The sequence below is a fragment of the Dromiciops gliroides genome, chromosome 5 (genome assembly GCF_019393635.1).
Source record: "Dromiciops gliroides isolate mDroGli1 chromosome 5, mDroGli1.pri, whole genome shotgun sequence".
Taxonomy (NCBI): domain Eukaryota; kingdom Metazoa; phylum Chordata; class Mammalia; order Microbiotheria; family Microbiotheriidae; genus Dromiciops; species Dromiciops gliroides.
Window position 1 is genome coordinate 288,453,151 of NC_057865.1, and position 71,632 is coordinate 288,524,782.

Below are 71,632 nucleotides of genomic sequence, written 5' to 3' on the forward strand. Positions count from 1 at the left end.
GCGCAGGGCCTGGCTGCTTCCAGCCAGCCCTGCAGTCTGTGCCGCTGCCTCCTCACGGGCTGCAGATGCTGGCCAGGGGTCTAGGAGAACACATATATACACACACGCACCACACACACAAAGACACACACAGCTCCACAAGTCCACAAGAGTGTACCATCTATCCTAAGCCATAAATATACTAGTTTCCTGGAAGCTTATGGCCCCCAAATCTAGTATTAAACAAATTACCACCTAACAGTTTCCAAATCATAAAATGTCAGAGTTGGGAGGGACCTTAGAACAGGGGATATCAGGGCTTAAATGATCAGAATAATTATCTTTTTCTTTTTGCATCAAAGCTGGAGATGCTTTCCTCATGATGATTCAGTGAGACTTGCAGCCAAAATAACAGGATGCCCCTTACACAGGTCAGAAAAAAAGAGTCTGAGAGGTATGAGGCTTTGCCCACGGGCACTCTACTAGTTATTTTCACTTCTTAGACTGTGACTGCAGTTTCTCCCAACTTCAAGGACCGTAGAGTGTAAGAAATGGAGGAGGGACCTTAGAGGTAATTTTGTCCCCTTTATTTTATGGGAAGAAAAACTGAGGAGAATAGAGGAATTGCACTGCCCAAGGTCAGGAAGAAGCCTGACATGATGAGGTTATATGATATGATACAATATGATATGATATGATATGATACAGTACAATATAATACGATGGATAGGGCCATGGAGCTGAATTCTTGAAGACCTGAGTTCAAATCCTTCCTCAGATGCCAGCTGCATGAGCCTGAACATTTCTTTTCCCTCTCTGCTAAGTGAGAGGATTGCACCCAGTGACCTGCTTCTATATTCCCTTTAGGCTCCAGATCTAGAACTTTTGACCACCAGGCTCATCATGTCTTCATTGGACATGAGGAATAAGATGCTCCATGGCAGATGTGGGGGGAAATGTTGTTTTTGTATTCCAAGTGCCCCACATATCATAGGTGCTTAATAGATGCTTGTGGACCAATTGACTGACTATAAAACAGGTTGGACTAGATTAGAAACCCTCTGAGGCACCTTTCAACTCTGAGATTCTATGATTGCATGACAATATGGGCATCGAATCTTACAGGAAGATGTGTGGAGGGGATATCATTTATAATATAATCACATTCAAGAAACATCCATGAACTTACTCTGTGAGGAGCACTAGTCTAGGTGGTTAGGGGGCGCCAGAGTGCACCGAGAGTGGGACCTGGAGTCAGGAAGATCTGAATTCAAATACTGCCTCAGACACTTACTAGCTGTGTGACTGGGGGTAGGTCACTTCATCTCTGTCTGCCTCAGTTTCCTCATCTGAAAAATGGGCATTATAATAGCATCTGCCTTCCAGGGTTGTGAAGATCAAGTGAGATAATATTTGTAGTGTTTAGCACAATGCCGAGCACATAGTAGGCATTTTATAAATGCTTACCCCCCTTATATAATTATTCTCTTATGTATCAATGTATATATATGCATATAAAAGCATGTTATATAAAATATATGTGTGTGTCATATAAGTATGTGCATATGATGTGTAATTACATTTTAGTGTATAAATAATATTAAAATCTAATCATATAAAATCTAATTATATGGCATTCATAATTACATATACACTTGCATAGTATATACATATATAATATACACATAATTACGTGTACCAACAAAGGTATATGTATGTCCAAAATAAATATAAAGGAAATAAAAGAAAATAAACACAAAGTTGATAAGTACAGATGCCGAATCTGTCTGTACCAGGAGTGGGAGCTCGAACAACCAGAGAGTGCCTGCTCCCAAGGGGCTCATATTCTATCTCAGGAAAAAACATATATATATATTTATATATTTATATTTATATATTTATATTTATATATTTATATATATATACACATTCTATATATATATATATACAGGATAATATACTACAAATCACAGGGTAAATATTTGTTGTTTAGTCATTTTTCAGGTGTGTCTGACTCTTCATGACTTCTTTTAGGGTTTTCTTGGCAGAGATGCTGGAGTGCTTTGCCATTTCCTTCTCCAGCTCATATGACAGATGAGGAAACTGAGGCAGGCAGGGTGAAGTGACTCATCCGGGGTCACACAGCTGGGAAGTGTCTGAGGCCAGATTTGAATTTGTGAAGATGAATCTTTCTGATTCCAGGCCCAGCTCTCTATCTACGGTGCCACCTAGCTGGGCCCAGGGGTAAATATGCAACAGGATAAATGGACTGCTTAAAGGATATGTAGAGGATCAATACTGGATACGTACATTCAGAATAAATATACCATAATTCAAGGTAATTTGGGAGGAAGGCAGTAAGGGGCTTGGCAGGTGGGGAGAGGGATCCACAAAATACCTCTAAAGGGAGATGATCAGTTTTTCATATTGTATCTCATTGCAATTAAAATTTTCAAAAAAGGAAAAGAAAGAAAAGGGGGCCATTGCCTTTTTTTTTCATTTGTTTAATGCTGAGAAGAGGACAGGGTGGTCAGAAGAAGCACCAACAAGCAGGATAGCTTTGAAAGTTATAGGTTGATCTTGCATCCTGAAAAAGAAGAGCCGGGAAGGCCCCAGAGAGATTTTGTTGTGTGTAGCATCCTCTTCTTCTGTTCTGCTATGGATTTGGTAAAGCCCATCCTATCAGGTGTTTATTAAGTTTGGGATTTTTTTAAAAGGGAGAATTTTGGAATCCCAGAGCTGGACCCAGGGTTGAAAGAGATAGTGATCTAGCTGGGCGACCCTTAGGACATATAGGCTGACCCCCTCAAGTATCCCAAGCTGCTCCCTGAATATCCCTGGTCTTCCAGCAGTGCCCCCTGGCCACCCAACAAGACCACCATGATCTCTTCAGAATCACTTCTGCCAGGGACCCAAAGGCAAGGAAATAAGCTTGGTGGACATAAGTGGGTTGCAGCAAGGACACAAGAGGTGACATCACCAAAGTTATCAAGGATACCTATGAGTAGAAAAAGATAAGGGCCAGTGAGGTGGTGAACACTTGTCTTGACAGATCGGCCACCCAATGGCTGCTGCCGCCATCACCCTGGTATCCTTAAGAGGCAGGGCTGTAATGGTGGCCCCTTGCATGGAGAATTTGTGATGAGGATAAAGACAGGTGGGTTGTCATCTGTACCAGTGAAGTATCACTTTGTATATCTCCTACCGATTTATCTCAGAACCATAGATCCAGAACTAGAAGGGACCTCAGGCCATCTAGAACAATTCTTTTGATTTTACAAATGGGGAAACTGAGGCCAAGAGAAGGGAAGTGATGTGTACAAGGTCATGCAGTTAGAAAATAGCAAAGCCAGAATTTGAATGCAGGTCCTCTGACTTTCAATCCAATGTTCTTTCCACTGTACTATGTGTTATCTATATACATGTTGTTTCCTCCCAATAGAATGTGAGCTCTTTAAACAGAAAGACTGGGTGCTTGTGTGTGTGTCCTGGCACAGAGCTGGGCACATAGTGAGTTCATTTGACTTTACCCCAATTTCCTTGTCTATAAAATGGGGAGGATGGTGAACTCGAGAGCCTCTAAGATCCATTTGTGCTCTAAAATCTATTAACCTATGACTAAATATTGGGCAGCAAAGTGGTACAGTGGATGAAACACAGAGTCAGGAGAACTTGAGTTCAAATCCAGCTACATGTCCTAGTTGTATGACCCTAAGCAAGTCACTTCACCCTGTTTGCCTCAGTTTCCTCATCTGTAAAATGAGCTGGAGAAAGAAAAGGCAAACCACTCTGGTATCTTTGGACAGGACTGGAAATATGCTGAAGAACAACAACAAAATGACTAAGGATTGCTCCTTGATTTGTCCTTTGAAGGAATGAACAAATGAATGAAATACACCAAAATAAGGACCACGGAATCCTAGAATCTCTGAGGTGGAAGGGATCTTCAGATCTTCTAGTCCAACTTGCATTCATATCCCCCAAGGGGCACCACAGTCACAGAATGCTGGGGCTGAAATCAGAAAGACCTGAGTTCAAATGCAGACTTAGACACTTACCAGCTGTGTGATCCTGGGCAAGTCACTTAACTGTTGTCTGCCTCAGTTCCCTCAACTGTAAAACGGGGCTAATGATAGCACTGACCTCCCAGGGTTTTTGTGAGGATAAAATGAGAAGATATCTGTGAAGTGCCTGGCACATAGTAGTCATTATATAAAAGATTATTCCCTTCCTCCCTCCCACATACTTTGTTTATATCTTTATCTACCTTTATGTGTACATGTTGTTTCCCTGGTTAAAATATAAGCTTCCAGAGGACAGGACTGTTTCATTCATGTCTCTATATTCCCAGTGCTTAGCACAGTGGTCGCACATAGTAGATGCTTGTTACGATTTTCTGATTGAGCCCAGCTCAGTGTGATGAGGGAGGCAGGACCAAGATGAATGGGAGGAGCTGCATCATAGGCTAACTGGGCTAGGAGCCCATCTGTTATTATTCTGTTATCACATTTCAGAGGACCTCAGATTTCTCCTTTGTGTGCCCCTTTCCCAAAGACCCAGAGCTCACCCTCTCCACTTCTAAGTAGATGCTCTTAGAAAACTGCTGGAAGGAAAATATTCCTCATGGGTAGTCACCTTTATGGTAACTCACCTCCCTGATCTTAGCCTGGCTGGTCATCTGAAAACAGGCACGTGGGTCAGTGCAGTTACTTATTCTGCACAGCCACAGTTGCCTCTCAGGGTCCCCCAGGGATCCCTCTGTCAGCTGATCTGGAGGAGGACAGGATTAAACCATTCCTCCCCTACTCTGAGTAGTGACATAGTCACTGAGAGGAAAGGGAATGTCACAGTGGAGGAAGGAGTCATTGGAAGAAGTCACAGAATTGGTGTGTGTGTGTGGGGGGGTGTCACTGAATTTTGGCTATCTAAGCCAGCAGGTATACCACATTTTGGTCTCAGAATCCCTTTACACTCTTAAAAACGGAGGACCCGCCAAAGAGCTTTGGTTTATGTGAGTTATATATTAATATTTACTGCATTAGAAATCACAGTGTCTTAGTATTATTATGAAATCAATTGTTAACATCATGGGTCTCTTTGAAAGAGTCTTAGGGATCCCAGAGCACACTTGGAGAGCCATTGATTTAGTCCAGCTCATAACCATAGCCCACTGCGGGGGGTGGAGGGGTGGAGAGTCCCAGACAGAGTTGACATAAAACAAGTGTGGGCCACCTAGAAGACCCTAGATGATCCCAGTTGGTGGGAATCCAGAATCCCCACTCCATTCCAAGCTTTAGACCCATTTTCCCCTTCCCAAAGGTAGTTAGGTATTCCTCTCCAAGAGGCATCTTCACATGCTTTTCCACCTGCCCTGTAGCCGAACCTTCTTCCATGTGTTGTCTTTCTCCTATTCCCACTCCCCAAATAGAGTATGACTGCACATATGGTCTTGGCCTTTCTATGTGAACTGAGCACAGCATTTACCACATTGTACATATGTGATCAGTGTTTGTTTTTGTTCATTCCAAGCAGTTAGGTTGCTCAGTGAATATAGTACTGGACTTAGAATCTGAAAGATCTGGATTTTAATCCTGTCTCAGACACTTAGCTCTATGACCCTGGGGTAAGTCACTTACCCTCTCTGAGCCTCAGATTCCACATTTGTAAAATGGGAATAAAAATAACACCTATTTCACAGGCTAGTTGAGAGGATCAAAATGAGACAATATGTAAAGTGTCTTGCAAATCTTAAAGCACTATATATTATAAATAATTTATGTGTATATTTAATTATATAGAATTATCTACAGATGTGCAAACATGTATACATATTGTATACACATGTGTTCATAATTATACGCACACACATGCATACGCACACACACACACACACACATATATAAAATGATTCCTATTCTTAATTTCAGCAGGAAAGGGGCCAAATGAGTTCTAACCCTCTCTGCTGTCTTCCCTTAGAGCCATTGTATTTCAGGCACTGGCCATCCCAAGTAACCCTTTCTAAAGGGCTTTTGTACATCAAAGACTTCAGGCAGACAACCAAATATGATGGAAAGAACACTAGACATGGAGAACAGAAACTAGGGGACTGGGAGATCATAGATTTAGTTACTGAAAGGGACCTCACAGGTTATTTGGTTTAACCAACTTAAAAAATAAAACAAATAAGGAAACTGATTCCAACAGAAGGTAAATGACTCACCCAAGAGTTTAAGGGAAAGGTATCAAAGGCAGAATTTGAATCCAGATCCAAAGCCATTATTCTTTCCATCACCTACGAATGCTCTACCACAGGTTGGGCACTAATCCATGGGAACATTTAGGCTAGAAATCCACAACAGGAAATTTTGAGAAATACCCAACAGGAGAAAGCTCATTTCCTTGGAGGACTGTTTTCTATTTCCATCTAAGAGAAACTGAGCTCCCATCACTTTTAGGAATTTCTCAACATCATTCACTGCTAATTACAGCCATGGTAACTAGAGGTCATCTAGCCCCACCCCTTCATTTTATAGGTAACAAAACTGAGGCTCAGAAAAGGACTGGAATAGCCAGGATGCCCATCCAGCTTTTTGGACCACAAGCTCTTTCTGCTGCCCCACCATCCTTTGCCTACCAATTCCATTTGCCTTCTCTCAGTGGCTCCTCAGAATTGTAAGCTCATAGCCCTCAGGATTCTGTCCCGATGTCTGCCCCTGCCTCCCACATAGACAGATACACACACATACTTTAGATCCTGGGAAGCAGCCTTCTTCTCCCCATAAGCCTTGAAGCCTCCCTCCCCACCCTCTCCCTGCAGCTGGCCATCTTTGTCCTCTGGCTCAGGACTCAGGATGGAGAGTCAATGCTATGGACCACCGTTGCCTAGCAACAGCCTATTCAGAGAAAGTTCAAGGTGAGCCTACTGCAGGAGTGGGGTGGGAGAAAGCCAAGAAGATAGAAGAGACAGAGAGAGAGGAAGGACCTTACCATCTTCTCAAGCCCCATCTCTCACTGCCACCTGCCCACCCCCGGTCCGGGGCCCTCAGGGCCACAACATACATATACCAAACATGTCCCTTCCTGTGCCCACTCCAGTTCAAAGGGCAAACCTCATTCTTCACAATAAGCCCCTCTCCCTTCATTCCCCCACAGATGTCTATCCAAGTCTGAAGATCATAAAACTTCAGAGCTAGAAGAACTTTCTGAGTCCAAGTCCCTCATTTACAAATGGGAGAAACTGAGGTACAGAGAGGACATAACTTATCATAGGTCCCAGAGCTAGTTCGTGGCAGATCTCTGTATTTCCTCCAGAGACGGTCCCTCCGCTCATCCTTGCTTCCTTGCCACACCCACAGTTCAAACCTTCCTCCTTCCCTCACTCTCTTCCCCCCCCCCATCATGTTGCTTCCTTATCCAAATCTTTCTCCTTTCAGGAGTAGCCAGCAAAAGCATGGGATTCTGGGTGGGGCATCCTAACTTCATCACCACTCCCTAACAGGGTGGAGTGATGAGGAAATTGTGACATTTGTCCAGCCAAGGGGAGGGTGGTAGAGAACAAGGAGTGAGGTCTGTATTTAATAATGGTTAACCCTCAGGTTTCATCCAACAAACATTTATTAAATGCCCTCCACGTTTGAAGCTTGTATCACACTTGAGATTTTACAGAGTGATTTCCTGTCCATCATCCCAAGGGGCCCTCACAACAGCCCTGTGAGGTAGGCAGGGAAGGGATAAATCACCCCCACTTTGCAGATGAAGAATCTGAAGGTTAGGGAGGTTGACAGTATTTGCCCAGGGTCCCACAGCTATGTGATGGCAGGGCCAGGATTAGAACCCAGGTCTTCTGACTCTGAGTCCTGAGCTCCTTTCATTGTTCTACTCTAATATTCCCTTCTAGGCACATATAAACCCATGTATTCATATGGCCAGAGACCCTAGACCCTTAGACCCCACAGATTGACCTTCTGAGGATCTGCCTGGTCAGCTCTGGGATCTCTTTCCATCCTGCCTCTCACCCCAGGCTCTGTCCCATGCCTGACAGCTGCCTCTTTCCTCCAAACTCCCTTTCTCTCTTACTTTCTCTCCCCTGCCTCACTCTCCATCAGCCAGGATGCTGGAGACTACAAAGGAGCCTCCCCAGTGGAGTCAGCCCAGTGTTAAGATATGGATGACAAGTGAGAGGTTGAGAATGCATCCTTCCCACTTCCTAGACCAATAGAATCCACTAAAAACATCAAAATAGATGAGTCAATGAGACTAGACTTACTTCTTATCTCCATCCCAGGTGTCTTTCTACCAGTTAAACACTGGTAGCCCAAGGAGCTAAGGGGTGGGAGACAGGGCATGGAAATATGGAAGAGGTTCATTGGATCATTGACCTTAGATTTGGGAAGGAGAGGACATCTAGTCCAACCATTCCATTTGACAAATGAGTAAACTGGACACCAGAGAAATGAAGTGATTTGCCCAAGGTCATTCAGCTAGTAAATAAATAGCTTAAGGGCTGGCCCTTCCCCAACCAGGAGATATGGAGAAGAACTCACTTTCAGCTTGAGAGTGGTAGGGACGTTGGTTCAAGGATCAAAAAATGTCAGAGTTGGCAGGGACCCCAGTGGCCATCTGATCCAACCCATACCTGAGCAGAAATCCCTTACACAACATCCCCAAAGAGGGGTCATCTGACCCCTTCCAGCAGTGGCTAGAAGACCTCCAGTGAGGAGGAGAAGGAGGAGGAGGAGGAGGACGAAGAGGAAGGGGTCTTCTTGAGGTAACCTGTCTCCCCTATGGACAAGCTTCTCATGTAGAACTGAGATCTGCCTCTTGCCCCATGCTTCTGGTTCTGCCCCCTGGGCCAGGCAGAACAGATCTGCCACCTCTCCCACACAACAGTTCTTTAGGTATTTGGAGAAAGTTTTCCTAGGCTTTAGAGCTGAGTGGCTCCCAGATCATTTAGTCCAAGCCCTTGGTTTTATACATAAAGAAAGTGAGTCATAGAGGTAAAGTAACAGCATCATTGAACCAGAGTTTAAAAACTGGAAAAGATCTCAGAGGTTCATCTTACTCATTTTAAAGATGAGGAAAGAGGAAACTGAGTCCCAGAGAAATTTAGTGACTTAACTAGGGTCACAAAGGTAAAAAGTGGCAGAGCTGAGAGTCAGACTCAGTTCCTTCAACCAACTCCCATAGAGCATGGAGTCTAGTCCCCTCCGCATCTTGACCACCATCCGTTGGACAGGGTACCACTGGTCAATGTTTCTCTTAAAATGGAACACCCAGGACTGGACACAATACTCCAGGTGTGGTCTCTTCACATCTGGGGAAGAAAGGGGTCATCATTCAGGAGCCATTACATCCCAGATCCAAAAACTCCCCTGTCTCCAAGACACTTAAGGGGCTGCTTCTTGGAAAAGTGCTTATGGGCACTTACCTCAGTCAGGCCTGTGCCTTTCTGGCTTCCACTTAAGGTCATCAGAAAATAGGTCTAGATCTAGAAAGGCTCTTAGACATAATTTTATCCAGACTTTTCATTTTGCAGATGAGGAAATTGAGGGACCCAGAAGTTAAGTGACTTGCCCTCGGGTACACAGGACTTCCCCCTTCCATCAGCCCCCTATCTCTTCCCTCAGCACTGACCTCATCACCTAGTCCCCTCCCCACTGGTGGAGATTGGCTTTAGGGATGCCTAGGGTCCTTCACTACCCCAAAACCCTTCCCTCTCATCCTCTCTCCAGTTCTCTCCTTTTCCCTTGATCAGTTATGTTCCATTGATTACAAAAAGCTTGTCTGCAAACTGGTGGATTTCTCCCCTCCAGTCAGCTCCTCTGGGAGAGGTTTCTGTTCACTGCCACACGGTCTGCAGGGTGGCTGCTCCTGCCCACCATGGCCTGGTTGGCTTATCTGACTGACACGCCCATTCATCTCCTTTCTTGCTTCTCTTTCCTCATCCTCATCTTCTTCCTCTTCCTCCTCCGTCTTCTCAGGGGGTCCAGTGGGTGGCTCATGACTTCGGATCCTCCTGGAAGGCCGAAGCAAGACCCTCCGAAAGCCCTGTTTGAAGCGGTAGGAGAGGAAACCGTAGATGATGGGGTTGGCACAGCTGTTGGCATAGGGCAGCACAACCACCAAGAAGTAGACGCCGAAAAGGGAAGGTTCCTCAGGTAGGGGACAGACTACATTGACAATGTTCAGCACATAGAAAGGCAGCCAACACAGCACAAAAAGGGCCACCACAACTACCACCATGCGGGTGACACGCCTCTCAGAGCGCCGCCGCTTGGAGGATGTCACCTGGACCCGCCGACTGGCCGAGCGCACCTTGACCACAATGAGCAGGTAGCAGAGGCAAATCACCAGCAGTGGTCCAAAGAACCCCAGAGCTGCTGTGTAGACGATAAAACCCGTCTGCCAGGCTGCAGCTGGCTCAGGCCACTGGATGTGGCAGGTGTTCATGCCACGTGGGACTCCTGAGAAAACCACAACAGGCATCACCACTACCGCTGAGGCCACCCATACTGCAGCACTCACAGCCCGGGCCACAGGGGCCGTGCGCCAGCGGGACGACCTGGTTGGGTGCACCACAGCCAGGTAGCGGTCCACACTCATGACAGTCAGGCAGAAGATGCTGGTAAACTGGTTGATACTATCAACGGCCATGACCAGGCGGCACATCAAGGAGCCAAAGGGCCAATAAGAGAGGGCATTCTGGGCAGCCAGGAAGGGCAGGCCTAGCATGAAGAGTTCATCAGCCAGGGCCAGGTTGAGAATATAGACGTTGGTCACTGACGGACTCACGGTGTGGCGAAGTACCACGTAGATCACCAGTGAATTACCCAGCAGGCCCACCACACACACTGCCAGGTATACCAGAGGGATCAATACACCACTCACATATAGCCTGGTGCTGGCTGGGGGTGCGGACAGATTTCCCATGAAAGGGTCTTCTGGCCAAGTGAGAGAGGCATTCCCTGATTCTGAGGATGTAGGCACTGGAGACGGAAAGCTGGTGGTGTCCATGGTGGGTAGAGAGGCCAGCTGAGTGGGAAAGGGGCAAAGATGGTGGTCAGCAGAGGTCAATTCCAAGGGCTACCAGTCAACTCCAATCCTGGAGAAAAGACACAGAATAATCTAATGTATATGTGACAAGTGATCTTCTTCTCTGATAACCAATAGCTTTCTCCATCATTCCCTCAAATCCATCATGCTCCTTGGTGGAAAACAGAAAAATGGATGTATGACCTGGCATGTAATGACAAGAAGAAAGAGAGACCCTTTATATCCAAAGGATGGCTGGAGAGAAGAAAGCAGCTTTCCAATGTCAGATCTGAAAGGAACCTTAGAATATTAGAGACATTAGAACTAAGGATATAAGCAGGATATTGGAGAGATCTTAGAATGTGGGATGTCACAGCTGAGAAAGACCTTAGAACTTGGAATTTCAGAGCTTAGAGGGATCTTGAACATGGGGTATCACAATTGAGAGAGACTTTACAAAATAGATTGTTAGAACAACAGAGACATTAAAACTGGGAATGTCAGAGCTTGGAGAGACCTTAGAATATAGATTGCTAGAATATCAAGGACATTAGAACCTAGAACCAGGTCAGAACCTGAGGGGATCTTAGAACATGGAATACTGGAAGTGAGAGAGAACTTAGAACATGAGATGTCAGAGGTGCGAGAAACCTTAGAACACGGAATGTTGGAACTGGAAGAGATCTTAGCCATAATGTAATATAACTATTCTATTTAAAGATGGGGAAACTGAGACCCAGAGAGAATCAACTTACCTCAAGTCAACTAGCAAGTTATCATCAGAACCACAATGGAAACCCCAGTCTCTTGGCTACCAGCTCAATATCCTATTATATGATATTATTTCTCCTTGCTGAGACCTGGGGTCTGGGACCCTCACATCCTATGTCTTCCTTTGCCCTCAGAGCTCCCATCGTGGGGTGTCATCTCCTGGAATCTCAGGTCTAGAAGAGTGAATTGCTTACCTAGAGTTCTACTAACAACGGTTATGGAGTTAGGACCCGGTTTCCCTCACTACCATTCCCCCCTTTCACCTTCTGACCATTTCTACCACCCCAACACACACAGTCACATGCACACACACACAGTCAATTATAGAATTTCGGAATTGGAAGGGACCCAGACATCAATGAACCCAACCCATAATCCTCTATGTGGCATCACTGACAAGTGGTCATCTAGTCTCCTGCTTGAAGACCACCAGAGATGGGAAACTAACCAACTCTCTAGGCTTCCCAATTCACTTTTGGACAGCTCTCTTCCTGAGGAAGCTGTTCCTAATATCTTCTTCTTTGTGACTTACAAAGCTTTCAGAGACCCCAGAGGCCATCCAACCCAACCCTCTCACTGTTACAGAGGAAAATGAGGCTAAGAAAAGATAAATGACATTTCCAACGCCACTAATGTACTGTGTCAGGTAGGATTCGAACCCAGGTTTTTTGCTTCTCAAACCAGCACTATTTCCCCTGTATCCCAGAGCTGATGAGAAGGTTGGGTGGGGATGAGAGCAGGAAACTAGCTTCTCTGACATGAGACATGATGACTGGATTTCAACCCTTCATATTTTCTTTCTTCTTGGCTCCACCTTGTCCCCCAAGAGACAGCTCCAGGGCTGACTGGAAGGAAGGACCTTGAAGAGGCAACTTTTTTCAAAGGAAAAGGAGATAGTTTCCTTCTTCTTTCCCCAAATCTTTCCAGCTCTTCAGAGTAACCTCAGAGAAACTACTCACCTTACCTGGTCACCTACTGATTTGGCCTCTTTGCTCTAATTTCCGAGTCCTAGGAGATGGGACTGAAGCTAAGGTGTGAAGAGCAAGAACCCAGAGAGATTTTCTGTCTGCAAGAAGCTACCCAAGGGCAGAGGCTATTTGATTGTTGCTTTTGTACCTCTAGGGCCTGCTACAGAACAGATGGTTGATGTATGCTTGTGGATTGGTTGATTGATTGATTGATTGATTGATTGATTGATTGGAATAGAGAAAACAATTTGATGGGGATGAAAAGGGTGACTCTAGTTGGCCTCTCTTAAGTTAGGAGGGGGATGATGTCTAAGCCCATCCCCTCTTCATCCAAATTGGATCTATCCAAGAGGACATTCATTGGATCCCTTTTCACCATCACCCAGATCCCTGGTATCAGCTACTATGGATCCCTGCCTGCCTCCTTCCCACCTCTAACCCTCTCTGTCCTGTTGTCCTTCCCAGCTCTGACATTCCATGTTTTAAGGTTCCTTCCAAGTTCTATCATGTTCTATAGAGACCACCTCTCTCATATTTTATAGAGACCTCCTAGTCCTACCCTCTCATTTAACCTAGGAGTTAGCCTAATGGAAACAACAGTTAAGTTTCCATGGCATTTTAGAAAGCTCTTTTTGCACAATTCCAGTAAGCAGCCAACGTTAGGATGATTATTCCCAATTTAAAGTTGATTTGTCAATGACCCGGAGAAGGACACATATCTAATAAGGGGCACAGTTGTTTGACTGCCTGTTTAACTGATTGACTAACCAAGCAACTGCCTCCCTGCCTGAGGGGTTCAGTGGCCAATGAGTGTGAAGATGTGGCTTATGCTCAGAGGATGCCAGGATTCCCTGGACCTTCCTACCCTTTTCCTCCAGTTTACATAGAGGCTCTGCCCGAGGGCAGCCCTTAGCCAGCGATACTTAGTAAAGAGAGAGATATGTAGAGAGGCTTTCCCCAGGGGCAAGGCTAGCCCTAGGCATCAGTACAACAGGAGGCTGCCTATAGGCATATTCCCCAATATCTACCACTGGCCTCTGCCCTACCCTAATTGCACCTCTAGGGATCGAGTTCTGTAAGTCCTGCTCTCTCTACCACACTCTTTATAGTCAAATGACCAAGAATTTAAATGCTAAATGGGATGGTTAAAGTTTCCAGGACCTCAGAAAGTCCCAAATACCCCACAGGGGAAAGAAATGGTGAAAGGAGGGAAAACAGACCGACCCCAAAGGCAAGGACTTCTCCATTCTGCCTTCAGAGCCCAACAGTGATGATGCTCCTGCTATTCTGTAACCCATAGGAGCAGAGCTGGTCCTTTTCACCCTTGCCCCAACCTCTTCCTGGAGGCTGAGACAGGGACTTGGGAAGAGACAGAGTCTTAGAATCCATTTAGCTTCCTCTGACCCTAACTGTGCCTCACCATGGCTATTTCCTTGCTATATCACCCTGCCCTTTGATGTTTCTGCTGTTGGCACAACCTTCTGGGGCTGTGTGGTCCTGAGCAGGACATGTCAGCTTCATCTGACAAGCTCCAGACCCCCCCCAACCCCCACATCATACTTCATCCTCCCTTACTTCCACCCCTTGAATAGGGCACAGTAAGCAAATCAACACTACTATTATTTCTGCAAAGGGTCTATTGAGTGACTCCTGTACAGGATCATTCACAACCTTAGATTCAGGAAAGTTGGAGCTCACCTCTGGCCACAGAAACATTGTGGCAGCATGACCCTGGCAAACCCCTCTGGGCACTCTTAGTGTCCTAGGCAGCAACCAAAGGCTACATGTTGAAGAGAAAGCTCCAGCCTATGTTGGTAGAGGGAATTTCCTCATCCTGGAAGTCCTCATGTTAATGGAATCACCAGCCTAGTCTCTATCTCTACCCCTGTGACTTCACTCACCATCACAGCAATTTTGAGGCAAAAACAATGTTTTTCTCCTATTAGAATGTAGGCTCTTTTAGGTAGGGGCTGTCTCTTTTTCATATTTGTACCCCCAGAGCTTAGTTCAATATCTGGTACATAGTAAGTGCTTAATATGTATTGTCTCATACATAAATTTTCCATCCTTCCCTCTGTCCTTCCTGTTGGTTGAATCCTTAGAGATTATCTACCACAAGTCCCTCTCTCCTTCCCTTACAGATGCTCTGATACCCTAGGAAAGGAAGAGGGAACCCCTGAAGTGGGCCTATCCTGGCTTCCTGGGTTTTAGAGTTCAACTCTCCTGAGAGAATATGGGACCATGAGCTCTGCCCAACTTCCCTCCAAGGACCAGCCCATTTTTCTGACCCCTCCCTACCTGTGTCCCTTCCCTCCACCCTATACAATCACAGTGAGGGCAGAAATCCCATGTTCAAAAGCTCACACTTCCTTTCACAGGGGGAAAGGAGACATTGGAAATGAGAGAAAAATAATATTAATGTCCCCCAATTGATTTGCTAATCTCTTCCTCTTCCTCCTCCCTTCCCCTTCCTACCCTCCCAGCACTGAACTTCACCTTTCCTGCAAACGTCCATCTGCCTGTTGGAAGAGCTGAGAAGCAAGACTGTAGCTCTCCATAACTGCCAAAATTAGCTCTGCAATCTAGGTGACGTCTTTTCTTTCCAAGGGACACAGATATAATTTTGTACATTCTCCAGGCTTGAGAGAGGGAGAGAAGGAAGGCTGGCCTATTCTTTCCTGTCTGGGATCTAAGGAGCTCTGGGGGTCTAGGAGTCATCTCAGAAAATGTAGGAAGGAGAGAGAGAGAGAGAGAGAGAGAGAGAGAGAGAGAGAGAGAGAGAGAGAGAGAGAGAGAGAGAGAGAGAGAGAGAGAGAGAATACCTTGGTCAAGGTCACCCAGAAAATGCAGGATTGTGGTCCCTTCAGCTTTGGACCCTGTGGTGCAGGAGCCACAAGGGCGTTCTGCAGACTGGCATTGAGTCCATGCTCCAGCTCATCGCCCTTGGCTCCCTCCACCTCCTCCTCTGCCCCATCTCTGTCCGAGAGCTCTGCCCCTTGGGGCCCAGTGAGTCACTGACTGCTCCCCTTCCTGCTGTGTCTTTCAGTCTGGGCCATCGTCCCTTCATATGGTTCAGGCTTTCCACCCACTCAGCAGTCCCCTGAAATATCACAGAATCAGAGAGTGTCAGAGCTGGAAGGAGCCTCAGACTCCCTCACATCCAGCTCTCTCATTTGCCCGTCCTTCCCTTTTATACCTGGCCATTCATGCCCATCCTTTAAAACTCAGGTTTAAAGGCCACCTCCTGTTTCATTAAGCCTTCTCTGTTGTCTCCTCCAGCTGGTAAAGATATTCCTCCCCTGACCCCATTTATCCTATTGTTTGCCCATCTTTTCTTCACTTATATCATTGGGGTGGTTCAGTAGATCGAGCACCTAGCCTAGAGTGAGGAAGACCTGAGTTCAAATTTGGCCTCAGACACTTACTAGCTGTGTGACCCAGGGCAAGTCACTTCACCCTATTTTTGTCTCATTTTCCTCATCTGTAAAATGAGTTGGAGAAGGAAATGGCAAACCACTCAAGTATCAGCCAAGAATAGGGTCACAGAGTCAGACATGACTAAAACAACTCAACAACAACATATACTATTGCATCTATTTTACTTATCAGAATTAGTATCTTATCCCCTTCTAGACTGTGATTTCCTTGAGAAATAGTATGTTTTATAACTATACGTCTCCTTCAGAGCAAATGGTAGACACTTAAATATTTCTTGAATGAATGAATGAATGAATGAATGAATGAATGAATGAATGAACTTGGAAATCCAGTGACTTTCCCAAAATCACACAACTAGTTAGAGTCAGAGGTTAGAGTAGGACCCAGGACTCTTGACTCCCAACATAGTCCTGTTCTCATTCCACCACGCTGCTTACAGATTTCTCTTTGCATCCACCCATGTCCCGTTGCCATGGAATAAACATGAATTTTTCCCATTCTGCTCCAACCCCCAGATTTCCTTCTTTTATCCAGAACCCAAATCCAGCCTAGCATAGCCTAGGGATCTTCATTTTCTGCCCCCTTCTCTGAATTCAGACCAGAAGAAGAGGAGGAAGACTAACATCCCAATTTTGGACAAAGGTCCAGGAGACAGGGTGGTCAGGATTCCCTTAGTTTTGCATGAGAGTTGCTGGAGGAGATAACAGCTCCCCCCATCCCCAACAGATGTAGATCCTATCTTCTTGAGCCTTTCCTAAAGAGTGAGAACAGTATAGACCTGACCCACTGGTCACTCCATCCCCACAGTTCCATTTCATGGAGTTAAGTTAGAAGAGTTCCAGGGAGGATGCCCCATCCTAGGCAGTGGAACAGAACACAGGGACTCCTTGGTCATTAGGGAAAAGGAGACAACTCAGGACAGTAACATGGCAGACTGCAAAGAGTGGAGTCTGGAAGTTAGGAAACTCCACCTCTGCCACTTAGTCTGCATGCCTCTGAACAGGTTATTCCCCTCCCTGGGCCTCAGTTTCCTCTTCTATGAAACAGGGAGCATGGAATAGATGATCCCTAAGGTCCCCTTTCCATTCTAATACCTGTGATCCTAAGGTCCCTCCTGGTTTCCACATTCTATGTTCTATCACCCTTCCCAGTCCCAATGATCAATGTCCCGGCTCTAAGGTCACTCCCAGACTTAACATGCTATGTCCTAACATGCTACATTTTAACATCTCTTCTAGTTCCAACATTCAATATTCTATTGCCTCTTCCAGTCCTGTCTGTATATAATGGTCCTTTCTCATTCTAACCTCTTATACACTAATAGTCTATGCTATATGGTCTTTTCAAATACTAACATTCTAAGTCTGGTGCCTCCACTTCCAAGGTCCTTTGAATAATCAGAGGAGGTTCTTCCCCTCCCCTTCCCCAGTAAAGTCTGAGATCTCCAGCCACCACTTGATGCCACCCTCATCCTTCCTGCCCCATGCTGACTCGAACTCAGGCTCTTGGTGGAGGAGGACCAGGGAGGGGCTCGTATGGTGTAATAGAACCTTTGGCCTCCTTACCTGCTTGTGAGATGAGGGGCTCCCTCGTTGATTCATCTGTTCCCCCTCTTCTCTTGTCTGGGATAGGGTGCTCCCACAGCTCTTTGACTGGGCCCAGGGGCTTTCTTAGAGTCTGGTCTCCCGTTGTAGTTTGCCCTCCCAGTGCCCCAGCCTCTAGCTTCCAGCTGTGTCCCACCAGGGGGCACCCCACTAGCCCCGAGATGGCCACATCTGTCTGCTGAGGGTCTCCCATATGATCTCCATCCCTGCCTTCCCATCGATGGTGGGCGATTCTCCCCACATCTCTCAGGTGCCTCCTGGAAGGAGCTTGGGTACAAAAAAGAGGTCAAGAGGTGGGTGTTGGGGGTGGGGAAGAATTTAGGGAGAGGTCCTCCATGAGGGAAGGAGAGCTCCTGAGGGTGTCGGGCAGCCTCAGAAGCCAATAAGAATAAAGGAAACTCGGTAAGGGGAGAGGGATAGAAGATAGAGGGATAGAGGAATGAGGGGGTTGGAAAGACACAATGAGTGGGTAGCAAGATGGAGCGGGAGTGCTTGGTGAGGGAAGGAGAGATGCCTGAGGAGCAGGAGAAAAGGAGTAAGGAGAGAAAGAGCAGGGGAGAGAGAAGGAGTGATGCAGGGAGAGAGGTAACAAGAGAGAAAGGAAGAATGAGGGGGTGGTAAGGAGAGTGACAGAGAATGACTGTGCCACAGATGGTGACAGCGAGCCAGGGAAGAGGAGAAAAAGAATGAGGGGGTGTGGGAGAGAGAGAGAGAGAGAGAGAGAGAGAGAGAGAGAGAGAGAGAGAGAGAGAGAGAGAGAGAGAGAGAGAAAGGGAGAGAGAGGAGAGGGAGAGGGAGAGGGAGGGGGAGGGAGGAAAGGAGGGAGGGAAGGAGGAGGGGCAGAGGGGGAATGCAGAGTGCAGGTGCCTAGTGTGAGAGGATAGGAGGAAAGACAGAAGGTTAGAAAGGAGAGGGGAAGGAGGAGGAAGGAAGGAGGGAGAGAAAGGGGGAGGGGGCAGACCCTTGTTACCGGGGAGATTTCAGCCACCCACGCTGGGTCTCGGAGCTAGGAGCTAGTTAAAGTTAGAGAAGTGTGTGGCCCAGCAGCAGAAGGAGGTGGGGTGCCAGCCCAAAGCAGGACCCTGCCCCCCTTCCACCAACCTGCCCCTCACCTGATGCTATGTAGACCCATCTCAGGCTATTTTTCAGGATCACATCTGTCATTCCCTCTTCTCCTTGCCCTCCAAACCTTGTGCTCCCAAGGACAAGATGGGCAGGTCCCTGAGCTGATGAGTCTCAGAAGGCAGCTGGGTGGGTGGGCAGGCGGGAGAGGAAGACACTGTAGCACCATGGTGGAAGGACCACTGCTTCTGGACTTGCAGCATCAGCATTCAAATCTCAACTCTGGCCCTCACTGCCTTGGTGACAAGTCACTTCGCTTCCTTGGGACTCTGTTTCCTCATCTGTAAAAAGAGGATCGGTCTCTGGGGTCCTTTCAGCTCTAAATACAGGTGCCTATCGGTTTCTTCTTCTTCTTCTTCTTCTGTTTCTTCTTCTTCTTCTTCTTCTTCTTCTTCTTCTTCTTCTTCTTCTGCTTCTTCTTCTTCTGTTTCTTCTGCTTCTTCTTCTGCTTCTGCTTCTTCTGCTTCTTTTGGTGAGGCAATTGGGGTTAAGTGACTTGCGTAAGGTCACACAGCTAGTGTCAAGTGTCTGAGGCCAGATTTGAACTCAGGTCCCCCTGACTCCAGGGCTGGTGCTCTATCCACTGCACCACCTAGCTGCCCCGGTTTCTTCTTCACTTGACCTGACTGAGCCTCAGTTTCCTCATCTGTCAAATGAGGGGCTTGGAATAAATGTCCTCTGGGGTACATTTCCAGATCTACAAAACACTCACCTCGTTACCTTGAATAAATCACTTCATGTCCCCAGGTCTCTGCTTCGTCACATGGAAATGAGGGGGTTGGACAAGATCATCTCTGAGGTCCCCTCAAGTTCTAGAACTTTAAGTCGTACATCCAATAGCCTCTCCTTGGACCCTCTCCCCATGTCCTTCCTTCTCCTCCCTGCTTCCCACGGGCAACAGCTGTTTTCCAACCCACTATATCAGCATGTGTACCAATCTCTGGACCGCCATCAGCTGACACCTTCTGTCATGGGGTAGGTCTGACCCACTAACAGTACAAAGGGGGCACCACCAGGCTGGGCATGTCTGGCCAGGCAGGTGGACCTTTAAACATCCATTCTCTCCCCTGTGACTCATATCTTTTGTTCCCTGACTTCTTTACTCTAATGGTCTCATCTGGCAAATTCCTGGGACCAGTCCATCGATTTAACCATGGGGGAGAGAAAAGGGTGAAGGATCTTTCCAAGTCTGTTGGGTGGAAGTCCCCCCAAAAGCAGGTAGAACTCCAGAGGCAGTTTTCAGGCCTCAGTTCTCATGGCTACCCCCACTTCTCACCCCCAAAGTCTATAAAGGATCAAGAAACACCTAAGCAAAGGGAATAATAGAATGCTGGACTCTGGAGGACTTACCTTCAAGTCATCATTAGCAAGAAGTAGTTATTAAGGACCTACTGTTTACCAGGGCCCATGCTAAGTGGTGGGGATAGAAATGAAGAAAAAAGCAGGGACCCTTCCCAAAAAGGAACTTTGAGTCTAAAGAGGGAGACAACATGAAATGATTATAAACATAGGCGACATATACGGCATAAAAGGGAGGTGATCTCAGAGGGAAGGCCATAGTGGTGATAGGGCCTTAGGAAGACCCCTTGCAGAAGCTGAGATTTGAGCTGAGCCTTGAAGGAAGCCAGGAGGAATAGGTGAAGAAGAGACATGCTTCTTAGCTATGATGTCAGAGAGGTAACTTAAACTTCTCAGATTCCTCATCTGTCAAATGAAGAGGGGTGGAGTGTGTCATCCCTGAGGTTCCTCCCAGCTCTAAATCTGTGACAGAGCCTGCTCCCTCCACCAAAGCCAATTGCAACCCCTTCCAGGCTTTGCTGGACTATTTTTTTGTGAGTTAATGCAGAAAAAGATGAATTCCTTCCCTAGTGACCAATCAATCCTCTGGTAATGAGCCTCTCTGAGCTGAGCCAGGCTAGTCCTTGGATGACGAGCACATTGTGCGTCATTCAGCTCTTATTTCTGAGGCTTCCCAGCTTGTTAGGCCTTGTCACAGTTGTCCTGGCCTCCAGGGCCTTGAAGGCACCTGCACATACCAATGAATCATTAGACAAGGGTTTTAGCATAGAACAGGGAGGGAAAAGCAGTGAGGTTCTCAAGAAAGGCCCTTGACCTTGGGTACCTCCACTTCCTCATCTGTGAAATGGGGATCATGTTACCCGACTTTCTGATGTGCAGATGTCACAGGAGGTTGTGATGATCCAATGGATTTGTTTTTTAACTCTGAAAGAGCTTGAAGGGTCAAGAGCACTTTTCAAATGTAGAGGATGATTATTACAAAGAAGTCAGGGTGTGTCCTGCTGGTCCCTGAGTCCCTCAGAGAGTGGGCTCTGGAATCAAAGAATCTGGGTTCAAATCTGATATATCTGGGGCAGCTAGGTGGCGCAGTGGATAAAGCACCGGCCCTGGATTCAGGAGTACCTGAGTTCAAACTCGGCCTCAGACACTTGACACTTACTAGCTGTGTGACCGTGGGCAAGTCACTTAACCCCCATTGCCCAGCAAAAAAAAACCCCAAAAAACAAATCTGATATATCTGATGCTTACTCCTGGACAAGTCAATGAGGGGAGTTGGACTGGATGGCCTCTGGGGTCCATCCCTTCCAGCCCTAGAGATATAATCCTGTGAATACTGGGACAAATGACCTGGGATAGTTGCTAGTACTATTACCATGGACAGTTCCCTTGATCTCTCTGGACCATAGTTCATCATCTCTAAAATGAGGGGATCCAATTAAAGGGTGACTGATGCCCCTTCCAGCTCTAAGTCTATGATTCTCTGATCTTGAGAGATTGTTATTCATTGAAAGGAGTTCTTGACCAGGGGCCCACAAACCCCAAAGGAGCTATTTCAGCAGATCTGTGAACTTTTCTAAAAACCTATTTTGATGGTTGAATATTTACAAAAATATATACCACCCAGAGTAACAGAAGAGGAAATAGGATACTTAAATAACCCTATCTTAGAAAAAAATGAACAAGTCATAAATGAGCTCACCAAGAAAAAAAATATTTCGATAACTATTTCAACAGAATTGAATTAAATCAGAAACTCCTTGAGGGCAGGGACTGTCCTTTGCCTCTTTTTGTATTCCCAGAGTTTATCACAATGCCTGATATATAGTAGGTATTTAATAAATGTTGATTGTTGGTTAATTGATGGAGAATTGGCTTCCTTTGTCATCCTAAGTATTTTACTTTATGCATTTAAAACATGATTCTGAGAAGGACTGCTAAAGTGGTCCGTGACACATACACACACAGATGCACACACACACAGAGAAAGGCTGAGAATTCCTCTTCTCCAACAGCTTCATTAGGCCAGCTCACTATTCCACAGTACCATCTTTCATGAAACAGCTTCCTCTTTCTTGCAGTTCCAGAACTCTGCGTATTAATAGCACCCTCTAGGGTCGAGAAGGAGAAGTGTGCTCCATGACTTGAACCAGGCCTCTGAAGTCTCCCTCCCCTTCTGGTTATAGAATGATTTTGGGCCATTACTCTGCAGAGAGTCAGACCTAGGCTGGCCACGGATAATCCACAGACAGGTCCAATCCCATTGTGGCCCAGAGGAAAGCCAACCTAACTGGGAGTTGTGAGCATGGAATTTTATCCCAGACTTCTGCTAATTTGCAGTGTGACCTTGGGCAAATCCCTTCCCTCCCATTTCTGGTCCTCTAATTTTCCATCTCATGTGGTCACGGGCAACTCACTTTCTCTTTTAGGGCCTTGATGACGTCCAAGTCCTCTTCTGAATTCTGAGGAGTTGCTCAGAGAGTGAGAAGAAAAGGGATTTCAAGGTTTTCTGCTTGCCTCTTCTCCATGGCCATGACCATAGCTACTTCTTGTCACAGCTGGGTCAGTTCACACATCCCGGTCTCTTCATTTACCTTCTCATGACAGTTGCCATGGGATCTGACCTGACCCCCATCTGATCTGATCCACATCAGACCAAAAGATCTGTGAGGAGGGCTGAATCTCCTCCTTCAGATCAGTAGCTACCTGAGACCTATCTGTCTTGCAGGACTTGGGGTTCTCCAGAGTTAGGAATTGTAACTAACCCTAATGCTATCCTCCTCTCAGGATGGGGGATGTATTTGCTCCCCTTAGACCAGGGTCTCTCCCCAAAGCAGGAGCTGGATCTCCTCCAATGAACTGGGGGCAGGCTGGGGGTGGGGAATATGTCTCTCCCATGTGAAGAGGGGCTTCTCAAGGACGAAGGACTTGCCTATCACATCAGACTGGGAGCTGCCTAAGGCAGGGGCTCTATCTCCACTGGAGTCAGAGGTCTAGGTTCAAATCCCCCTCTAATGCTTAATGCTTTTGTGGCTTTGGGCAAGTTACTACGCTTCTCTGGGCTCCGTTTCTGCACTTGTAAAATTAGGGTTTGGACTTGACAGTCTCTGAAGTCCCTTGCTGCCTTAGATCCATGAGCCTAAAGTCCTATGCCTAATGGACTTTGTTTCTTTCTCTTTTTCGGTGGAGCAATGGGGGTTAAGTGACTTGCCCAGGGTCACACAACTAGTATGTGTTAAGTGTCTGAGGTTGGATTTGAACTCAGGTACTCCTGACTCCAGGGCTGATGCTCTATCCACTGCACTACCTAGCTGCCCCCTTAATGGTTTCTTAAAGGCAGAAACCTTGTCTACCCCTTCATACCAAGGGCTCCCCAGGCATGGGGAACTATGTTTCCCATCAGATTATTACTTCCTCTGGGTCAATAACCATCTCCCTGCTAGACTGGAAACTCCCTGAGGGCAAGGACTGAATGTCTACCTTTTGATTATTTTCCCCACAGGGCTTAGGATAGGATGCTTTGCCCAAAGAAGGTGCTGGGTTATTGGTTTATTTGGGGAGATGGAAAGTTGTCCTGTTCAAAATGAGAGAGAGACAGAGACAGAGAGACAAAGATATAGAGACAGAGAGAGACACAGATAGAAAGAGACAGAGAGACATAGAGAGAAGAGGGAGAAAGACAGAGAGAGAGACAGAGACAGAGAGAGACAGAGAGAGAATGAGAATGTGTGGGGGGGGAGGGGTGGTGCATGGCTATATTAAAATAGCCATCCCTGGGAACCCAGAGTTGGGTTGGTTACTGTGAATGTGTTAGTCAAATGTCCTGGACCCCACGGACCTCCCAGTGTCTATCTCACCCCACTGCCCTTCATCGCCTCTCATCTCAGTTGGTCCTGCATCCATCCCTGGACCCAATTGTTTGCCTCCTCTCTGCTTGACAGACAACTGCAGGGCATATGAGAGAGACTGCAGGGTATTCGTTTAACTGGGTGACTCATGCTCTGATGGCTCCCTGAGCCTCAGCCTGTGTGCGCACTCGCTTACACACACACACACACACACACACACACACACACACACACACACATTTATCCTGCACCTCAGCACATCTTGATTTCCTCATTTCTCTGGAGGAAAGAGGCAAGCTCAGTCCAAATTCAGGTCCACACTAAATTGAGCCCATATTCAGACCTCCAGCTTCTGAAAGGGCACTGTCTTAAGACCTGCCCTTCCTCTGGACCTGGGGAGAGGAGGAGGGGCAAAGTGGAAAGAATATGGGATTGAGATTCTGAAAAGATGACTTCACACTGGAGGGAGATGACCTGTGGTTGGTCACTTTGCCCTTATGAGACTCAATTTCCACATCTGTAGACAGAGAATTCTCGAAGACAACAAACCCTTAGTTCCAAAGTAGGACAACCTCCCCCTCCCACTGCTCCACCCGTCCCCAGCCACATGGTCGAATTTGGGGAGCTTTCTGCTCCCTGGACACTGAGTCAGAAGATCCGGGTCCAAGCACGGGCTGTCACCTCCAATCAGTGTGAAATGGAACACTCCCTCTCTGGGCCTCAGGTTTGCTTTTTCATTTGTAAATGATATAAAAATACCTCTGCTCCCTTCCTCATGGGGTCTGATGTGAAATTCACTAGTAAATGTGAAAGCATTCTATAGATAAAAGAAGATGAGAAGCAAGTCCTATCTGTGTGGGTGGGGGAAATATTTGGGGCAGTGGAGCCTATCACCTGGGGCCCTCATGTAGGCAGACACCTATGTGCCTCCCAGGAGGCCAGCACTTCTCATGGGACTGGAACTATTCTTCATCATAATCATGTTTCACATTTCTAGAGGGTTTGGGGGTGTGTGGGCCATCTTCCTTCCAACGATCTTGTGAGCAAGTGAGGGCAATGTTGAAAAAAACTGATGAAAAAGATGAGACCAGAGAGAGGGAAAGGGACAAGTCCACAGTCACACAGAGCATAAGCAGCAGAGCCCAGAGGTCCCCTTACTAGGATCCCAGGTACTATTTCTGCCAAGTGATCTGTGAACGGAGTTTTGAATGAGAAAGGCTGGGGCAGGATGAGGCTCCCCCTAATGGTCATCCAGTGTATCTCTCTGGGACATCGTAAGGGTTTTTATTGTTTGGGGGTTTTTTGTGGGGGGTGTGTGTGTGTGTTTTGTTGTTGTTGTTGGTTTTTTGCAGGGCAATGAGGGTTAAGTGACTTGCCTAGGGTCACACAGCTAGTAAGTCTCAAGTGTCTGAGGTGGGATTTGAACTCAGGTCCTCCTGAATCCAGGGCCGGAGCTTTATCCACTGGGCCACCTAGCTGCCCCCATCATAAGGGTTTTGAAACACGGACCTCAGCCCCCCTGAAGGATCTAGAGGAGTGTTCCTTACCTGCTGTAGGTGGCTCCTGAAAATAAAGATACAATAGAAATGAGAGCTGGATTTTTCATTATGGTACCAAAGGTACTCTTGACCCGGCAGCCAGGAAATGTGAGTTTGAGTCCTGGGTTTGTCCCTGGCTTGCATTGCTATCCTACTAAGGAAGTGAAGGTGATGAGCCCTGGGGATGGCCAGGCAGCTGCTCCAGACATAATCCCTGACAAGGGGCACCAAGCTCTCTCATACTCAGGGGCTACAAGATTCCCATATAATAGGAGGGAGGAGCCAGGCTCATGAGCCCAACAGATAGGGAGGTCATCTGAGCATGATTCATGGGGCTTCAGAAAGAGTGCTGGAGCACCTGAATTGGACCATCTGTATGATGTTGGACAAGTCATTCACTTCTCTGAGCCCCTGTTTGTGTATCTAGGAAATGAGAGATGGAAGTTGATGACTTCTGAAGTCCCCTCCCACTCCCAAACTATGCTCCTATGATTCATTCACTCACTGTTTGACCAGATGACTTCTGAAGGCCCTTCCAGCACTCAGTCTGTATCCTTGATGCCTCTGCTTACAAGGTCATTGCCAGGACTGTCCTTGACAATACCTTCTAAGCCACTTTCCTTCTCTCTCTCTCTCTCTCTCTCTCTCTCTCTCTCTCTCTCTCTCTCTGGGATCCTGGAGGGCAGAGATCTTTTACACTGTGTCACTACAGGCAAGGCAAGTGACATCTCTAGACTTCAGTCAAATGGGAACTGTAATACTGGCCTCCACCTACTAGGTTTATTGTGAGGATGAAAAAAGCTAGAAGATGTGGCACAGACACCTACACCAATGTAAACAATCATTATAATTAACTACCAAAGTGTTAGAAAGGATGATGTGATGGCAATGATGGGGACAATTAGGCTTCAGAAGAGGAAAGACTTGGGAAGAGATGACTTTAAAGGGATGTGGCAGCACCTCCAGAGAGGTTCTTGGTGCCTGATAGAGCACCCACTGTTGAGATCCTGTGAGGCCCCACGCAACACTTTCCACTGCAAGTAAAAGAGGTCTGTTTTTATTGGTCATCTCCCTCAGAAGCACCTGGCTGTGATAGGGGGCCCAAGCAGAGAGTGAGGAACAGCTTTGCATGTGCTCCCACGATCTTGTCGTGGAAATGTCTTTGGCAGGCAGGAGATTAATGACCAAGAACTCCATCCATCTGTTAAGGAACTCCTAGAGGAGAAGGCTGACTGAATGGCTGAAAAGTCATCGTCTTAAAATCAGAGAACTGGGGAGGAGAGCAACACAGCACTGGGGAACAAATAGGCACCAAGGGCATACCTGGATAGGAAAGAGACAAATTATGAGAATTAGGGGATCATTAATCTCTAATGGCTGTGCTCATCTACACCCCCACTTGTCCCATAAAGAACTCTTTGACTATAATCCTCATTTATAACCCTCAAACTCAACATCCAATTAGGAGGGGATTGGATTGACTGAGACTAGGCAAGAGACAATCCAGTAGGCTCCATCCATCCCTAGCCCAAGTGTGTTTGGGGCTGAAGAATCCATTGTTCTTCGGGGCTAGTGGTTCAAATCATTGGCTTCAGATTTCCATCCTAGAGAGGGTCTATGGGCATGGCAAGCTAGGCCTATGGCACTGTAGCTAGAAATGGGAGCAGAATCCAGGTCTTTGGACTCTGGGGAATCTTTCCACTTTGGCCCTGGGTTCAAACTTCCTCTCCGTCACTTACTACCTATGTAAACCTTGGGTCTCAGTTGCCTTATCTGTAAAACGAGAGGGTTGGAATAAATGATTTCTGAGGTCTCTTGCAGTTCCAGGTCTAGCCTTCTATGATTGATGAAGTGGGCCATGATCTACCCTTGGGAATCTCCCACTCTACCCTGTCCTTAACTTCATAGGTAAGCACCATCAATCAACAAACCACTGGAACCCACCCTCAGGAAACCTAACCCTCTGAGAAGCTCCTCCCAGGACTAGCATTGTCAGCACAGTATCAGGAACATGTCAGGTGCCTAATAAATGCTTTTTGAGTCCTTGTCAAAAAGGATCCTGCCTAGATAGGCAGAGGTAACTCAGCCTTGTGGGAGAGGGGAGCAGGCTGTGCCGCCCAGACTTGGGCTCAGGGAGCTGTCTTCAGTACTTACCCCTAGAGTAGGCTGCAAGGGCGTTTCTGCTGTCGGGTGGGCTGGGGGCAAAGGACAGCCCGGATGGCCTCATCAAAGACAGTTTTCAGGCCACGCTGAGTGAGGGCAGAACACTCCAGATACTTTACAGAGTCTGGTGGAGGGGGGGGGGGAGAGGGAGAGAAAGAGAGAGAGAAAAAAAAGAGGAGAGAGAGAGAATGAACCAGGGTATTAGTACTTCATAACCATCAGAGTGGACAGGAGACAGATGAAGGAAAAGCAAATCACAGAATCCTAGATTGTGAGCTGGAATGAACCTCAGAAACCATGTAGACCAACCCCTTTACTTTACAGATGAAGAAACTGAGACCCAAAGAAGTTAAAGGGGACACACTCTGGTTACAAGAAGAGATATAAGAGGTACTTCTCTCTACTACTTTGAAGAGGTGGAAGGTCTACAGTTGTGGAATATTGTATATATCTTCAGATTTTTTCAAAGTATTGATCAATTTTATTATTTTTCTCTTTAAAAATATTCTTTGGGGGCAGCTAGGTGGCGCAGTAGATAAAGCACCAGCCCTGGATTCAGGAGGACCTGAGTTCAAATCCAGCCTCAGACACTTGACACTTACTAGCTGTGTGACCCTGGGCAAGTCACTTAACCCCCATTGCCCCGCAAACTAAATAAATTATATATAAATTATATAAATCATCATATATGAATATATATATATTCTTTGTTATATGGATTGATCTTTGGAAAGAAGGAGGGAGAAGGATATATGCGGAAATTTAAGTGATGTAAAGATATCAATAAAAGTCTTATTTTAAAAAGCAATAATAATTATAATAATTATAGCTAGCATTTATATGATGAGTTACAGTTTGCAAAGCACTTTTAAAATATCTCATTTTAGCCTCACAACTTTAAGAGATAGGTACAATTATTAGTATCTATTTTATAGATGAGGAAACTGAGGCACAGAGATTAAGTGATTTGCCTAGGGTCATGCAGTTTATACGTTTCCGAGTCTGAATTTGAATACAGGTTTTCCTGACTCCAGATCTAGCCCTTTATCTACTGGGACATCTAGCTACCTGTGTTATTTGTTTAAGATCACATAAGTAATAAGTGGTATTCAATCTCAGATCTTTTGCTCCTCCCATTGTACTATGGTGCCCCTCCCCACCTAGGATAGGTAGAAATTAGGTCAAGCAATTTTAAACAATAATTGATACTGATGACCATCAAAAATCCAGAGGGAGAGGTCACAGAGTTGCAGAATCCCAAAGTCAAAAAAGGGATGGGGAACATATTACCTATCAAAGTAGCTCCTCCAACTTTTGAACAGTTTTAATTATTAGGAAATCCTTCCTTTGATCAAGTATCATGTACATAGCAACACCATATCATAAATATCAATTAAATTGATTTGGAAATATGGAACCAGGGCAGCTAGGTGGCGCAGTAGATAGAGTACTGGCCCTGGAGTCAGGAGTACCTGAGTTCAAATCAGGCCTCAGACACTTAACACTTACTAACTGTGTGATCCTCGGCAAGTCACTTAACCCCAATTGCCTCACTAAAAAAAGAAAGAAAGAAAGAAAGAAAGAAAGAAAGAAAGAAAGAAAGAAAGAAAGAAAGAAAGAAAGAAAGAAAGAAAGAAAGAAAGAAAGAAAGAAAGAAAGAAAGAAAGAAAGGAAGGAAGGAAGGAAGGAAGGAAGGAAGGAAGGAAGGAAGGAAGGAAGAAAGGAAGGAAGAAAAAGAAATATGGAACTTCAGAGATCTAAGGAACATCAGTGGTCATGGAGCATAAGCTGTACCTGAGAATAAATCCCCTCTACAGCATTCCTAGGAAGTGATCATATGGCATCTCCTTGAATACCTCCAATGATGGAAAACTCACTACCTCACAAGGCATTCTTGTCTACCATTAAAATGCTCTGATTATTAGGAAGTCTTTCCTTATGTTGGGCTGAGATTGGTCTCTCTGCAATTTATTATTCCTAGTTCTAACCTTTCAAGACCAAAAAGAATTCATCTGACACTTCTCCATGACCAACTATTTTTAAACTTTCACTTTTTTTTTTTTTTGGCGAGGCAATTTGGGGTTGTGACTTGCCCAGGGTCACTTAAGTGTTAAGTGTCTGAGGTCGGATTTGAACTCAGGTCCTCCTGACTCCAGGGCCAGTGCTCTATCCACTGTGCCACCTAGCTGCCCCTGGTTTTTTAAAAATTATTTATTCTAAACCTAATAAACACCAAAGAAAATGGGCATTTCTTTATATAATGGAAGATGCTAGTACATGAAACTGAAACTCTATTAGGAACCATCTGCTTTTCTTTCAAGTATGTAATAGTTTCTATTTTATTTTATTTTGACACCACTCCTATAGACAATGAGAGGATCTAAGCCCCTCCTCAAAGAAGATTTGGAGTCAAAGGAGCTGTGTTTGAAACTTACCTTCCTGAGCCTGTTTCCTCATCAGTAAAATGAGGGGGTTGAACTAGATGGCTTCTAGAATTCCATTGAGCACCACATAGATTGAAGGACTACCCACTTTCTGCCCAGCCCAGAAGGTCAAAATCATCAATAAGTATGTGTTACAATTATCCCCATTTGACATGTGGAGAAACTGATGCTTATCAAGGTATAATGATTTGCCCAAGGTCACACAGATAGTAAATGTCTAAGGCTGGATTTGAACTCGAGTCTTCTTGATTACCTTTGGCTCTCACAGAGATGTGCTGGAGCCAGCTCTAAGCAGCTTTTCAGTGCTGATGGATACATATTCAGTGGGAGCTTTTATACAAATGCTACAAGTCAAGCCTTGATTTCCTGTTTTGCTGATGGTCTAGACTTAAGAAAGTGATGGTGATTTTTTTTTTCAGGGCAGTGAAGGTTAAGTGACTTTCCCAGGGTCACACAGCTAGTAAGTGTCAAGTATTTGAGGCCAGATTTGAACTAAGGTCCTCCTGAATCCAGGACCAGTGCTTTATCCACTGCTCCACCTAAAGCTGCCCCCCTGAAAATGTTAATAATATAAATTAAATTTACAAGTGTCTTGTGTGTAATTCTTTTTTTCCAGGAGAGGTGGTTATTAAATATTCACCACCACACCCCCGATTCTCTATCCACTATGCCACTCTCTGTGAAGAACGCTGGGATTGGCGTCAAGAGATCTGGGCGGCTTGAATCCATATTGTGGATTTCAGATCTGTCACTTACTGGCCATGAGTCCCTGGGCAAGTCACCTTACTGCCCTAACCTCAGTTTCCTCATTTGTGAAGTGAATCCATTGGCATTTGTCTGGCCAGTGGTGTCATGGAGTATGGGGTGGGGGAGTACATGTTCTGGGAACCCAGAAATGTGTCTTTGAAATGGAAATGAACCCCAGGGTAACTCAGCTGAGGTGAGGGCAGCAAAGCCTTTAGAGGAGGCTCAGAGAGAAAGAAACTTCAGCTCTACTAATGATGCCCATTACTCAGAATAGAGTGAGAAAAGCACAGTTTGGAATTAATTCAGATTGCCCATCATTTAACAATTTGAACTCAGTTAAGTCATTTCTCTTTCCTAGACATATTTTTTTTACATGTAAGATTAGGGAATTGAACTAATCTCTACCATTCTCTTTTTTTGTTTGTTTGTTTTTGTCTTTTGGGGCAATGAGGGTTAAGTGACTTGCCCAGGGTCACACAGCTAAGTGTCAAGTGTTTGAGGCCAAATTTGAACTCAGGTCCACCTGAATCCAGGGCTGGTGCTTTATCCACTGCACCACCTAGCTGCCCCTAACATTCTCTGTTCTAACCCCCACCCCCAGCTCTGATGTTCCTTGTTCTAAGATTACTCCAAGCTCTGACATTCCTTGTTCTTTTTTAAATTATTTTTTTTGACGTTCCATATTCTAAGCCCCCTCCCAGCTCTGACAGTCTATGTTCTAAGCTCCATCTCAGCTTTGACATCTGTTCTAAAAATTCCAATTCTCACATTTTTTATTCTAAGGCCCTTCCCAGCTCTTACATTCTGTCTTAAGGTTCTTCCTAGTCCTAATATTTGATAATTCTACCAGAGATGTAAAAATGCTAAAAAAAAAAACACAAGAATTTTTTATTTAGATGATTCCCAAGCATCTCTCTAAAAAACTTGGGTTCCAATACAAGGTCTCCTCTTTGCTTCCTGTGAAACCTCAGGCAAATGATATTCTCTCTGAATCTCAGTTTCTCAGTCTGAACAATGAGAAAATTATTGGAGGTGACCTCTAAGGCCTTTTGTAGTCAAGATCTAGGATCCTCTCTGTCAGTCAACCTGAGCTGGCCAGGAAGACAGTAAGCCCCCCAAAGCCAGGGAGAATGTCCTTTCCTTATTCTACCAGCCCACAGCACGTAGGAGAGTGTTCATCATTTCTCTTTCAAATCTGCCGGGAATGTATCCTGGCTTCTGTTTGTGTCTGCTCTCCTCATTCCTTAAGCTTCTCCACTCTCCCTTCCAACCTTATCGCTGCTGCTATTCCCCCGAGAAAGTCATCAGTCAGGTGGACTGGTGCAACCAAAAGAAGAGAATGCACAGTGACCAGGCCAAGTCCTGGGCATGGCACAGCTACAATGGGAGAGGAGCCAAGGGATCATCACCAACAGGAGCAAGTCCCAAGAGTAGATGGCCCAGGGCTGAGCCCCCCAGATTAAGCTAGCTGTGAGGGGAAGAGAACAGGAAGTTGTGGTCTCTTTTCCTGTTAAAGAGAGAAGAGATGTGGAGGCCTCCCACTCTGAGGACCCTCCCAGTTCCGGCCGGAGGAAGGAGATGGTGAAGTCAGAGACAGACTGTGAGAGTGGGGGTTGGGAGGTCAGGGCTTCTATGTGGCCACAAGGGTGTCAAATGAAACAGGCAGGGTGTCAGAGCCCAAGGGGAGCAGAGAGTCAGGGCACCTGAGGGCAGGGCCAAACTTCCTCTTGAATCTGCCTTTGAGAAGAGCTCTTCTGGGCTTGAGGCAAAAGCCTGGGTCCAAACCAGACTCTATCACTTTGTGGCCATGGATTAGTCACTAAACCATTCTAAATCTTGGTTTCTTGATCTAGAAAAGGGGGCTGATAGACATATAATACCCGTCACATGTACCCCACAGGTTAGTTGTGAGGCTCCAGTGTTGTAAGTTCTATAAAGCTCTTACAGAAATCCATAAATGTCAGCTTGAAGAACTTTTCATTGGAACTAGGCAGGGAGATCCCAGTAAGGAAAATGCCTTTATCAATGGATCTTGCACACATCATATATAGTCTTAGGGAATTAGATGGGGCACTGAAGGGGGCGTGCCAAGTTCACACAGTCAGCTTGTATCAGAGACAATACTTGAACCCAGTCTTCCTGGCTCCAAGGCCTTCTGATTCCCTGGCTGGTGGTAGTAGTAGTAGTAGTAGTAGTAGTAGTAGTAGCAGCAGCAGCAGCAGCAGCAGTGGTAAAAGAAGAAGTAGTAGTAGTTGTAGAAATAGTAGTAGTAGTGGAAGTAGTAGTAGTAGAAGAAGAAGGAGGAGGAGAAGAAAGAAGAAGAAGAAGAAGAAGAAGAAGAAGAAGAAGAAGAAGAAGAAGGAAGAGGAGGAGGAGGAGGAGGAGGAGGAAGAAGAGGAGATGGGGTGGTAGTGGTGGTGGTGGCTGCGGCCAGGGCAGAATCAAAGAACCTTAGAACTGAAGAGGACTCTAGGACCGTCTAGTTCTTGACTAGTCCCAGCTAAGAATTCCCTCTTCTACTTTCCCAACAAGTCATTGCCCAGCCTTTTCTTGTGAGCCTTCCCTGAAAGGAGGAGCCTGCCTTCCGTGGCTCCCATTTGACATGAGGGCAGTTTTTATTAGGAATATTTTCCTGCCTTCAGATGAAATGTTCTCTGGAGCTTCCAGTTCTGTCCTCTGGGATCAAAAAGAATGAGATTCATTGCCCCTCTCCACAATGGCCCTACAAACACTCAAATCTATAGAGATTATATCTCCCCTGAATCTTCCCTTGGGGATAAGCAATCCTAGCTCCTTCATCTGATACTCAGATCTCATGCTCTCAGAGTCCTTGGCCACTCTGCCCCTCCCAGCTTGTCATTATCCTTCCTAAAATGGGACACCCACAATGATCTCAGTATTTTAGATGGCTACCAAGGTGTGATTTCCATCATCTTTGTCTTGGGCACTCTGCCTCTGCTAAGGCAACATGAACCTGCATTAGCTTTGGGGGCTGCCGTGTCACAGCACTGACTGCTAACACCGGTTTGGATGTTGTATTGTGTTGTTGTGTTATATTGTATTACGCTATGTTGTGTTATATTATATTGTGTTACATTATATTACATTGTTCATGTTACATTCTACATTCTATTGTATCTTCTTATATATCATATCCTATCCCATCATATATTTTATTATGTCTTATCTTGTGTTGTATTATTATATTTTGTTACATTATATTCTATCATATCATCTTGCATTATATGGAATTCTATTGTATTGCACCGTTACATACATAATCTTATATATTTTATCTCATTATGTTATGATATATAATATTATATATTAGGTTAGGTTTTGAAGTATATGATATGATACTATATTTTATTTTACTATATATACTACATGTTTCCACTTAAGGACTGCAATCACTGAGTTTGGGGACTGGGTTTGAAGTTTTGTTTTGTGTTTTTGGTCTTTGTATCCCAAGCATAAATACTTGGCATATAGTAGGTGCTTAATAAATGTTTCTTTTCTTTTTTTTTCTTTTGTTTTTAGTGAGGCAATTGGGGTTAAGTGACTTGCCCAGGGTCACACAGCTAGTAGGTGTTAAGTGTCTGAGGTTGGATTTGAACTCAGGTACTCCTGACTCCAGGGCCAGCGCTCTAATCCACTGCACCACCTAGCTGCCCCTTAATAAATGTTTCTTGACCCATTGATTGAGCTTGTAGCTCAGGACTATCTCCTTTCTGCCTTTCCTGCACCCCCTCCTCTGATCCTAGACCACCCAGAACCCATCTGAGGTAATTTACTACTCAAAAGACCTAGAGGAGACGAGAGTCACCAACTCTATTCTTCTGATGAGATGGAAGATCGCTAGGCCTTAACATCAGCCACTGCATTCTAAGGGCCTTCCCATTTTCCCTGCTTCTATTCCCTCCAGATTCAAAGTCGCTGAACTTCCTTTTATGTGTTATCTATTCCAACATGAGTGTGAGCTCTTTGAGGACAGGGAATATCTTAATTTTTTCTATCTATATCTTTAGTGCTTAGCGCAGTGCAGGTCATATAATAAGTGATTAGTCAATACTTCATTCATTCATACAGGAGAGGTCACCAAGCAAAGAGAGAAGGAAAGAGAACCCTAAAATCACAGAATTCAAGTATGAAAGTGACCTCACAGGCCCCAAACCCTCATTTCTAACATTCCTGACAGGAGGTTAACCTCCCTACCCCAATTAGTGCCTTCCTCTGAGAAGACTGCACATTTGTACTGCATCTATCTTTTATGAACATAGGTATTTGGATATTATCTCTTCTGTTAGACTGTAAACCATTTGAGGGGAGGGACCATAGTCTTGCCTTTCTCTGTATCCTTAGTACTTAGCATAGTGCCTGGTATATAGAAAGTGCTCAATAAATTTTTATTGACTAACTGATTGATGATGTTTAGTGAGAAGGAACTCAAGGTGGCTGTCACTGATTATTAGAAAGAGCTTCCTTTTTCTCTCTGTCTGTCTGTCTCTGTCTCTGTCTGTCTGTCTGTCTCTGTTTCTCTCTCTCTCTCTCTCTCTCTCTCTCTCTCTCTCTCTCTCTCTCTCTCTCTCTCTTTCTCTCTCTCTCTCTCTCTCACCAGAATCATCTCAGGATAACATCATTGAATGAAGCAGAATATCAGGAGACCTTCATTTAGGAACCGAGTCCTCAGGGCATGCCCAAGCCTTCATCTGCACCCACCCTGCTAGCCACTGTCTGAAACCAAGAAAGAGGGTTTCCCTTGTGTGGGAAGATCACCTCTCCTCCCTCCTGCTTTCCCCATCCTCCAGAGTGAAAGGAAGGAATAAGTATTTATATAATACCTACTAGGTTCCCAGCATTGTGCTAAGTACTTTTTTTACAAATAATATCTTATTGGAGTCCCACAACCAGCCTGCTACATAGGTGCTATTATCCCTATTTTTATAGTTGAAGAAACCGATGCAAACATAGGTTAAATGATTTTCCCAGGGTCATACAGCTAGTAAATGATTGAGGTCAGATTTGAACTCAGGTATTTCTGACTCCAGGCCCAGTGCTCTATCTATTGTAACACCAGTGGCTTCTACTGAAGTAGAGAGTACTAGGCACTGGAAATAAAAAGACAAAAATGATGGTCCCTTGCTCTCAGATCTCCACTGCCAGGTCACAGAACTCTTACCAATTTCCTTGGCAAGTGCGAGGCCCTGTGGATATGTGATGGGTGTTAGCTTCTTCTCCTTCAATTTCTCGATGGTGTCCTTGTCATCACGAAGATCCAATTTGGTGCCCACAAGGATGATGGGAGTGCTGGGGCAATGATGCCGAACCTCAGGGTACCACTGGGAAGGGAAGGGGCCAGCAGAAAGGGAGAAGAGCCACAAAGTTAAGGGGGAGTTGGGCAGAAAATCAAAATATCCATCCTAGGGTACTCTTCCCCCCACCAACCACCATTGGTTACCCATTATAACCACCACTATTCAAAGCTGTCCTTATAGGGGGAGGTGGATGGAGCTGCCCAGTGCCCTTCCCCAAAGCTTCCATTCCCCTTTTGCTGAATGTCCCAAGCACTCACTCACCTTTGCACGAACATTCTCATATGAGGCTGGACTCACAAGGGAGAAGCAGATCAAGAAGACATCCTGAGAAGAGAGGAGAGGAAGGGTACAGAAGTGCAAAGTGGGAGCCAGACTAGGAACCCTCATTTCCTCAAGCTATATACCTTATGACTCTCATGCATGGATTGAACAACTCGGGAGAAGGTTGAAGGCATTTGTATATATACCACAAGAAAGAGAAATGCAATGTTGGCTGGCTAATGCGTGCTACCCACCTGTTACTTAACACCTTTCATTTACTCCCAACCCACCCCTCATCCATTATATACCATCTATTAATCACCTGCCTTAAAGCAACCCATCAATAAGCATTGAATAAGCACCTACTAGGTGCCAGTCACTATTATGGGTACTAGGGAGACAAAGAGAAAGAATTCCCACCTTTAAAGAGTTTACATAGTACTGGGGAAAATACACTTCATTCATAGAGAAGTAAATAGAAGATATAGACCCAATACATATGAAGTATTGTTAGGGGGTAGAAGAAAGCAACACTGACAAGTGGGGACTCTGGATTTTAACTGGTGAAAGTCAAAAGAGAAGGGGTACTGTGGGCATGGGGGACAGCTTGGTCAAGGGGCCAGAGGTGGGAGACAAATGCCTTGTACAGAGAATAGCCAATAAAACAGTCTGGCTGATGCATAGAATGTGTGATCATTTATCCCCCACCGACACTTCACCCATGACCCACCATTCACTACTCACCAACCATCCTCCGTTCACTCATCCACTATCCTGCCTTTACCTATCACCCATAATTCATGTATCAGCCACCATTCACCATTCATCCACTATCTTTACCTATTTACCTTTCACCCATGGTTCATCCTTTATCTATCAGTTGTTATTCACCCTTCATCCATCATCTGCCCTCTACCCATCAACTGCCCTTTACCCCTCCCCCACTATCTTCCCATCATCCATCAGCCACCATTCATTCAGCAATTTTCCTTCTCCTGTCACTCACCACCTACCTATAAGCCCCCATTCCTTCACCATCCACCCTTTACCTATCATCAATCATTTACCAATCCCTCATCATCCAGCTTTCCCTCACCTGCCATCTACACATCAAGCATCATTCCTCCATCTTTCACCGATCAGTCACCATTCACTATTCACCCTTCACCCCTATCCTTTACCTCTTAACAGTCATCTACTCTTTACCCAGCATCCATTCTTTTGCTATTTAGCCACTGTGTTTTATTCACCCACCATCCCTCATGTGTGCCATTTTTATCTTCGAGGGAGAGAGGGGCTCTGAGGATCGAAGGGTTCATTTAATCTCTGGAGACTACACTATTTCATGCATGGCCTCCTGGCAAACATATAGAGCTGCTAGTCTGAGGAATGCCAAGATAGGAAACCATCACATTTCATGCCTCCTCACCCCCAAAGAAAATGTCCAAGTCAGGTACCAGTGGGCTTCCTGGGGCTGGAGTGGAGTCAGTAGTCTCCACAACAAGGACAAAGCTCCTCAAATTTCTCATCAGCACCCCTGAGCTATCCAGCCCTTTGGATAGCAGGGAAGAGGCTGAGGAATTCATATTGAAGGTAGCCCTGTCAATCACCCATGAGAGAAGGGAAAGAAGAAGACACCACTTGCTTGTGATTCACCTTCTTCATTCCAATGCTGAAGAAGAGTGAGGGAGACAAGACAAGAATCAGAATCCAGAGAGAGGGAGGCAGGGAACCTGGGAAGAGAACAAGATAGAACTTACTGTTTGGGGATAGGAGAGAGGCCGAAGACGGTCGTAGTCCTCCTGCCCAGCTGTATCCCACAGTCCCAGGTTCACTGGTTTGCTGTCAACCATCACATTGGCTGAATAGTTATCAAACCTGAAATTCAAGAGGAAGAGAAAATGAAGAAATATGTACTCAATGGCTTCTGAAAATTGAAAATGTTAATGTCGAAGGGAAAGGTTGAGGCACAGGGAAGAGTAGGTTGAAGGACCAAGAGTTAGAAAAATTAACTTCATCATTTTGTAGAGGAAGGAATTGAGGCTCAGAGAAGGAAGTGACTTAGCTGAGGACACACAGCAAAGGGAAGTTAATGTAGTACAATAAAAAGAAGAGTCAAGAAGCCTGGGTTCAAAGCTTACCTCTGCATGACCATGGGCAAAAGACTTCCCCCTGGACCTCAGTTTCCCCATTTGTAAAATTAAGGAGTTGGACTAGATGGCCTCTGAGCTATCTAGCCTTTCCAACTCTAAATCTATGATCATTTTGTGACTCAGTTTCCTCCTCTGTAAAATGAGAAGGTCAGACTCAATGACCTTGAAAGGACTTTCCAACCCTAGAACTCTGACCCTAAATAGCAGTGCTGAGATTTAAACCTGCCTCCTTCTACTCTAAATCTAGTGTATTTTGCACTACCCCATATTGTTTCCTGGCTTGATTAAAATGGGGAGATACTTTCTCCTTTTCCTATTCATCCTAGACCCAGGCAGACAGGGTCCATAGCTCTACCTATCAGACAGATAGGAATATTGAGGCACAAGGAGGCTATGAAGACTGTGATATCACTGAGCAAGGGCAATGAAGAAGTCAAGCCTGGGGACTGAGGCATACACATCATGGGATGTCTTCCATCAACATTCAAGGCATAGTAACTATGGCTTTGGACATGTAATCAGGCAGATCATTTTTCAAATCCCACCTCAGACACTTACTAGCTGTGTGATCCTGGGCAAGTCACTTATCTTACCTGAGCCTCAGTTTCCTTCGCTATAAAATGAGGAATTTGGACTTGATGGCTTCTAAAATGCTTTTTATTTTTAAATTTAGGAACCTGTTCAGCCCAGATTGGGGCAGGGAAGGAGACTGAGTGACTCCTGTTGAAGGCTGTCCTATCATAATGTAAATATTTCAACTCTATCCATCTTCTGAAGCCTAACTCAAATGCTACCTTCTCCAGGAAGCTTTCCTTGATCTCCATAGGCCTTTAAGGATTTTATCTCTTAGACTTCACATAGCCCCTTGAACCTTACCTGTCCCCCTAAGAGACCAAGTCACTAGCACAGGGCAAAGTTTGCCCTCTCCCTGGAAAAGCATATGCTGTGCAAGTCTCTCAAAGTCAACTTTTCATTAGGCTTTATTCAAAAAATCATAACATCAGAGGAAGGAAAGCCAGACTCCCACCGTGCTCAGACCCCATCAGGAACACTGCTTCGAGCTTGGGGGAGCCACATCTGGGGAGCTTCACTGACAAGCCAGAGCAAACAAAGACACGGGTCATCAATACTGTGGAAGATTGATACATGAGATTGGCAGAAGGAAGGCAGGTAAATGTAACCATGGGTGGATATGGCAGAGTGGCAGATTCCTGTTCACTGGAGGGAAAAGCTGCCTCTCAATTAGAGCCTGCCTAAAGGAGAATGATTGCTTTGGAAGATAGTGAGCCGCCCTTTCCTGTAAGTCTTTAAGAAAAGGTCAACTGGCTACTTGTCAAAGGTATTGTAGAAGAAATGCCTGTTCATTTGGGGGCTGACCTCAAGCTACTTTACCATGCTTACATTCTTTGATGTTTAACCTGGAGAGGAATCGATGTCTTTAAATATTTAAAAGGTAGTCACAGGGAAGATAGATTAGACGTGTTCAGGTTGGCCCCAGAGGGCAAGGAGTTACAGGAAGCCAAATTTCAGCTCTGTGTAATAAAAGACTTCCTAACAATTCAAACTGCCTATGATGGAAGGAGCTATCCCAAGAGACAGTGGGCTCTGTGTGGTCTTCCAGTATTCTCTAAATGAACTTTGATTGGGGATACTTCTTTAGACACAAATTGAACTGGTACCCTCCAAGTTCCTTCCTAAGGCTCAGATTGTGTGGGACAAGACTTGTGATTCTACTGCCATAAAGAGCTCCCTTAGAGAAAGCTCTGCCTACCTAGATTGGCAGCTTCTCTGTTCTGGGAAATTATGAGATGATGTGACTTCCCCAGAGTTGCACAAACAGCATAGATTCAAGGCAGATCTTCCCAACTATATCTATTTTTTGGGTCCAATTAAATGCTCCTTGTCTAGGAAATCTTCTCTGATCTCCATGGACAGTAATGTTCTTGTCCCTCACATAGCCCTTTAGAGGGTTAGACTAGATGGGCTCCGAGGTCCATTCCAGCTCCAGATCTGGGATCTAGGCATGTGATGTTGTATATTATCTATCTGTGTTGGTGCCCTAAAATGATTAAGCCAATTATTGATCATGGTCCATCTGGTCTCCAGATTATACATCATAGAACCAAAGAATCTCAGAGTTAAAGCAAAACTCAAAGACCAACTTATCCAATCTGTACCTGACCAAGAATCTTCTTCCCAACACTTGTGTCAAGTGTCCATACAGCCCCATTCAATTACTGACCTCCCAAAGCCACTCCTTCCACTTTGGGGAAGTTCAGGGGGGTGCTGTCTGCTTGTCTTGGCTCCAGAGAGCCAATTGTTATGTTTTCAGTGTGTGTTCACATGTCAGAATCCAGAAAATCCTACAAATCAGGACTTGATGTATTTAATTTTTTTGGAGGTCAAGTGACTTACCCAGGGTCATGCAGCTAGTAAGTGTCTGAGGTTGGATTTGAACTTATGTACTACCGATTCTAGGACCAATGCTCTATCCACTGCAGCACCTAGCTGCCCCCTTGATTTATTATTTTACCAATTGTCTAGACAAGAAAATGATGGAGGAAATGTTATTTGTGCAGATTAGATTTAGAAGCGTGTCATACATAGCTGGTTGTTAAACATTAACCAAGCACACTCTTGGTTCTTGTTATCAGGAAATGTTTCCTTATATTGAACCAAACTTTTTTTTGTAATTTTCCTCCATTGTCCCTAGTTCTGCTTTCTGGGGACAATTAAAACAAACCTGATCCTTGTTCATAAAGTCATACATTTGGGACTAGAAGGATTTAAGAGACCATCAAGTACAACCTTACTCATTTTACATATCAGGAAACTGAGGTACAGAGAGGTTGAGTGATTTGTCCAAGGTCATATAGATAGTTGGTGGCAGACCTAAGATTTGAATTCAGGCCTTAGCTCTCCAAGTTCAGTGACCTTCCCATTAAAATTGGTCTTTTCCAGGACTCAGCCCAGTGCCTGACACACAGTAGGTACTTAATAAATGTGTATGGATTGACTGATGCCACAACACACTGTGTCTCACTCTACCCAATACCCCTTCAAACCCTTCCCTTCCCTTCCCTTCCCTTCTCTTCCCCAAACCAAACATCCTCAGCTGCTTTCCTAAATTGTTCAGCCAGAAATGAATAGAATCTTGAAGGTGCAGTCAGACCAGGGCAGAGGACAAGGAGCCTGGGGCTTCCCTTGCTCTAAATTCTCTGCACTTAGGTCTTAAAGTTAGCCACTGACAGCAATGCTAAGAGATTGCCCCCTCCCCTCCCAAGGGGGATTCTAGTGTTAAAGAAATATTAATGATATTAATACTTCACACTTCCAGGATGCTTTCAAGGTTTCAAAGGGCTTCCCCCCAACAACCTGAGCCCCTTGGGGATTTCTCAACCATGTTGATTAGCACAGGACCAGAAAGGAATTGCTGTGCAGTCTTTGCTAAACCTGCCCCCTCCTTTCTCCATTCTACTTAGTACCATAAACTTAGAGATAGAAAGGACCACCTAGATCATGTCACCCAAAATCCTCATTTTACAAATGAGGAAAATGAGGCTCAGAGAGTGAAGTGACTTGCCCAAGGTCACCAAGCTAGTAAATGGAAGATCTAGGATTTGACCTCTGACTCCACACCCAGCATTCTTCCTATTCTACCACTCATGGGAACATCTGGGGGCACCTGACCACAAAGCAGTGCAATTCATTTCTATTCAATTCACATTTTTAAGCCCCTACTGTGTACACAGCAAATGGAGAACAGCCACTAGATTTCTATGGTGCCTTCCTTGTATTTTGTAAGATCATAGGAGTCACAGTTGACAGAGACCTTAGAAAGCATCTATTCCAACTCCCTTGTTTACTAAATGAGGAAACTGAGGCCCACTATGGTACAATGAAAAAAAAATACCCTCTAATGTTGGAGTTAAAAGACCTGAATTCAACACTGGGCTCTGCTTTACCACCTGTGGGACCTCAGGCAAAGTTACCTCATTGATCTGGGCCTCAATTTTCTCACCTGTAAAATGAGATATTGGGCCCAGATGCCCTCTAAAGGTCCCCATCAGCTTCTGTCCTAAGATCCCTTAGCACAGATGTCATGGTAGAGGTGACAATCCTTTCACATGTATAGCTTATCTTCCCAAATAGAGTATAAGCTTCTTGTGGTCAAGGGCTGTGTCTTACCAGCTCTGTCTCCCCCACAATAGAGCTTACTTTTTTTTTTTGGTGGGGCATTGAGGGTTAAGTGACTTGCCCAGGGTCACACAGCTAGTAACTGTCAAGTGTCTGAGGCCAGATCTGAACTCCGGTCTTCTTGAATCCACAGCTGGTGATTTATCCACTATGCCACCTAGCTGCCCCCTAAGCCTAGAGCTACCTTACCTTCAAAGTTTTATCCCAAAGCACCCTCTTCCATGTCTAGTCAAGGTGCTCTATATCTCTCTGTGTCTCTATCTGACTCTCTGCCTTTATCTCTCTTTGTTTCTCTCTGTCTCTTGATATTGCTCTAACTAGTTCTCTTTCTCTGTCTTCTCTCTCTGTCCTCTTTCTTCTCTCTTTCTATCTGTCCTCTCTCTTGTCTCTGTCCCACCTCTCTGTTCACTCACTCTCTCTCTCTGTCCTCTTTCTTCTCTCTCTTTCTATCTGTCCTCTCTCTTGTCTCTGTCCCACCTCTCTGTTCACTCTGTTCTCGTTCTCTCTCTCTCTCTCTCTCTCTCTCTCTCTCTCTCTCTCTCTCTCTCTCTCTCTCTCCCCCCCCCTCTCTCTCCTCTTTCTCCTCTCTCTTTCTATCTGTCCTCTCTCTTGTCTCTGTCCCACCTCTCTGTTCACTCTGTGTTCTCTCTCTCTCTCTCTCTCTCTCTCTCTCTCTCTCTCTCTCTCTCTCTCTCTCTCTCTCTCTCATATCTATAAAATGAAGAGGTCAGCCCAGAAAATCTCTGTGGAGGAAGCCTTTAAAAGTCTCTCTCCATAGAATCCTAGGGTTCTAGATCCAGAGCTGAAAGAGACCTCAGAGGTCATTGAGTCCAACCCTCTCATTTTACAAATAAGGAAACCGAGGCCTGGAGAGGCCATAAGATCCTGGATATAGAGCTAGAAGGGACCCCCAAAGCCATCTAATTCAACCCCATCCCTTTTTCAGATGAGGAAACTGAGGACTGGATTAGTAAAGTGGCTTGTCCAAGGTCTGTAACTGGCAGAAACAGGATTTTGAGCCCAGGCTTCTGACTCTCCCTTCAATCCTATTTCCAATGAAATCACCAAGTGAAATCTGAAAGTTACAGGAGATTCTTGGAGAGAGTAAAACAGGTCTCCCAGGATGGCAGGGCTGTGTGGGCATGTGGTTAGAGACCAAAACCACATACACATCTCTCCATGGCTAAAATCCAAAATGAGGCAGATGCCCACATGACTTGGACGATAGTTTCTCTTCCTCCTCATGCTATTGTGCCAATGTTTACCTGCTTACATGTTGAACTTTCCCCAGTAGAATGTAAGTTACTTGAGGACAGAGGCTGTCTGGTTTTTTATTTGTCTCCCCCGTGCCTCAAACCTAGGAGGGGGATTGATGAATGCTTATTAGATTGGCTTGGATTGACTTGATTTGTATAATAACACTGACATTCCCTACCTCACTGGATTTGTGGAAAGAAGGTGTTTTGTGAAACTTACAGAGCCATTGAAATGGGATCAGTTCACAAGATCATAGGACCATAGGTCTTGAGCTGAGGGGGACTTTACAAGCCATGCACTGCAAACCCTGAATTTTACAGATAAAGAAACTGAGGCCCAGAGAAGAAGAAGTGACTTATCCAAGGTCATACAGGTGGTTGGTAGCAGAAGAGGGATTTAAGCCCAAATTCCCTTGACTCCAAAATCAGCTGCTCTTCCTACTCTATTCCTCTTTCTCTGTTATTTTTTAAAATGGAAGTGATTATTATTAGACTTGTTTGGATTCCCTGGGAACCAGGGAGATGGGGCCTGGGTGTTGGGGTAAGGGTTTCCTTCCTGATAAGACCTCGACGTTGTTCAGAGGCCCTGGGCAAGTCCAGACTCCAGGTCTCCTTGTTTCACAAACCTGAGGAGGATCTTTTTGCTGGGCCCTCAGAGATAAGGGACCTGGGGAAGTGACCAGGTAAAAGTGGGAAAGAGAAGAGCCGGGAAGAAGTGGGTAGGTACAATGAAAGGGTCTGGATTCCGGTGGCTGGGGGAGCCTGGAAATGCTGAGAGGCTCAGTCTTACTCAAGGGGATTTCTCTGACCCACCCTGAAACAGCTGCTATCAGGGACTGGCTGGAGGTAAGGGAGGCTGAGAGGCTGAGGAGGTGAGGGAGACTGAGGGAGATGAGGGAGACTGAAGGAAATGAGGGAGATTGAAGGAGGTGAGGGAGACTGAAGGAAGTGAGGGAGACTGAAGGAGGTAAGGGAGGCTGAGAAAGGGTGAGGGATGCTGAGGGAAGTTGGGGGAGATGAGAGGGGCTGAGGGACGTAAGGGAGGTGAAGGAGGCTGAAATCCTACCTCCTTTCCTCCCTCATTCCTCCTCTATTTTTTGAACTGACACAGAAATATATCCAAACTCACTGACTCCCTCCTTCTCTCCCTCATGTTCACTCTCTGTCAGGCTGTCTGTCTCGTTCTTAGTCTCTCACTTCCTCTAGTTAATGGTGCCTTGCTCTCTGCCTCTGTTCCTCTGTCTCTCTCTGTCTCGATGCCTTCCTTTCTCCCTGACGCATTGTCTCTCTGTTGCTCTTGATGTCTTGTTCTTTCTCACACTTGCTCTGTCTCTGTCTTTTTGTTTCTCTATTTCTCTCTCTATTCTCTATTGCTCTTTCAATGTCTTCTATCTTACCCTGCTTCCCTATCTGTTTTTCTCACATTCTATTTCTCCTTGTCTCTCACTCTGTTTTTCTGTCTCAGTCTTTCTGTACCTCCTTCTCCATGTGTCTCTGTCTCTGTGTGTGTCTCTCTGTTTCTCTCTCTCTGTTTCTTTGTCTCTGTCTGTTTCTCTGTCTCTGTCTCTTTGTCTCTATTTATCTCTGTCTCTCTGTTCCTTTCTGTCTCTGTCTCCGTCTCTCTGTGTGTCTCTGTGTGTCTCTGTCTGTCTATCTGTCTCTCTCTGTCTCTCTCTGTCTCTCCATCCCCACCTCTGCAGGGACAGAACAGAAAAGGAAGGACTATTATCTCACTTGGGTCCATCTCAAGCAGCTCATAGAAACTGGGCACTTCTGAAATCAGTGCCTTCACCTCCCCCCCCCCCCCCCCGTCTCTCCAAGGTCATACCATGATAAAAATATGAAGGGAGGAGATCCGGGTGTTCAGGGTCCCAGGGCTGGCACCCTTTCACAGAAGTGGTACACAGAATGTTTGTCAGCATCTGTTGTACCATGTGATGCAGATTCTACCTCCAGTTCCTCCCTCCTTTGAGGCCCAACCAAAAGACCAACTCAGTGATTTATGAGCATTGTTTAGAGGCCCCGGTTAAGTCCCTACTGTGTACAGCTCCTCTGGAGCTCCCCCTCCCAGCTAGGACCTTTAATTGATGAGAACTGAGAGCCCCCCGCTTCAGGGTCATAGAAGAGGAACCAGTCTGGCATTCTAGGTGAGCCTGAATGGCATTCAGAGGGGGTTGTGCCAGCTACATAATAGGGGGTGGAGAACCCCAGGGCTCTGGGCCCAGCTCAAACATGGGCCAGCAGGGGAAGCAAAACAAAATTCTCTTCTGAGCTTCACTTCAGAGAATCATGGATTCATCGGATCCTAGATCTAGAATAGGAAGGGCCTCAGAGATCATCTATTCCAACCCCTCATTTTATTCCATTTTATTTTTAGTGAGGCAATTGGGGTTAAGTGACTTGCCCAGAGTCACACAGCTAGTAAGTGTTAAATGTCTGAGATCGGATTTGAACTCAGGTGCTCCTGACTCCAGGGCCGGTGCTCTATCCACTGCGCCACCTAGCTGGCCCCCAACCCCTTCATTTTACACAAGAGGAAACTGAGGCCCAGATATCATGGGATCATCAGATCTTATATCTAGATTAGGAAGGGGCTTCAGAAGCCATCTAGTCCAAGTCCTTAATTTTACAGGTGAGGAAACTGAATCCCAAGGAGATGAAGTGAATTGCCCAAGGTCATACAGGGAGTGTAGTATCACAGACGGAATTTGAACTCAGGTCCTCTCAGTCTTCGAATTGAAAAGTTTATCAAGTCTTCCAATACAACACAATGCTGAACAAGAACTTCTTTTGTCCATCCTAGAAAAGCCTTCTATTAAAGACTCTAGTGAGCAGCCCCATTAAATTTTTTCAGGGTCCTAGTTGTTAGAACATTATTTCCTGACAACAAGCCAAAATTTGCTCCCTCTCATCCTTTCTCCCTGGCTCCTAGTTCTACCCTCTGGGACCAAGCAGAAGAAGGCCAATCCCTCTTCCAAGGAGAAAGCTTCAGACACCTGAAATTCATTGTCAGCATCATCTGTAGCATCCATACAATACCTTAAGGTTTGCAAATTGCTTTACAATTTTTTTTTAAGTGAGGCAATTGGGCTTAAGTGACTTGCCCAGGGTCACACAGCTAGTAAGTGTTAAGTGTCTGAGGCCGGATTTGAACGCAGGTCCTCCTGACTCCAGGGCCGGTGCTTTATCCACTGCGCCATCCAGCTGCCCCACTTTACAAATTTTTGATCTGCACAACATGACAAATAGAAACATATAACAAATAACAACACATGTTTGACCCTCACAACATAACAAATAGGTGCTACTACTTTCCTCATTTTACAGATGAGGAAACTGAGGCTGAAAGAAGGTAAGTGAATTGCCCAGTCATACAGGCAGGATCTGAACTCTGGTCACGTGTCCATTGATCTATCTGCTCTGCCACCTAGAGGCCTAAAGTGATATTGAAAAGATGAACACAGTCCTCAGAGGACATGTGGCAAGGCGACTGAGCTGCAGGAACACCAGCTGCTCCCTGGTTCTGGGGACTTTGCCTCTACTAACTCCCCGTACACAAAATGAAGAGGGTTGGACTCAATGACTTCTAGGTCCTTTTCAACTCTGGGTCTATGATCCATTGATTCTCATTTATGAAATAAGGGGGTTGGGCAAACAATTTGGGGACTACTCTGTTCTCGACTTTCTCTCGGCACACTCCTGGTTAGGCATCAGAGGTCAGCTGTAATTGCTTGCTTGTCTAATCCCATTCTGCTCCTCTAGCTTGTTATAGTCATTAAGGGATACATGGCATATATAATGGGCTGCAATTTAACAAGGAATATGTCACTCAGCAGTTCAGAGGAGAGCTAGGGTGACCCTTACCAGCACAAATAACCCACTACAAAATGCCCGCCCAGTGGCCATCCAGTGGCCAGTGGGAGGGACTCTACCACCTGCCAAGGAGCTCGTTCCATTGGGCAGGAGCTTCCTTTGGTTTCTTCCCCTTTCCATCATTTCTGAGTCTGTCTCTCCATAACTGGGTTGCCCTCTGAGGCCAAGCTGACCAAGGCTAATGTCTCTTGCATGCGGCAGCTCTTTAAAACTTAAAAGGCAGTGAGCACATTCCCCAGAGTCCTCTATTTTCTAGAGAAAAAGTCCCCATTTCTTCAACAGACTTATGGCCTGTGGTGTAATCTCAGGGCCTGAAATTCTATCATCCTGGGGCCATCTATAGATTCCAAGGTTTATTAACGTCCTTCTATTGTGTGATGCCCAGAAATGAACACAATGCACTAGATATGGCCTTCCAAGCAGAGGACAAGTAGGGACAGCCACCTCCCGAGTGTCCTATCCACTATTCACTCAAAGCTTCAGAGCTAGAAGGGACGCTAGGAGTCGTCTAGTCCAACTGCCTCATTTTACAGAGGAGAAGAATGGGTTAAGTGACTTATCCAAGGTCACATCAGTAGTGAATGGCAAAGGCCATATTTGAACCCAGGTTTTCTGACTCCAAAGTCAGCATTCTTGACACTATGCCATGCTGCTGCCTCTCTAGGATTCCCTCACCTTCACCCCCACCTCATTTAACAGGTGAGGAAGCTGAAGAGCCCAGAGAGGGTGTCGTGACCTGCCAAGGTCACACAGTTAATGGCAGAGTCAGAATTCGAACTCAGGACCTCTGACCCACTCTCAGTGGGGTTTTCCCACTGTATCATGTGGCATCCCTCTCACTTATTATCTACTGCCTCTCCCCCCAACAACCAACAAACAGAATATATTTTCAGGAAGTAGCCATGATAATCAAGATCTAGGATCTGATTGGAGCTAACAAATGACTGTGCTCCATTTCCATCAGGTGTTAGGCCTACAGACAAGGCCTGAGCTGAGCAAGGTGCTCAATTGCTCTTGTTCATTATAAGGTACAAATCCCTGTTAGTCCTTATTTTCCCCCAGTCAAGTCCCAGATAATCTGGGATGACCTTGGACCAGTCAAATCCCTTCTCTAGGCCTCGGCTTCCCTACCTGCACAATGGACATAATCATCCCCATCACAGTGTCCTGGCTAGAGAGTCAGCCCCAGAGTCAGGAAGACCTGAGTTCTAGTCCTGTCTCTCACACACATGAGCCACGAGACCCTGGACAAGTCATTTCCTCCCAGTGCTCCAGGAAGCCTCCTGAAGTTGTCAGATGCAGAGCAGGTGCCAACCTTCACTGGCAAAGAGAATTTCCTCATCCATTTCTCTACCAATGAAATTTCAGATCCAGCCCCTCTCCCTACCCATCTCACAGGACTTAAATGAGAATCAAATAAGAAAAAAAAAGCATGTAAAAGGTGGCATGATGGATAGAATACATAGTACAGTCAGAAAGACTTGAGTTCAAATCTAGCCTTGGGTCCTTGCTGGCTGTGTGACCCTGGGCAAGTCACTTCACACTATTTGCCTCATCTCCCTCATCTGTAAAATGAGCTGAGAAGGAAATAGCAAACCACTCCAATGTCTCTGCCAAGAAAACCCCCAATGGGGTCATGACTGAACAACACACATTGTAATCATAAAACACTACATAGATGTGAGCGATCATTATAATTAGTATTTGATAATCTTCTGTATCCATGAGTCACTAGTATGGACACTGACCCTACTAAGACAGGTTGCAGTCAATGTCTCTGTTCTCACCCTCTGTAGTTCTTGTCCATAACCTTGCATAAATTCTCTCGGTAGAGAATAGATTCAACAGTCCAGAGACCTTCCATTCCTTTGTCCTTTGTCAGGGAAACTGAGGCAGTGCTTGGTACCATGGTACCTGTTGTCTGTCATTCTCACTAAAGGGTAATGATTATAACTTATATCAATCAGTCACCATTTATTAAGCACCTACTATGCATCAGGCACTGTGCTATGCGCTGGAGATAGAAAGAGCCAAAAAATAGCCACTTCCCTCAAGGGCTTTACAATACGCGATGGCTTACAAAGTCTTTTCCTCAAAAGGACCTTTCAAGGTAGGAAATACATGTATTATTAGACTCATTTTATGAATGTTACCCGAGGCTCATGTAAGAGAAATGATTTAGGATATAACTTAGAGCCAGAAGAAATCTTAGGAATCACCCAGTCCAGTGCCCTCATTTTGCAAATCAGGAAACTGAGACCCAGAGAGGGAAAGTGACTTCTCCATGGACACACAGGAGAAAAGATGGGATTCAAACCCAAACTACGTGGTTCCCAATCCAGGGATTTCTCCATCATGCCTTGCCTCTTGTCCTTACCCAAGGGCACACAGTAACTATCAGACCTGTTTGGTTTTTTTTCAGACCTGTTTTTTTAATGTGGGTCTTTGGACTCTGGGGCCATCATTCTCTCTGGCAGGCCTCCTTTTCTCATTGCACATGCCCTTGATGGAGTCATTGTCATCACCATCTATTAGGGATCTCCCTCTCACATATGGCCATAGTCCTGGCAGAGCCTGTAGGAGATGGAGTGGTTTGAGGAATAAGTTTGTAAGATCATCCATCTGAGCTGAAAGGAACCTCTGAGGTCAGCAAATCTGACTTCCTTCATTTTATAGATGAGGAAATTGAAAGAAGGCAAGTCACTTTTCCAAAGGGTCACAAATAGGAGGGGAAAGGCAGGATTTGAACTCAGGCCCTCTGACTCCAAACCTAGTCTTTTTTCTAGCAGTGATTCCACTTCCAAACCTACCCGACTTCCAGCCACTCGAAAGTCACTTCTGTGACTTTGCACAAGTCAGTTTTCACCGAGTCTCAGTTTCCTCAGTTGTAAAATGAAGGGTTAGTACTAGATAGGGGCCTTGTGACCTTGATGCACCCCCTTGAAAGTCTGATGAAGCCTATGGCCCACTTCTTGGGATCATGTTATTAAATGCTTAAAATAAGAAGCGTAGGATTATGAAGGAGTTCAGTTTTAATGAAATATAGTTAATAAAATCTATAATTAACAAATATATTGATAAATAAACAGAGATGTAAACATGTAACATATATAGGTCAATATATTCGTATATTTTATATAAAGATATCACACATATGGTATCTAGAAATATAATTTATATTCTATGACTATAGCCACATACAATGCATGTTATATATGAATAGTTCACAGAGCTAAGACCCCCTTGACTTGATGTTTCCTCTTCCAACTCTAACAGTCCATGATTCTGTGATGTTGTGACTAAATTAGATGGAAGGAACTGAGGGTCTAGTACAGAACATGCCCCCATACAGTCATGTGACCCTGAGCAAGTGACCTCCTTTCTCTGAACCTCAGTTTCCCTCATTTGTAAAATTAGGGGGGATTGACTAATGTCTGTAGCCCCTTCCAACTCCAAATCATTTGGTCTCCTGGGACCCTCCGCTCAGGCCACTGTAAAGTCAGGGAAGAAAGAGGTTTCAGCAGCTGGAGGGTCTGACAGTTCCTCTCTTCTCCGACCACTCCTCCCAAGGTTCCCTGTCACTCTCCAACCATCTCTCACAATGACGTCTGACCCTTTCTCTGTCCCTCAGCCCAGAAGCAGCTTCAGAATCTGAAGTCTCATTGCCTGGCACACAATTAACCCTAATCAAGGCTTCGTGAGTTGAGTCAGCACCCACAATCCTGAGCAAACCCCTTTCTGAGTCTCCCAGTCTACCATGTCCTCCTGGGGTTCAGAGTCTCTTCCAATTGACACCAACCAACCACATGGGCTTGATGTGTCTGACCCCCAAGTGCTGGGATCCCCCAGGCTGCCAGGATCCGAGCAGTGATTGGAGGAAGCTACTGAGGAAGAGGGAGGTGGCTTCTTTAAAAAATTTTTAAAAAACCACAAAACCCAGGGCTCATGTGCATACAAACATGGGAAACTCCCTCGAACTGTCACCAAGAGAGCTGGTACCACTTCCTTGTCCACCCTGTCCCCGACTTCAGGCTGTGGTCACCCGTTTGTGACTCCTTTCCCCCTCCAGGGCTGTCCTAAATAGCACTGATACATCTCATGTCTTTAGCTTAAGTCTTGCAGTTTTCATTCTCACCAGACTCTGAATTAGATCGCACTGAGATTATCATCCCCTTACAGACAAGGAAAGTAGGGCTCAGAGTGGCAGTGTAGTACAGTAAAAGGAATCTTTTGCAGTCATAGTTCTTATCCTGTCTCAGCCACTAACTGTTACCTCGTGACCCTGGGGGAGTCACTTCTGGTCTCTGGTTCTCAGTTTATTCAAATGTAAAATGGGAGTCAGCATAGGGCCTACCTCACAGGGTTATTATGAAGGTCCAATGCTGTCGTGAGTCTGTGGTACTTCAAGTGCTAGATACCTCAGAAGCTATTGCTGTTGCTCTGCCTGTGCTTAATACGTGGTTTTTACTCATTCATTTATCATATTCCATTTTCGCCTATATTTGCTAGTTTGTTTTTATTATTGTTGTTACTAGCTGTGGGCAAAGTTTTGGACTGGATTAGATTGGACTGGACTGAATTAGATTGGACTAGACTAGATTAGATTGCACTGGACTGGATTGGATTGGACTAGTTTGAATTGGACTGGACTGGACTGGATTAGACTGAATTAAGACTGGACTGGGTTGGACTAGATTAGACTAGATTGGACTAGACTGGATTGGAATGAATTGAATTGGATTGTGCTGGACTGGATTGGATTGGACTAGTTTGCATTGGACTGATGGGATTGGATTGGATGGGATTGAATTGAACTAGACTAGATTGGATTGGACTAGGAAATGCATACTCAGAGAAGTTACAAGGCTCCCCCGAGGTCCAACAGCTGGTCAGTGTCAGAGGCAGTTTTCCGACTCAGGCTTTCTGGCTCTTTGCTCAATGATTTTCCCATATGACACAGGGCTGCTGTAGCCACATCCATCCCTCCCACCTCTGACCTCCTCCTTGGTCACTGCTCTTCCCCAAGCCAGTAAGTGGTGGGATTTTTCCCCAGCTTTAAATATCTTCCCCTTTGGTGGCTCACAGTTCCTCTGAAGGCTTGATCAGAGCAGCTTAAATAGAGAGAGCCACATGACTGGCTGGAAATAAACATGCTGAGGCACTGTTTACAGCCGATTAGAAACCTTGTAAACAATTGCATTTGGATCAGGCCCTTGCACACATAACATAGAGGGGAATCTCCCAGATGGCTAAACTCATTCCGTATCTAAGATCTCCAAATGTTCATCATACATTTTTTACAAATCCTAGATTCTATGGAAGACCTAAGAAAGGCCACTGACATCATGCAATCCAGCCTTGACATCTTGCAGGGGGGTTGGGGTGGGGCTGCTGTCCAGCCAAGGTCAATGACTGGCTCAGGGGAATGCAGCCAGTTAGAGGCAGCACCAGGAATGACAGCAGAGCTCTGGGGCCAATAGGCCTTGACTCCTCACATGGGCTTTTTTTTTCCTTCTTCATGTTTTATTCTGCTCTTTGCACCATTAGCATGCAAAGTCCAAGCCTCTAACATGGACTTCCTTATCCTCCCTAAGGCTCCCAGACATAGTGCCATGAGCAGCCTTATTCGGGACCAGCTGGAGGGGGACACCTTTTGTCTCCTTGTTAGACATGAATCCCTTTCATACACTGGTTTCCCATCTCTGAGCATTTGCACAGGCTGTCCCTCATGCCTGAAGTGCACTCCCTCCTCACTATGGCTTCTGAGAATCCCTAATTTCCTTCAAAGATCTGCTCAAATGTCACCTTTGATAGGAAGCTTTTCTTGATGCTGCCCCTCCCCCCCCAATTAGCCTGTATGTACCCTGTGTATACTTATATGTCTATTACTATCCCCCTCTGAGAGGATATAAGCTCTCTGAGGGCAAGAACTGTTTCACTTTTGTCTTTCTATCCCTCCTATGTGCCTCACACATCGTAGGCACTTCATAGATGCTTAGGGATTCCTTGGTGCTAGCCACCAGAGGTCACGGAATGTTAGAACCTAAAGGTCCCTTAAAGATGATGCAGAGGGCAGCTAGGTGGCACAGTGGATAAAGTACCGGCTCTGGATTCAGGAGGACCCGAGTTCAAATCCAGCCTCAGACGCTTACTAGCTGTGTGACCTAGGCAAGTCACTTAATCCTCATTGCCCCACAAAACAAAACAAAACAAACAAAAAAGATGATGCATTTCTCCTCTTTCAGTTTCCAGATGGGGAAACAGAAGAAGGGAGACCACTTCTACCAAAGTCATAGAGCCAGTTAAAGTTGGTTCCAGACATAGAGCCCAAACCTATTGATCCCAGGGTCAGCGCTCTTCCAGAAACCAGTAAGCATTGGATTTCTCCCCACCCCCTCTAAACATTCTCGCCTTTCATGGCTGACTGTTCTTCTGAAGGCTTGATTAGAGCAGCTGAAATAGAAAGAGACACATGCCTAACTGATAGTACACATGATAAGACCCTTGGAGCTGCTCTAACCAAAGAGGGCATCAGGGGAGGGAGAGCTGGATGTGGCTCTGGTGACCCCGTGTTACATAGTTAATGGAGCAAAGTCATCTACTCTTTCGCTTTCTTTCATCTCTGTAATACCTACTAAAAGGACAAGCGTGGAAGGAGTCTGCAAACAAACATAATATTTGATCACTACTGTATTGAAGGAGGCAAGGGATTTAGAATCCTAGGCTCTTAAGATGTGGACCTAGGAAGTCAGCTAGTCCAACCTTCCTCCCAAGCAAGAACCCACTCAATAACATCCATGACAGGGGCTGTGTCCATGGACTGGAAGTGGTGTGGCAGAGTAGAAAGTCTCTTCTTTAATACCTGCAGAGATGGGGAACTCATCACCTCCCAAGGCAACACATACATTCCTTTGGGCAACTCTAAATGCCAGGAAGTTCTTCCTTCTATTGGTCCTAAACCTGCTTCCCTGTAACTTCCATATTTCTCATCCAAGATAAATTGTAGGGGGATTGTCAGGGTCCAAGAGGAGCTTTGGGGGAGGTTGGGGTGGGGAGGGCAGAGCTGTGGCTGTAGGGTCTGAGGACCTCAGGTCAAATTCTGCCTCTGATGCTTACTATCTGTGTGACCTTGAGCAAATCATTTAACCTACCTGTGCCTCAGTTTCCTCATTGGTAAAACAAAGGGGCTATACAAGCTCCTTCTAGCCCTAAACCCATGAGCCTAACCATGAGAAGCAAAAGTCAGCACCTTGGAATTGTGTCCTTGTCTCTGACTTCTGACATGCCATTGGATGATTGCTCCCCCTCTCAGAACATTGAGGATGAGAGATAGGACCAGAACAGAAGGATCACAAGGCAAATTGAAAGAAGAGGCTGTATCAGTTGACACAGTGATGAGGTGAATAAGACCAAAGGACCCTATAGCTGGAAGGGTCCTTTGAGATCATCTAGTCCAACCACCTCATTTGGCAGTTTGGAAACTGAGGCCCAGAGGAGGGAAGTGACTCACCCAAGGTTACATTGCTAGTGGCTTAGGCAAGATTTGAACTCAGGTATTCCTGATTCTACACCCAATGTGCTAACTACTATACCATTTACTTGCCTAATGATAAGAATAGAGGTCTCTCTGGACCTGGATAAGGAAGGGAATAAAAACCATGACGTATAAGGATCAAATGAAGGAACTGTGGGCAGCTAGGTGGTGCAGTGATAAAGTACCTGCCCTGGATTCAGGCAGACCTGAGTTCAAATCTGACCTCAGACACTTGACACTTACTAGCTGTGTGACCCTAGGCAAGTCACTTGACCCTCATTGCCCAGCTTAAAAAAATAATAATGAAGGAATTGACTAATGTCTAGCTATGGTGGGGCGGGGGGGGGGGAGAAGAGAGAAGAACTTTCCTCCAATCAGAGCTGTCCCAAAGTGACTGCTTTGTAAGGTAGTGAGCTCCTTGTCCCTGATGATATTCAAGAAGAGACTGGACAATCACTTTCCATGGATACTGAAGAGGGGAATCTTTTTCACGTCTGACTTGGAATAGATCATGTCTGAAGTCTCTTCCAACTCTGAGATTCTATGATCTCTTTGCTTCATTTATGTGCACAAGGCCCTACTGGACAGAAGCTGCCATTAGGGTTTGGACAAGAGATCATTCTTCTAAAGGGTATTCCCTTAAGCTCCCAGAATGGAAAGACAGAAAGACCTCCTGGATGAATGCCTACAATATCCAGCAGGAATGTCAAGGGCTAAGAAATGATTTAGGGACCTGCCTTCAAGTGTCCATAAGACTATTATTTAGGATAGGGATTAACCTTGTTCTGCCAGACCCAGAGGGCAAAAGTAGTATCTTCCAAGAGGAATATTTCAGATGCATATAAGAAAAAAGCTTTCTAATAATTATATCTACCCCAAAGTAGAATAGCCTAGGTCTTCAAGCAATGATGGACAGCTAGGTGGCAGCACAACGTATGGAGTGCCAGGCCTGGAGTCAGGAAGACTCACCTTCCTGAGTTCAAATATGGCCTCAGACACTTACTAGTTGTAAGACCCTGGGCAAGTCACTTAATTTGGTTTGCCTCAGTTTCCTCATCTGTAAAATGAGCTGGAGCAGGAAATAGCAAACCACTTCAGTATCTCTGCTAAGAAAACCCCAAATGGGGCAGCTAGGTGGTGCAGTGAATAAAGCACCAGCCCTGGAGTCAGGAGGACCTGAGTTCAAATCCGGCCTCAGACACTTGATACTTACTAGCTGTGTGACCTTGGGCAAGTCACTTAACCCCCATTGCCCTGCAAAGAAAGAAAGAAAACCCCAAATGGGATTTTGAAGAATTGAATAGGACTGAAAACTGACTCAACAACACAAACAATGAAGTATCTATGCCTGGAGGTATTCAGATAAAGACTGTTTGGGCTACTTGCCAAGATAATAATAAAGGGGATTCCAGTTCATACCAGGTGTGGCTAGACCCCTGAGGATTCCTTCTCAATCAGATTCTGCAATTTTTTTTTTCGGGGCAATGGGGGTTCAGTGACTTGCCCAGGGTCACACAGCTAGTAAGTGTCTGAGGCTGGGTTTGAACTCAGGTCCTCCTGAATCCAAGGCTGGTGCCTTATCTACTGTGCCATGTAGCTGCCCCTGAGATTCTGCAATTTGGAGCAAAGAAGGAACTTAAAGATTTTCTAATCCAACATTTTCATTTTACAGGTGGCAAAACTGAGTCCAAAGAGGCTAAATGATTACCCCAAGGTTACACAGGTAGTTAGTGAACCCAAGGATTTGAACCCAAGTCCTGTCTCCAGAGCAGGTTCTATCCACTATACCACCCAGTCTTGAATGGATTAAATTCTCCCTCACCCAGAGTTCTTGAGTTCATCCCCTCCCCCCTTCCCAGACTCTCCCCTCCCTCTCTGGGTACTCACACCGTGGGAATGTATTCTCCAGGAAAGGCATTGGTGGTGTAGCTGATGAGGAGACAGGTTTTGCCCACAGCTCTGAAATGAAGAAGAGATGAGGGAGAAGTTTAGTGGCTCCCCTCTTCATATTTTCCATCCCCCGTGAAGAAGTAGCCCTTCCCTTTAGGGCCTGACGGCTAGTCACTTCTTAACCCTGCAAAGCCAATCACACCAAGTTGGCCATTGGGGACAAACTAAGTTCACCATGTTTTGTGTGGATCCTCCTCTCCTCCCAACAATGTAACAGGAAGAACACTTGAGAGTCAGGGACCCTGGGTTTGGCCTCACTTCTGCCATAAGCTCACTGTGAGACCTTGTGCAAGTCTCCTCTCTTCTCTGGGTCTTATTGTCCCCATTGGTAAAATGAGAGATTTGGAACTGATGGTCTCTCTCAGTTCTGACATTCCAAATTCTAAGGTCTTTCTCAGTTCTAATATTCCCAGTTCTAAGGTCCCTCACGTCTCTGATGTTCCCTGTTCTCAGCCTCCCCTCCCCCAGCTCTGATATTCCCCATTCTCAGGCCCCTCCCACACCTGATGTTCCATGTTCCAAGGTCCCTCCTAGTTCTGACATTCTAAGGTTCTGTGACTCAAAGATTGCATAAGAGTCTGACCCCAAAATTCTTCCTTTACCCACCTATCCCAACCCCTTTTTTTTCTCCCATTTCTTCTCCAGTCCTGCTTCTGTGATATGCTCTGGGCTAATCCCTTTGGGATCAAAGCTGTAAGGGGTGGGAGGGGAAAGAGGGCTCTAGGATGCACAGTCGGAGCTGGGGGTAGTGGAAAGGCAGGGGGAGGGGGTTTCCTTGGGTCAGGTGTGGGGTGTAAAGACCAGCCTCCGCACTTGGGTTCTTGATTTCTTGTCTTGGGAACAATTTTCTTTTTAGTTTCCTTTTTCTCTCCATCCTTGTCTGGTTCAGTTTCTCCTCCCCTGGGGCCCCCTCTCCTCCACCCCCCCTCACCTCCCCATTTTGAATAAGAGGAGGGCTTGGCTCACCAACTTCCGCTGAATAACAAGTTCAGAGAAGTAATGAGTGGGGAGAGAAGGGGGAAGGGATCAGTGTAGATAATACTCCAACACCATTAACTCTCCAAGTGCCAGCTAGGGACTGGGCTGGGTCCTCCTCACCTGTACACAACCCTCCCCAGTCAGGTCAGGAAAGTGCCCTGGAGCTTGGCTCAGCAGACCTGCTTCAAGGTCTAGGCCTGTGTGTGTGTGTGTGTGTGTGTGTGTGTGTGTGTGTGTGTGTGAGAGAGAGAGAGAGAGAGAGAGAGAGAGAGAGAGAGAGAGAGAGAGAGAGAGAGACTTTGTGACTCGGTTTGTGACCTTGAACAAGGTATTCTGGCCCTCCGGTCCCTCACCTGTAATCCCAAGGGATTAGAAGGTTCCTTCCCAGTTCTGACATTTCAGGTTCTAAATTCAAATATTCTCTGTTCTACCATTCCATCTTCTAAGTTCTCTCCCATCTCTAACGTTCAATGCTTTGGGCATTCCTCTCGACACTCCCAGCTCTGCCCTTCTGTGCTCTGGGGATCTTCCCAGCCCTGACTTTCTGTATTCTAGGGCCATCTCCCAGCTCTGACATTAAGGGTTCTAGGATCCCACCTACCTCTAGCATTCTGTGCTCGAAATTCCCACCATCCTTCTCAGTTCCCACCCTCCACACCCCCAGCTCTGACCTTCTGCATTCTGAGAGCCTTCCCAGCCCTGACATTCTCTTTCCTACCTGGAATCTTTCTGGTCTCTGGCTCCTGCCTAATATCTCTTCCCTATACAAAATGTCACATCCTGGTCTTCTTAAAAAAAAAAAAAAACCTAGAGGCAGAAGAGACCCTGGAGATGGAGTCCTCACTTTGCAGAAAAGAAAATGGAGACTCTGGGGGGAGTGACTTATTCAAGGTCATACTAGGGAGAGTTGGAGCCAGAATCCTGGTAGAGGATGACAGAAGGCCACAGGATTTCATATTCGACGGAAACATTAAAATCATACAGTCCTCCTCCCATCCCCTTCATCTCAATGATGAAGAAACAAGCTCATAGAATTTAAAAAACTTGAAGAGGTTGAAAGTAGCATTCAACATAGGGAAACAGTTTATAGATTTAGAACTGCCAGGGGCCATGGAAATCATCTAACCTAAGCTTTATTTTACAGATAAGACAACCAAGGCCTAAAATCATTATAGAACCATGGGTTTAGAACTGGAAGAGACCCCAAAAGTCAGAAAGCCCACCACCTTCATTTTGCAGAAGAGGGTCAGAGTGACTTGCCCAAGGTCACACAACTAACTAGTAAGAGCCAGGGGCAGGATTTGAACCTAGATCTTCCTGACTCCAGACCTGGTACTCTGTGGCATTTGATCCAAATTTTGATTTCATGACTCAGTCTACATGACTTCCAACCTCTTCTCACATTAATGTTCACACCAGTCAAGCCTCTCCCACCCCCAACAACCTTCATATTCCCTCTGAAGACCAAAAAGATCCCAATCTGGTGGTGGGGCCAGTTAGAGGCCTGGTCATGGATTTAGCACTGGCCAGATTTCCCCAGAGCTAGAAGAAGGGAAGCCACCTCCTGGCCCCACTATTGGCCTCGATTCCTTCAAGGATGCACCAACACCCATGATGCTGAGCTCACTCTAGATACAGTATATTAGCCCCACCCCACCCTAGCTCACTCCAGCCCCATTCCTTCAGCGGATTTGGGGTAGGGAAAGGATGAGGAAGGTGAGAGACACTAATAGCCCAAGCAACCCAGGCTGAATACATCTAACCCCCACTATGAGAAGAGAAATGACTCTTCACAGCTGCTCCCCATCAGATTCCAACTTCTAGAAGGCAGAGAATGCGTTGGGGGTGATGAGAAGGGAATTAGGGAAGAAGTTGGAAAGGGAAGTAGGAGAAACTCAGTCTATAGAAAAAGATCAAACCTTGGTAACCTTTCCCCAGGGAGATGCCCCCACCACCTGGTCAAGAAGCAAACCAAGTTACCTACCCATCTCCCACCACCACGCATTTGATAGCCTGCATATTCTCTGGGCTCCTGGAGGTGCTGAGGCAGGGAAAGAGGAGAAGGCTGACTCCTCCCGGGCAGCCAAGGAACGAGAGAAGCTTGGCCTCCCAAGGAGAGAAACGGAGAGAAGGAGCAAAAATAATAATTAACAGGCTGGTAGATTGGCAGGTCGTTGGAAAGCAGTGGGGAGAAGCGGAAGGGGAACTGACTTACTCAATCTGCTGCCTCCCCCTCCCCCCAGCTCCACCGTTTGCAGGAGGCGGGGCGTGTGGTTTGAAAGAGAAGTTTGGGCCCCTTTGGGTGGCTGGGAGCCCCAGCCCTCCGGAGCACCTTAAAAGAAGGTCACCCTGGCTTGGTAAATGGTGGAGCTGCTGCTGATCCTGCGGGGCAGGCACTCAAAGCCTCCTGTCTCCTTGCTTTCATTTAAGCACCTGCCATGCATGAAAGGCAGCTCCTCCTCACCTCCACTGTACAGAACGCCTCTCCTCCTCTAAGACACAGTTCAGGCACCATTTTCCTCAGAAAACCTCTCCTCATCTCCCCAAATTACAAAGTTACCAAATGACCTTGTAGGCCGTTACTTTGTGTTTATTCTCTTCAGAGGTGTGCTGGAGCCGACTCAAGCAGCAAGTCCATCCTTAAATTGGCAGTGTGAGCATTTACACCTGGGAGCTCTCCAAATGCTACAGATATGGTCTGAATTTATTGTTTTCCTGACTGACTAGTCCTAAGAAAGTGATGGAGAAAACATTAATAGGGCAGATCAAACATATAAGTGTGGCCTGCATTTTTTTCCCTGAGAGATGGTTCTTAAACATTTACCCATGTACATACCCTGGTTAAAAGGGATATAGTCAGGTACTTCTTGTCTCCCTCACAGGGAGGGACTGGTTCATTCTTTGTGCTTGCACCACCAGCACCAAGCACAGTCCTTGGCACTTCACATTTGTAGATCGATAGGGATTCCCATTCCATTATCATTTGGACTGGATGCTCACTAAGGGTCTTTCCAATTAGGAGCCTGGGATTTTGTGAAATATCAAAAGTCTCTTCTTTCTTGCACTTCAGTTTGCTCATCTGCAAAAGGTGGGGAGTGGAGCAGATGACCTCCAAGGTCCCTTACACTATGGCTCCAGGACCAATGTTTCCTGTTGTTTCCACAGCTTCCTTCTTCAACAGAACCTCCACCTTTCACCACAAGGCGGAGAGGGATCACAGGGTCATAGAATTCAGAGTTGGTCCAACACTTTCATTTTATAGAAGACAGAACTGAAGCCCCAATAGAGTGAGCCAACAGTCATGGCACCTCAAACGCAAAATGTAGGCTTCCTTCCAGTACACCAGGGCAACCTCTCCAAAGCAGAGATAGAACTAGTACAAGGCAAATGGAGCTGTGCCCCAGGGTGCTGACATCCGGTGGGCTGAACTTCCTTCTCATAGCTATGCCTGTGCTCACCCCTCATCTTGGAGTATTCTGGCTTGTGTGCTGGCTCCCAGGTGGCCATCCTGAGGGGCCAATCATTGTGGTAGCCACTCTCCCAGGCCCACATTTATCTCCTAGGGGCTTCGGGTGAGTCTACCCTACCCCATGCAGCTGCACTTGTGATAGATTTGTCTCATGCCCTGCCCCATATGCTCCTTCCTAGTTGTCATGTTTTTTCCCAGGTAGGAATTCCTGGTGACATCTCTGAGCCTGGGCCACCAGATTGACTCATTTGTTTAATAAGCATTTATTATATACCCAGAATCATAAATCAGGGCAGGAAGCAATCTCAGAGTCGATGAGGACAGATGAGGACATTGAGGCCAGATTGGATCATGAGACCATAGACCTAGAGACTTCAGAAGTCATCTATCTCAGATCCTTCATTTTACATCTGTGGAAACTGAGGCTAAGGTTGGTCAAGGGAGTTGATCAAGGTCACAGATGCAAGATTCAAACAAGTCAAAGACTCATCGATCTAGAACTGGAAGGTGCCTTAGAGATCATGATATACAGCTCCCCTATTTCACAGATGAGGAAATTCGGGCCATGGGGGTGAAATCGATTGCTCAGAGTCACATAGGTCACAAGTAACAGAGGCCAGGAACAAGTGGAAGGGGCAGTACCAGATATGAACCCCATCCTCAAATGCCTGCTTTTCATAGAATCTTAAGACCCAAATGCTCACCCATTTTACAGATGAGGAAATTGAGATCCACAGACGTATGGTGGCTTGTGATGCCTTAACCCAATAACTCAATCTAGCAAAACCATTTCTATTCATCACATTCCATGTGCAGACAGGGTATTGACGGAAATATCAAGTTTAGATAAGACATATGCCATTTCTTCAAGGACCTGGGAATGGAAAGGTAGGTTGGGGTAGAAGAGGTAGGATGGCATTTCAGGTAAGGGTCCCAGCAGGAACAAAGATACAGAGATGGGAATGGAAAGAGGCAGTAGCTCTGTTTCTCTCATCTCATTGTTGGTGTTCCCCATGCAACTCACTAACATATAAGGCTAATAAGTGATATTGCACAAGCATATTTAAGAGGGACAAAAACAACCAGATTGGTGAGGTCTGAGGGCCAAGGCCATGATTGCCTGAGGGAATCACGGCAGACTCCTTAGAGGAGGTGGCCAGCTTTCTTATCGAGAAAACAAGTGGGTTGGACTAGGTGATCTCTGAGGTCCCTTTTAGGTCTAAATCTCTTGCTTTTCTCCTTCAGTTCTTGGGGAATCCTGGGGCCAAGGTGGCATTCAGGCAATAGAGAGGAGGTATGATGGCATTCCCAGTAAGGGAATCAGTGGGAACAAAGGGTCATTTGTGTTTGGCTCATATCCCTCCTGGGGGTCCCTGTGCAAACTAGCTCTCCACCCATCCCTAGGTCCACATTGCTATGGATCCGTTGTGTGACCTTGGACAAGTCTCTCTGACCTCTCTCTGACCTCACTTTTCTCCTCTTAAAAATCAAGGGAATAGGCTAAAATCCTCTCTTCTCTGCATGATTTGAAGCATTTCCTACAGAGGTTAAATGACTTGTCCAAGGTCACATCGGGAGTGAGGAGTAGAATTGGAATTAGACACAAATGAAACTGGGAAGGAATTCAGAGATGAAGACAGTTTAGGTTGATCATATATATAGATATATATATATATATATATATATATCGTACAAAAAATGCAATAAGGCTTTCTAAGGCAGGATGGGGCCTGATTATGTCAGAATTGAAATCCAAAGTGAATGGATGAGGTTTTGGTCTGAGAGGTAATAGGGAGCAACTGGAGGCTATTGACCAAGGGAATGATAGGATGAGATGTGTGGTTTAGGAAAATAACTTGGGCAGCACAAGAAGGATGGATTGGAGTGGGGAGAGACCGAAGCAAAGGAAGCCAATTAAGAGGCTGTTACAATCAGCCAGGTGAGAGGTGATGAGGGCCCAGAGTGGAAGAACAGACAGAGGAGGACCTGACAATTCCCAGCAGGGTGCTTTGTAAACCATAAACTTCCTCTACAAATCTTCCTTTGATGCCTCATTGCGACACAGAGGTGGCCTTAAGCTCTCAACGGAGCCCACTCTAGAAGGTCCTGCCAAGCCAGAGAGGATTCAAGTAGAATCCCCGCAGTGGACGATCTCAGCTTGCCAAGGCCCAGCCAGGATAAGCATGGTTAGGCGCCCACCTGGTGATAAATCCATTAGCTGTGGGAACCTAGGAGACAAGGCAAAAACACAGCAGACAGCAGTCCTTGGTCTTATTTGGCTCTTTTCTGCCTCTGCGGGGACTCAGCAGAGCGGCCGAGAAGGGGTCAGACAGTGCTGTGAGCACTCCAAAGCTTTTAGACAGTCTGCACACATTGCTTAAGGAAAAGATGTGAATGAGACTCACAGCCCATGGCAGGGACTGAGAGGTTGGAATCTTCAAAGTTTCCTTAGGCTCTGCTCATGTGAAGCCTTTCTTCTACCCTCCTAAATCACCTGGTAGCTTATGTGTATAGGTTTCTGTAAGGGTAGACAGTATTGAATCAAGCACCCTGCCCCACTTAAAGTAACTGCCTTAATCGGGGTGGGTGGGGGCGGGAAACATGATCATTCAACCTATCAATACGACATTAAACTTAGTGCAAAAAGTTCTTAGTCAATTTGGAGGGATAGGCTGAAGGAACTTGGTTGTGGCCTGGCCAGCAAACCGAATTTAGAGGAGAGGGTGCTCCCATGAAGAAATCACTAGGGAGGAGAATGGAGGGAGGGAAGATAAATGCCTTTCTCTCCTCCCCACACCCCTAAGCCAAGGGAGAACCTTGTGAACTTCTAAAGGCTGAAAGATTCGGGGTCCCCAGAACAGCAGCATCTGACAAAGTCTGCATCCAGAGCTGAGGTCGGACTAGACAACTGCAGAATGGCAGCCCCAGGCATCTACAAGGAACCCAGGTGAAAACCTCACCACATCCAAGGGAAACTTCACAAGGAACCCATGGAGGGGAGAAAGGGACTCCTTTTTAATCTGAGTCTACTATTCCTGGACTCTTTGTGCACTTGGGGGAGAGTGTGCCCCTGATTTGGGCAGGGGACTGGGGATTGGGGAGCAGGGAGGGAATATTTATACCAACTGTTCTTACTATACCATCTTAACAAATGCCCCTTTCTTTCTTTCTTTCTTTCTTTCTTTCTTTCTTTCTTTCTTTCTTTCTTTCTTTCTTTCTTTCTTTCTTTCTTTCTTTCCTTCCTTCCTTCCTTCCTTCCTTCCTTCCTTCCTTCCTTCCTTCCTTCCTTCCTTCTTTCTTTCTTTCTTTCTTTCTTTCTTTCTTTCTTTCTTTCTTTCTTTCTTTCTTTCTTTCTGTGGGGCAATGAGGGTTAAATGACTTGCCCAGGGTCACACAGCTAGTAAGTGTCAAGTGTCTGAGGCTGGATTTCAACTCAGGTCCTCCTGAATCAAGGGCCAGTGCTCTATCTATTGCGCCACCTAGCTGCCCCTGACAAATGCCCATTTCTTTTTTTTTTTAATTTTTTTTTTTTAGTGAGGCAATTGGGGTTAAGTGACTTGCCCAGGGTCACACAGCTAGTAAGTGTCAAGTGTCTGAGGCTGGATTTCAACTCAGGTACTCCTGACTCCAGGGCCGGTGCTCTATCCACTGCCGGTGCTCTATCTAGCTGCCCCCAAATGCCCATTTCTAAAAGATAGTTACATCTGGCTGGCTAATTGATTTCAACTGATAATCAGTGGGGAAAGTATGCTGTTGGTGGGAGCTCCTAAGCTATAGCATTAGACACTGCTTCCCCTTCCCCTCCCCAAGCTTCTCAGGATTTTCTAGAACCCTAAGGAGAAGAGCAGTAATTTCCTCCTTAGAACCCCACGAACCAGGGGAGTAGGGGTTTGGGAGAGTAGACCCAGGCCACATGCTCCACATATGCACATGCATGCATGTGTATATACACAAATAACATATATGCATGTTTGTATGTATATATTACATGGATGTATATTTGTAGGTGTATGCATAGAACCGTGTGTCTTTTTATAATATTTGTATACATGTGAATAGATATATTATACACGCACATGTGTGTATAGATGTAGTATGTGTATACAGGTGTGTTGTCAACACCGTCAGCTCCTTGAGGGTGGGACTGTTTCATTTTTATCTACTTTCAGGACCTAGTACAGTGTCTGACTTATAGCAGTCACTTCATAAATACTTGTACTTGCTTGGTTGATCACTTGATTGAGAGGTATTATTGGATGTAAGACCCTTATAGATGGGCTTCCAAATCCCATTCACACACAGGATCACAGCTGGAAAGAACCAGATAAGCCATCCAGTCTAACCCGCTCATTTTAGTGATGAAGAAACTTAGGCCTGGGAAGTAACTAGAAGCATTAAACGACCCCCTCAGTTTCCCCATCTGCCAAATGAAATGATTGAACTAGGATCTACTCACTAGGCAACATCCAAGTTCTCTTTAGCTCCAAATAATCCCCAAGGCCTGGTTATAGATGGAGGCTAAAACTGTGAGAGATTCTGGAGATATTCTAAGCCTATAGAATAATGTTTCTCAGTGTCTGTGAACCCTCCCTAGCTGGGGATTCCTGCTTCTCCCCTGCCCTGGCTGGGTTCCTGCTGTTCTTTCTCCTGAGAACCTACCCCAGAGAGGCCAGTCCCCTCTGTTTCCCCACTTCCTCTATTTACTTATGATTTCACATTCCTTTACGCCCATCCCTCCTCCTCCTCCTCCCCAGTCCTGAATAGGAACTCATTTGATTCTATTCAATAAATATTTACTGAGGGCTAGGTGTGGTGCTAGGCACTGGGAGATACAACAGACAAAAGCATGACTAGATACAACATGGATGCCGATAAGAAAATAGAAGGCAGGGCCAGCTAGGTGGTGCAGTGGATAAAGCACAGACCCTGGATTCAGAAGGACCTGAGTTCAAATCCAGCCTCAGACACTTGTCACTTACTAGCTGTGTGATCCTGGGCAAGTCACTTAACCCTCGTTGCCCTGCAAAACAAAGAAAGAAAGAAGGAAGGAAAAAAAGAAAGGAAGGAAGAAGGAAAGAAAGAAAGAAAATACAAGGCAACTGGAGGCTGACTGAAGGAGGTCCACTGTGCCACCTAGCTGCCTCCAGGAACTAGCTTTCAAAAGGGGCATTGATAATTTGGAGAACAGCCCAGGGAGGGTGACCAGTATGGTGCAGAGTCTTGAGTTCATATGAAAATTAGTGGGAGAGACTGTATGTTTAGCCTGGAGGAAAGACATAGGGAGGACTTGAATCCTGATTTCATGTATTTGAAGGGTTGTCATTCCCTTTGGGAATCATAATGGGCTAAGCTAAACCTAGGACTGGGAGCTTAATAAAAAAAGAGATCAGATAGACTTAGCTCTTCTCAGCCATACAATGATCCAAGACAACTCCAAAGGACTCATGATGGAAAATTCTCTCCACATTTGGAAAAAGAACTGTGGAATCTGAATGCAGATTGAACCATACTATTTTTACTTTTTTCCCCCTTTCTTGAGGTTTTTTCCTTTTGTTCTGATTCTTCTTTCACAACATGACTAATATGGAAATATGTTTAATGTGATTAAACATATATAACCTATATCAGATTGCTTGCCATCTTGTGGAACAAGGAGAAAAGGGAAGGAGAAAAATTTGGAACTCAAAATCTTATAAAAACAAATGTTGAAAACTTATCTTTACATGTAACTGAAAAAAAAATACTATTAAGATTTTTAAAAAGAGAGATCAGAGAGTTTAGGATTTGCCTAGTTAGGGATGGGGCAAATTCCTTTTTAGTTCCATCTCTAATGACCTCAGGCTCTTATTTCTGAATTTGCATAGTCTCTTTTCCTTTGCAAATAAACCCTAGAAATTGTGAACATGCTGGCTGGCAGGGTATGGTAGCTGGTGTAAAATTAAGAAGAGGGAAGTAGCTCTTTCTGTTGGTGTCGTCTCCCCCTACTGGACTGTAAGTGTATTTTTTTTCATTTTAGTGGAAAGAACTCTTGGGTAAACTCTACATATGCCTCAGTGCAGAGTCCTGGATTATGTTGTAGTGGCTAGAACCATACGCCAAAAGAAAGCGGCCACACAGATGTTGCAAATGAACCATTGAGCTAGACCCAGATTTGTGGACTGGGCTCACATTTTTCATGAGTTAGTGTGGCTGTTGACCATGGAGGCATTTTGATCCTCAGTCTTAGATTTTATCCATCTTTAGACTCAATGGGTAATACTATGTCAGTTATTTGTTTAAAAAGCCAAATAGCAACTATCTATTATCAGCCTTTACTTACTGTTCTGGGCAGAAATATTTTTGTAAAGATTTTGTGATCTGTTTATCATGCAGCCTGAGGAACATTAATGGTGTTCTCTTCCTCCTTTCAACTAGGAAGTGTTCATCTTTCCTATAACTGCCTTAGCCATGGTGGGCATGGAGTCTTTGTTAATATTGTATGACTTTTTGGGTGGCACCCTATGGTGGTACAGTGGATAGAGCACCGGCCCTGGAGTCTAGGGAGGACACTGAGTTCAACTCCGGTCCTACTGATACTTGAACAGCATACTAGCTGTGTGACCCTGGGCAAGTCACTTAACCCCAATTGTCTCACCAAAAAAATGTTATATAGTATGACTTTTTGTTCAGATACTTCCTAAACTCATTGTCATCCACTCTCACATTCCAAACACATAATTTGGGACAGATATTTCCAAGATGTTCATTGCTCTGAACTGGTTCTTCTCATCAAGCTTTGACTTCAGGATGCCAGTCCTCTTCTTGACATAAACAGCCACTACTTTCTCCTTGAAAATGATGCAGTCGGAGATTTGGTACCTCTGAGCCATGTGCTTTATGCCAGTCTCCCCATGAAAAGTCCAAGGATTTCTTTCATGGTTTCCCTCCCCCCACCCTTTCCTTCCCTTGCTCCTAAATAAACTATCACCTTATTCTAACTACGTTTTGTATGCAAGAGGGTGTAATTCTTTTTTTTTTTTTTTAGTGAGGCAATTAGGGTTAAGTGACTTGCCCAGGGTCACACAGCTAGTAAGTGTTATGTGTCTGAGGTCGGATTTGAACTCAGGTACTCCTGACTCCAGGGCCAGTGCTCTATCCACTGCGCCATCTAGCTGCCCCTGGGTGTAATTCTTTAAAGAGGAATTCCTAAGAACCCCAACCCCTACCACAACGTTGTAGGGACGCGGGATTTTCCTCTTTCCTCTTAGCACACAAAACTGGGGGGTGGGAACCTGCCTTCTGGGTTTCCTTTCTCCCTCTCCTGCCTGACTCAACCTCCCATTTGAGTCACAGAGAGGTAGAGAGAGGGTCAGCTTTCACACTCAACAGTGGAGGGCAACCTGAGTCTCCCTCCCTCGCCGAAAGCTCAAACAGACGTCTGGACCATGCTTGGCACAGAACCTGGAGGTAAGGCCCTACCTTCTGGGTTTCTCTTCTCCCTCTCCTGCCTGACTCAATCTCCCATTTGAGTCACAGAGAGGTAGACGGTTGGCGTCTGCAGGACAGCAGAGAGCAGCCTGGGACTCCTAAATGTCCAAACCACGCTAGGACCCTCAGAGTACACGTTTCTGGATTTTTAATAACAGGGACCTTGCCATAGCCAAAGAGAGAGAAAAGATGGCTCACGCCCGCTCCATAGACCAAGCTTCTATAATAGCAGCAGTCATCACCACATCTGCTACCAGCAGAACTCCGGCTGACCGACATTCTGGCAGCTGCAGTAAACCGGGACACAGAAGTGGGAGACGCCACACAAAGTCTGTTCCATCTAGGCTCAAGGATTCATGGCAGATACCCATTGTGCCTATGTGTCGACTCTGGACTCTCTGGGCCCCTCACAGCTCTGCGCACTCCAGGCCTTCTCCACTTCTCTCCCCTCCCCCTCCCTTGCGCCTTGATTTCTTCGACCCCTCGGTCAGCATGAAGCAGTTTCAGAAGAATCTTTGTCCCGTTTCCTTATATATAGAGAAGTGGGGAATGTCATGGGGTGCAGAGCACCCCAGAAGTTCTCTGGGGCACATCAAGGAAACTTCTCCTTGAGAAACTAAACCAGAGGACAGATAACGCCTAGAGAGATAAACTGAACCAAATCAGACTGAGCTAGCTTGGGATTCCTACCCTTCATTCTGGTCTCCCTTACCCTGGGGAGATAAGTTTGGGTGTGGCTGCGGCCTTTGTGTTCCGAAGAGGGATCTGTAGCCACCCCTCACCCAACTCCTCTGGTCACTACCAGTGGGGGATGGTCCTCCACTCCTCACCCAATTCCCCCAGCTATCACCAGTGGAGGATGGTCCTCTCTCACTAAAGGAACTTTTCATGGGCAGGTGGTCCATCCCCATCAGTCCTCTATAAAAGTACCTTCCAGTCTCCTGTTCGAGGAGATTTGGTACCCCTGAGCCATGTGCTTTGTGCCTGTCTCCCCATAAAAAGTCCAAGGATTTCTTTCATGGTTTCCCTCCCCCCACCCTTCCCTTCCCTTGCTCCTAAATAAATTACCACCTTATTCTAACTAAAAAAAAAAAAGAAAGAAAATGATGCAGTCGGTGTGTCTTGCCTAAAGAAGATGCAATTATTTGTGTCCCTTTCATACAGTGATTCCACTTGGCCTGTTTTTTCTTTATACTGAACCAGTGAGATCACTGGTATAAGGAACTCCCAGTCAGCATCCCCCCTCTACCAATTGTAGTGAGAGCCTGTCCCCCCACTGTCTCCATTGTAGCATGGGGATGTTTGTCAATTCCTTTGCTATGTAGACAATGTAGATCAACAACATTAATAGATAATAGATTTAGGGTCAGAAGGGAACCATAGAAGTCAATTCCCCCCTTTTTATAGATAAGGAAAAAAGAGTTTCTGAGAGGTTAAATAATTTGTCCAGGGTCACACACAGGCCTAAACAAATCTCTCTTATTCCAAGCCAAGATCTCCCCTTATCTAAGCCCCAGCTCATTGTCTACTGTGCTGTGATTATTATGTGTAGATAGATAGGGGATCTCCCTCTTCTTACAACAATGACAAGGATCGCTCCATACACACCTACCTGGTCCTCAGGCACATCCTCAAAAGTTGTTTCCTTTATCTAGCCACTGAATAGTGCTCTAAAGCCTATTTCTACCCCACTGGGGAGTTGAGAGGAATACAAAGAAACGAAAAAATAATCTGTTTTTCCCCTCTGCAAAATGGCTGTGACTTAGAGTGTAAATGGTTACAATAAGGACTGTGACTACTGGTTAGAGCTGATGGTTTGATGAAAAAGCTCTTGGCATCCCTTGGTGGAGGAGGAAGGTGCCAAGGATCTTATTATTGTTAGAGGGTAGAATCACACTGGGAATGAGCCAAGAAAGATACAGAAATACCTTGTCTCCTCTCACTCTTATTTTCAAGGAATGGGCAGAGCTGGACTGCAGATTGATATTTATAAAGAAAGTCTGCTTCTTAGACATGGACAAAAGGATGTGGGGAAGGCCAGAAGAAAAGGAAAAACACAATTATAGATAGATAGATAGATAGATAGATAGATAGATAGATAGATAGATAGATAGATAGATAGATAGATAGATAGATGATAGATGTTAATATAGACATTTTATATATACACAATATATTGCATATATATTGTATTTATATATAATGTATATGTGTACATACACACGTTCAG

At 45.6% G+C, this 71,632-nt stretch overlaps 2 protein-coding genes across 3 annotated transcripts; both read right to left on the reverse strand.

The window, feature by feature from the left end:
* Positions 1-7,588: 7,588 nt before the first annotated feature.
* Positions 7,589-18,478, reverse strand: SSTR3 (somatostatin receptor 3). 2 transcript variants are annotated; one of them, XM_043969397.1, is made up of 3 exons: positions 17,753-18,478; positions 15,572-15,849; positions 7,589-11,080 (listed from the first exon to the last, which is right to left on the reverse strand). In XM_043969397.1, the coding sequence occupies exon 3, from the start codon at positions 10,990-10,992 to the stop codon at positions 9,748-9,750; it is 1,245 nt and encodes a 414-aa protein (XP_043825332.1). In that variant the 5' UTR covers positions 10,993-11,080; positions 15,572-15,849; positions 17,753-18,478; the 3' UTR covers positions 7,589-9,747. The 2 variants fall into 2 exon arrangements, with proteins under 2 accessions (XP_043825332.1, XP_043825331.1); XM_043969396.1 differs by lacking the exon at positions 15,572-15,849.
* Positions 18,479-26,630: 8,152 nt separating this feature from the next.
* RAC2 (Rac family small GTPase 2) lies at positions 26,631-60,651 on the reverse strand. Its single transcript, XM_043967099.1, has 7 exons — positions 60,451-60,651; positions 57,426-57,497; positions 38,286-38,403; positions 36,526-36,588; positions 36,129-36,288; positions 27,750-27,882; positions 26,631-26,918 (listed from the first exon to the last, which is right to left on the reverse strand). Exons 1-6 carry the CDS (start codon positions 60,483-60,485, stop codon positions 27,752-27,754), a joined length of 579 nt encoding a protein of 192 aa, XP_043823034.1. The 5' UTR covers positions 60,486-60,651; the 3' UTR covers positions 26,631-26,918; positions 27,750-27,751.
* Between the last annotated feature and the right edge of the window lie 10,981 nt (positions 60,652-71,632).

What these genes read in the sequence shown, in the direction of transcription:
- RAC2 (XM_043967099.1), bottom strand. Translation starts at nt 60,485, where the DNA reads ATGCAGGCTATCAAATGCGTGGTGGTGGGAGATGG. An exon ending in CTCTCTCCTATCCCCAAACA is followed by an intron (nt 36,589 to 38,285) that starts GTAAGTTCTATC and finishes CTCTCTTCTCAG; the next exon opens with GATGTCTTCTTGATCTGCTT. An exon ending in CGCACTTGCCAAGGAAATTG is followed by an intron (nt 27,883 to 36,128) that starts GTAAGAGTTCTG and finishes CCCCTCCACCAG; the next exon opens with ACTCTGTAAAGTATCTGGAG.
- SSTR3 (XM_043969396.1), bottom strand. Translation starts at nt 10,992, where the DNA reads ATGGACACCACCAGCTTTCCGTCTCCAGTGCCTACATCCTCAGAATCA.